At 37.6% G+C, this 70,750-nt stretch overlaps 6 protein-coding genes and 1 long non-coding RNA gene across 8 annotated transcripts in view; 4 read left to right on the top strand and 3 right to left on the bottom strand.

The window, feature by feature from the left end:
• The first annotated feature begins 27,861 nt into the window (after positions 1–27,861).
• On the top strand, positions 27,862–30,987 carry LOC126598902 (meiotic recombination protein SPO11-2). 2 transcript variants are annotated; one of them, XM_050265278.1, is made up of 10 exons: positions 27,862–28,802; positions 28,904–29,033; positions 29,130–29,267; positions 29,367–29,455; positions 29,550–29,678; positions 29,781–29,875; positions 30,082–30,144; positions 30,229–30,305; positions 30,399–30,526; positions 30,634–30,987. In XM_050265278.1, exons 1-10 carry the CDS (start codon positions 28,638–28,640, stop codon positions 30,766–30,768), a joined length of 1,149 nt encoding a protein of 382 aa, XP_050121235.1. In that variant the 5' UTR covers positions 27,862–28,637; the 3' UTR covers positions 30,769–30,987. The 2 variants fall into 2 exon arrangements, with proteins under 2 accessions (XP_050121235.1, XP_050121234.1); XM_050265277.1 differs by having other exon boundaries at positions 30,610–30,987.
• On the bottom strand, positions 30,890–34,772 carry LOC126598903 (G-patch domain-containing protein 1). Its single transcript, XM_050265279.1, has 11 exons — positions 34,572–34,772; positions 34,365–34,449; positions 34,097–34,173; positions 33,956–33,980; positions 33,764–33,857; positions 33,608–33,674; positions 33,366–33,459; positions 32,336–32,508; positions 32,009–32,236; positions 31,824–31,940; positions 30,890–31,245 (listed from the first exon to the last, which is right to left on the bottom strand). The coding sequence occupies exons 1-11, from the start codon at positions 34,647–34,649 to the stop codon at positions 31,180–31,182; spliced, it is 1,104 nt and encodes a 367-aa protein (XP_050121236.1). The 5' UTR covers positions 34,650–34,772; the 3' UTR covers positions 30,890–31,179.
• Positions 34,773–44,351: 9,579 nt separating this feature from the next.
• Positions 44,352–47,377, top strand: LOC126598908 (DET1- and DDB1-associated protein 1-like). The gene is made up of 4 exons (XM_050265284.1): positions 44,352–44,589; positions 46,499–46,559; positions 46,833–46,894; positions 47,036–47,377. The coding sequence occupies exons 1-4, from the start codon at positions 44,506–44,508 to the stop codon at positions 47,120–47,122; spliced, it is 294 nt and encodes a 97-aa protein (XP_050121241.1). The 5' UTR covers positions 44,352–44,505; the 3' UTR covers positions 47,123–47,377.
• A 1,104-nt stretch (positions 47,378–48,481) lies between these two features.
• On the top strand, positions 48,482–50,605 carry LOC126598905 (2-C-methyl-D-erythritol 2,4-cyclodiphosphate synthase, chloroplastic-like). The gene is made up of 3 exons (XM_050265282.1): positions 48,482–48,983; positions 49,078–49,208; positions 50,212–50,605. The coding sequence occupies exons 1-3, from the start codon at positions 48,497–48,499 to the stop codon at positions 50,443–50,445; spliced, it is 852 nt and encodes a 283-aa protein (XP_050121239.1). The 5' UTR covers positions 48,482–48,496; the 3' UTR covers positions 50,446–50,605.
• A 4,123-nt stretch (positions 50,606–54,728) lies between these two features.
• LOC126598901 (1-aminocyclopropane-1-carboxylate synthase-like) lies at positions 54,729–57,688 on the top strand. The gene is made up of 4 exons (XM_050265276.1): positions 54,729–55,091; positions 55,191–55,322; positions 55,418–55,578; positions 56,271–57,688. Exons 1-4 carry the CDS (start codon positions 54,921–54,923, stop codon positions 57,268–57,270), a joined length of 1,464 nt encoding a protein of 487 aa, XP_050121233.1. The 5' UTR covers positions 54,729–54,920; the 3' UTR covers positions 57,271–57,688.
• Positions 57,689–64,369: 6,681 nt separating this feature from the next.
• LOC126598907 (heavy metal-associated isoprenylated plant protein 39-like) lies at positions 64,370–65,842 on the bottom strand. The gene is made up of 3 exons (XM_050265283.1): positions 65,654–65,842; positions 65,142–65,217; positions 64,370–64,899 (listed from the first exon to the last, which is right to left on the bottom strand). Exons 1-3 carry the CDS (start codon positions 65,657–65,659, stop codon positions 64,580–64,582), a joined length of 402 nt encoding a protein of 133 aa, XP_050121240.1. The 5' UTR covers positions 65,660–65,842; the 3' UTR covers positions 64,370–64,579.
• A 3,763-nt stretch (positions 65,843–69,605) lies between these two features.
• Positions 69,606–70,750, bottom strand: part of LOC126598910 (uncharacterized) — a 2,840-nt gene continuing 1,695 nt past the window's right edge. The window contains exon 2 of the long non-coding RNA XR_007615012.1: positions 69,606–69,964. This is a non-coding gene — a long non-coding RNA (uncharacterized LOC126598910). The remainder of the gene's footprint in view (positions 69,965–70,750) is intronic.

Genomic DNA, 70,750 nt, shown 5'->3' with positions numbered 1-70,750 from the left:
ACGGTTAGATGATGCACTTTGGGCATATCGTACGGCTTACAAGACACCCATTGGAATGTCCCCATTTCGGCTCATCTATGGCAAGCCGTGCCATCTCCCTGTTGAATTGGAACACAAAGCTCATTGGGCCGTCAAAAAGTTCAATATGGACCTAAATGCCGCAGGGAGTCATAGGAAGTTGCAACTAAATGAACTTGATGAGATAAGGCATGAAGCGTACGAGAATGCTAGCATTTACAAGGAGAAGACCAAAGTTTTCCATGATAAGATGATTCGAGGCAAAACATTCTCCGTAGGGCAGAAAGTGCTATTGTTCAACTCCCGTCTACGGTTATTTCCCGGTAAGTTACGTTCTAAGTAAATTGGACCGTTTGTTATTACTAATGTTTTTGTTCATGGTGCAGTCCAGATCCAAAGCTTGAAAACGGGACATGAATTCAAGGTGAATGGGCATCGATTGAAGCCCTATTATGAGCATTTTGAGGAGCATGCCGTGGAGGACATTCCCTTGCATGTCGTGGGCTCCAATGGGGAGTAATTGCGTTCTTCGTCCGGCTGCACGACGTTAAAGCAAGCGCTTCTTGGGAGGCAACCCATGTATTCAAATAAGGAAGATTATTGAATCGCTCCACAATCAGTTTTGCGTTTCTAAAAACCTCCCCTTTTCTGCAGTTTTATTTTGCCTTGATTATCATTTTTATTTGTTGCTTGTTTAATTGTTTTTTGTGTGGGTTTATTTTTGAAACACTGACAGTTATGCAAGGTATTTTTACATTCATAAAAAAAAGAAAGGAACATTAAGCAGATAAATACAAGATGGAGCTTTCACAAAGGCTGCTTAGGAGAAGTCTCAGTAGTCGGCGGAGCCTCAGTAGTCGGCGGAGCCACAGAAGGAGGAGGTATCGGAGGTTGATCATTTGGAGCTTCACTATGCGGTACAGCCCCAGAAGACGAAGGCAAATGCTGTTGGAACAAACCCACAAACCTCCGATGATCAAGTAAAATCTGACCATCAGATTCCTGCATCTAGTCAATTTTCCTCTTCATGTTTGTGGCATAGTTGTGTGCGAGCTTGTGCAACTATTTATTCTCATGCTTGAGTCCTCTAATCTCCTGTTTGAGACTCATTACTTCAGCCGCCAACGATTTAACTTGACGGGTTCGAGCAAATAGGCGTTGGGCCATGTTGGACACAGAACCCGCACACTGCACACTAAGAGCCAGAGACTCCTTAATAGCCAACTCATCAGACCGTCTGGAAAGCAGTATGTTATCTTTAGGAGTGACAAGGTTCCGGGCCACCACCGCAGCGGTCATGTCATTCTTCATCACCGAATCCCCAACGGTAAGAGGACCAGTAGGGGATATGAAGGATGGGCGCCATATGTTGTCTGGAGAAGGCGGGACTGCCTCTTCACCAAGGTTTAAGTCAAAACGACGGTCGGAAGGGCCAGACATTTTCAGAGGTGTTAAAGAAAGAAGAGGTCGGACAGGTCAAGATCGTAGAAATGCAAGAATGGAGTTTTTACAGGTTGAAATTCAAGTGTGCTTTGAACGTCCTGCGTACCTCTATAAAAATCAACATGTGATGGGATTTCAGAGATTGAAGAAGCGAGCTCAGAATTCAAAGAGGCCAATTCAAAAATCGAAGAAGCGCCAGCTTTCTCAAAAGTTGAGCTTACTCACAAACCACCGATTCCAGATATCGAAGAGTGTCAGCTTTCTCAGCCTCGTCAGCACCCATCACACGCAAACTCAGCTTTGTGAAAATCACGAAAAATTTGTCAAAGCTTCGATCTCAGATAGCGAAGATGCGTCTGTCTCTCTCAGCCTCGTCAGCACTTGTCACATGCAGAGAAAGCTTTGCGGAAATCACGGGCAGTTTGTCGAAGCGCCGATTCCAACCATCTGTCTTTCTCAGCCTCGTCAACTTTGAGGAAATCACGGGCAATCTGTCGACGATTTCTGTTGAAGTAGAAAACACGTGAAGTTTACTGTTCAATCATCCAACGGTTGCCGACATGAGTGAAAGAACAGTACCGGTTATTATTTCCTATAAATGTCGACCTTCACCCTCCATGGCAAGGCAGACATACATAACCTTCCGTCATCTCCGAGAATGCCTTTCCAACAAACCCTCTCGAGTCACTCAGTGTTCCTTATTCCTTGGGGTACCTCTGCAAACAACCCATCCAAAGCAAAAGTATTTCATATCATGAAGGTTGAAAGCAAGAGTATCTCATATCATGCTTTCTCCCTGTCCTTCTCCTTGTCGTTGTTTTAGGACAAGGAGAAAGTGAGTAATCAGCCAGCACTTGGTATCAATCTTCCGATCAAGAACCGACTGCCTGGAACCCTTCCTGATTGCTTACCTAGCCTTGCTCTCGAGTACTCATCTTCATCATCTTATGCTTCCGCTTCGTCTACCACATCTGCCTGGGGAACAGATAAGGGAAGTGAAAATGATACCTCGAAGCATGTGGAGACAATTTACCAATTCATCCTCAGCTAGGGACAAGGAGAAAGAAAGCAAGAGGTGGGCACTTGGAAAGATTGAAGAAAGAAACAGACCAACACCTCTACCTCGTGTCTTCTTGCCGTGCAGAAGAAACAAGCAGAGAAGAATGCAGACTGCACAATCAAATCAACCCAGCAGAAGGAGTCTGATTTGAAACCAAGGAACTCTAATATTCCTCGCTCAGAATTCCAAACCAGTTCGAGATCAAAGCTGTGGAAAGTCAACAAGATCATCTATCTCCAAAACCAGATTTGCGTTCTTAAACTCTACTCTGTCTATTTTTTTGTTTACTTTGCTATACTTGTCATGTTTATTCGTTTTTTTTTTATTTTCTTGTTTTTGTGTGAGTTTATGCTTGAAACATTGAGGACAATGTTTGATTTAAGTGTGGGGGGGTAACCATTGTTTTGCATGAAATTCGTAGAAGTTTATTACCCATTACTTCTAATGTTGTTCCTTGCTCTTTTAAGTGTTTTCAAGCTGTTTTGGAGTGTTTCAGTGTGTTTTGACATAAAATTCCAAAAATCTCATAAAAATTTGAAAAATTGTTTTGAAAAACCCAAAAAGAGTTGTTTTTGTATGTTTATTTGTGTCTTAGGATACCGTCCAACACAATGATGAGGATTTGGTTTTTAATTACATGACTGTTAAAGAGAGTTATAAACATGGATGAACATTTGATTTACTCTTTGGTGTATGCTTGGTTGTGGTTATAATTTATGAATTCATATGCAATCATAAAGGAAAAATTAGTTTTTGTAACATGCTTGAAGGAAGGAACTCAAACAAACGCTACAACCTTGTGAGACTTGAGCCTAAACGTTATTTGGAGAGTTGATAATCTGTGCATTATTGTTTTCTAAGTCGTTGCATGATCTCATTATTCTTTGCTTGGTTACTACTTAGAAGGCGTTTCATCATTTAGTTCCAAATGCTAGAACTCATGCCCATTTCATTCAAAACATGCTATTGATTTGCATAACACATATTCAAGAAGAAGTTGTGTAGTGACCACCACCTTAGCCAAATTGCCATTATACTACTTCATTATATGTTCAAGGGTAAACCCCGTTGAGCCTTGTTTAGCCTGTTTTTCTTTGTTAATCACATCATCTCCACCTAGCCTAGATTAGGACCATCCATACCCTTGTTCTTAAAGCATAGTAAAGCATGATTCAAATTGAATTCCTTTTAAGTAATGTTTGGCAGAAAACAAGTGTGGGGGAAGTGTTTCTCATGTAAGTAGTGCGCCATAGGCACGGGTGTAAATAAAATAAAAAAAAAAAAAAAAAGAGAAGAACAAGAAAAGTTGTGAAAATGTATGAAAAAGAGTTCTAAAGTGTTGTTTGTTGAAGAAAGGGTCCAAAACATTGAATTCGGCCCTAAGTGTTGCTCAAATCTTCCCTTTGTGTTAAAAGTTGATTTCTGCATTCTAAAGTGAATTCTAAGTTTCGATTTCATTACTTTGCTTGCTATTTCCTTAGGAACGTTTGTTATCCCTATCTTTCCTTTGTTAACCATTACCCCAAGCCCCGTTACAACTCTTGACTTCTATCTTGAGTGTTATGTGTTTCAATTTGTGGAGTTTCAATTTGGTATGAGCATATGGTGTCACTGGTTCTCGCATCTAAGTAGTAGCATTCCATTCATGAGATCATATCTAAACATGCTTATTAACTCCAGAAATTGCGTTCTTTGTGATACATATATGTGAGTGTTTGTTTTCATATCTACATCAATCTTCTCACATATGACTAGTATAGGGTGTGTAGTTAGAAAATCTGAGTAAAAATTGAGTGTATACTTTGTAAGGAATTGAGTAAATTCTCTAAGGCATGTTACTACATCAAAAACATTGTTTTAATCGATTAATTGTGAACAAGTAAATGGTGACTATGATTAAGTATGTGCTTAAGTGTAAGATGATTCAAATCTGTGGGGATAATGAGTTTTAACATGTCATGTGCATTGGAAATCCCTGAGGAAAATGTTGGAAGGTTTAGGTTGTGTTTTATTTGTTTTGTTTCGTTTTATTTCTTTGTTTTGCTCGAGGACTAGCAAAAGCTAAGTGTGGGGGAATTTGATAGGAGCATATTTATGCGACTTAGTTAACATGTTTTCTTGCATTTACTTGGTTAGTTATTGCTTATAAGAGTGTTTTAAGCTATTTTCGTGTGTTTATAGGTCCTAATAGCAAAGTTGGAAAGAAAGTGCATTTTGGTGCAATTTGGAGCAATTTTGGGCCAAAATGGATTGCATGCATATGGAGCAAGTGGGATGGACGTTTTTGGTGTTTTAAAAAGGGTTTCAACACATGCAAAAATCTGAATAATGAAGTTGAAGTATGGAAGTGTGCAGATACATACACTTAAGGAACAATTTGAAAGGAAAAGAAGTGAAAGATGCCATTTGTTGGATTGCTTTACAAGTTGTATTCACATTTTCAGCAACTACAAACATAATTGCAAGCTGAAATGATGCATAGCATGTGTGTAGAGGTGTAAAGTGGCCAAAAGTTGATGTTTGCAAGATGAAATGATGCAAAACATGTGTGTGAAAGTTGTCTAACAGCTAGTACATGTGGAAAAGGGATGGAATACAAGGCAAATGCATCAGAAATTGAAGAATGAAGGCACATGGACAGCTACAAAGGAGTTGAATTAGCAAGAGAGGAATGATTGCCTTTTGTTAAAGGCAAGACACAATGATAAAAAGAGGGTTTAATTTGTGTGTTAAGTTAATTTTCGCATCATGGATGTACAAAAAATGGTTTGCAATGTTCATATGAGCTTAGTTTCTCATTTGAGAGTTAGTTGGATTTCGCGAATGGATGTAAAAGCATGACTGCGGTCCAATTAATTCTTGAATTGTCCCAAAATTTTGGACAGTTTGAGAATGCACAGTTACATGTTGCATTTTGCGATTCACACATTAGAGTTTGAATGTGGGAAATGTCGTAGCATCACTTTGCGTTCTTCGGATGCATCGTAGTTTTTTGTATCTATGTTGTGCACTTGAAGAACTGCAGGGAGATACGACCCATACCGGAGGCATAAGGTGGCATGTCATAATTGAAGTTGTTGTAACCCTTGTAAAAATTTTTTGTTTGCAGGTGTAATGGACAAATAGTGGATACATAATCCTAAAAGATGTGATGATGATTATTTGGATGGAATAAATGAGTTCATTGATTTTGCAATTGCAAACAACCGCGGTTCAACTCAAGTTTGATGTCCTTGTAGAAAGTGTAACAAATTAATGATTGAATATTTTGAAGTTGTTCGATACCATTTAGTCAAAAATGGGATGATAGAAATCTATACTACGTTGAATCATCATGAAGAACAAATACAATATGCTTCATCCTCCCACATTACCCAAGCAATGGATACAGTTGGATCTTTTGTAGAGCCAAATGACTAAATTATGGACATTATCAATGACGATTTTCCAACTGCTAGTTCAAATACGAATGTGGAAGTAGAAGATGACGTCCCTCCCACCATGGACAGTGAAGCATTCGAAAAATATGAAAAACTATTAAAAAGTGCCAAGTAAGAATTATACCCAGGTTGCGAAGGATTTTCGGTACTCACGGCCATTGTTTTTTGGAAGTTTTCAAGAGGATGCTTCCTAAAGATCATAAAAGTGCAAAGAATGTGCTAATGGTCTTGGATTGGGATACGAAAAAATTCACGCATGTAAAAATAATTGCATTTTGTTCTACAAAGAGAATAAAGCGTTGGATAAATGACCTGTATGTAATGAGTCATGGTTTAAAATGACCTTTCAGAATAGAACAATGAAGATTCCACAAACAGTTATGCATTATCTCCCATTAAAGCCTAGGTTGTAGGGATTGTATATGTCGACGCACACTGCAAGCGACATGAGGTGGCATAATGACAGACAAGTAGATGACGATGTTATGAGACATCCTGCAGATGGAAATGCCTGGAAAGAGTTTGATCGGCTGTACCTCGATTTTGCATGTGAGCCTCGGAATGTTAGATTGAGACTTGCGATAGACTGGTTTAATCTGTTCGGGGTTCTAAACCAAAACCACAGCACTTGGCCAATCTTCGCAATTTTGTATAATTTACCACCTTGAAAGTGCATGAAAAAAAAGATTTATGATGATGACATTGATAACCGAAGATATGGCCACGTCTATTGATGTGTATTTACAACCGTTGGTCAATGAACTAAAAGAATTATGGAAAAATGGTGTTCCCACGTATGATAAATCTATCGAGAAGATGTTCACTTTGAGAGCAGCTGTGATGTGGACATAAACGTTTTTCATGTGTACGCTATGATGTCTGGGTAAAGCACTAAAGGCTATTATGCATGCCCATTTTGCAAAGAGAACACAGTCTAGTTGGCATGCAGGAAAAGTTTGTTACCTAAGGCATCATAAATGGTTAGCGTGGGACCATGAGTGGCGTTAGAACGAGACAACCTTCTTCAACGACACAGAGCTTGGGTCAAGACCCAAAGAATGGTCCGGATTTGAAATTTTGGCTCAGGTGAATCAGTTGGATTTTGCTTCATTAGGCAAATATTTAAAAATGACAAGACCAAACACGCATTTAAACTGCACACACAAGACAAGGTTGTTCGAGCTCCCGTATTGGTCCAAATTAAAATTAAGACACAACATTGATGTAATGCATGTTGAGAAAAATGTGTTTGATACACTGGTCATAACTATACTAGACATCGAGGGAAAAACAAAGGACACAATAAAAGCTCAGATCGATCTGGAAAAAATGGGCATTAGGCTAGGTTTATGGATGACGAGGGACGAAAACATAGCCAGAAAGAAGCCCGCATCGTTTTTATGAAACCAGATAAGAGGAAAGAGTTTTTGCAATTTCTATCTTCTGTAAAGTTTCCAGATGGGTATGCTTCAAACATCGGCCGTTGTGCAAACATGGATGGCAGAAAATTTTCCGACCTTAAGAGTCATGATTGTCATGTCATACTTCAACGCCTTCTTCCAGTGGGAATTTGACAGCTTTTACCTGAAGACGTGTTAAAGCCGATTATGTTGTTGGCGTGATATTTTTCTCAATTAACTGCAAGATCTTTGAGCAAGTCCAATGTTAAACAATTGTGCGATGATATTATTGAAGTGTTATGCAAGTTTGAAAAAATATTTCCCCCAGCTTTCTTCACAGGTATGATCCACGTGATGATTCACTTGCCAAATGAGGCACTTCTAGCTAGACTCGTCAACTACCGATAGATGTATCTGATAGAAAGGTTTATAATCGCCATAAATGCTTTAGTTCGTGATGTATGTATGATTTGACTAATTTTATACGATATTTTGTTTATTGATGCAAACTACTGGGAGAATTAAAAAAGAGTGTACGAAACAGGGCAAAGCCAGAAGGATCAATCATTGAGGTATGGGCCGCATTTGAGTCACTTACATTTTGTGCAATGCACCTACAAGACGTTGAGACTACGTTCAACCGATAGCAATGCAATAATGACAGTGGTGTGAGAAATGAAAACTTTCTATTTTTGCCCAAATTGCACAACCCTTTAGCGAACCAATCAGAGGGGAGTCATTTAACAAAATGAACATGGAGGTAGCACATTGGTTTATACTTAACAATTGTGACGAGACAATTGCCTACCTAGATAAGCATGAAGAGTTAATGAAGCGGGAACATCCTTCACATTTATATGCCAAAAAGCATCGTGAATTGTTTCCTCGCTGGTTTCTTGAAAATGTAGTTGCTCGTGTTTTGGGTTATTTGCATAATTGTAAATGTTAAACTAACACGACAACTTTTTCTCATAATATATATATATACACACACACACACACACCATTGAACTTGATGGGATACACGAAACTAATTTCAACGATCCAACCGTTAAACTTGTTTGTATATGCTTCGAGATTGCATCAGCAAAAAATCGCAAAAAAAAAAACATTCAGAGATCAAGTAACGGGACAAAACTTTTCGACGGTTATAAAACAAAAAATCACAATTTAACGGTTATTTTAACTTCGATTTTGATGATTTTTTACAGCTACACTCATTGACCCTATATGAATACAATGAATGAGATCGATTTTCAATTTAAAATATTTACACTAGTGGATACCACAAAATCTTATGTTATACTTAATGAAAGTATAAATAAACTCTAAATGTTAGTGAATCTATCGTTTTGATGAGATACAAATTCTATGAAACTAATTTCAACGATCCAACCGTCAAAATTGTTTGTATATGCTTCAAGATCGCATACGCCAAAAATCACAAAAAACAAACATTCAGAGATCAAGTAATGATACAAAACCTTTCAACGGTTATAAAACAAAATATCATGATTTGATGGTTATTTTAACTCCGATTTTGATGATTTTTTACAACTACACTCCTTGACCCTATATGAATACAATGAATGAATTTGATAGTCAATTTAAAATATTTACACAAGTGGATACCACAAAATCTTATGTTATACTTAATGAAAGTATAAATAAACTCTAAGTGTTAGTGAATCTATCGTTTTGAAGAGATACAAATTCTATGAAACTAATTTCAACGATCCAACCGTCAAACTTGTTTGTATATGCTTTGAGATCACATACACCAAAAATCACAAAAAATAAACATTCAGAGATCAAGTAATGAGACAAAACTTTTCGACGGTTATAAAACAAAAAATCACGATTTAACGGTTATTTTCACTTTGATTTTGATGATTTTTTACAACCACACTCCTTGACCCTATACGAATACAATGAATGAATTTGATCATCAATTTAAAATATTTACATAAGTGGATACCACAAAATCTTATGTTATACTTAATGAAAGTATAAATAAACTTTAAGTGTTAGTGAATCTATCGTTTTGATGGGATACGAATTCTATGAACAATCCAACCGTCAAACTTGTTTTTTATTAGGCTCTTATTTTTTAGTGTAGATGTAGTACTTAAATGACAAATATGTTTTAATGTTTTGAAGTAATATTTATGTGGTAATGTATGGTATGTGCAAATTTAAGAAAAAAATATATTTTTCTTAACAGGTCATAACGGGTCGGGTCACTTTACCCATTGGGTAAAGTGACCCGACCTGTTAAGGACCCGTTAAGATAACAGGTGTGACACGACACGACCCGTTAAGATAACAGGTGTTACACAAAAACGACACGAACACGACAGACACGACCCGTTTGCCAGGCCTATGTAAATGGCATCAAGTTTTTGGCAACTAATCGCGATGACAAGCTTTGTATGCAAAATAGTGGGATACATGTCCTGGGTGCGGGCAACATTGCAGACATTGATTTCTATAGAAAACTGACAAGTGTTGTGCAATTGCTTTACAAAGACCGTTGTCAAGTTATCCTGTTTAAGTGTCGCTGGTTTGATACAAACCACATAGGGTTGGAGATGTTAAATGAGATGATGGTTTGTTATCGGTCAACACTAAATGATATTGGTATAACGACGACCCCTACATTTTGGCAACAATGGCCAAACAAATTTTCTATATAAATGACCCTAAGGTCGGGAAAGGATGGAAAGTAGTTCGGAAGATTGAGCACAGAGGGCTGTATGATATTCCGGATCGAGATCTTGTTGTCGATGACGATTATGGTGATATTGCTGACCAACAGTTGAAGACTTCAACAGAACTTGGTGCAAATACACTGCAGGATATAACTATTGTACAAGAACCGTATCAGGTAGCTGGAAGTCCTGAAATCAAAATACCGATCGACTCCATTATGATTTACCTCGGGGATCTACCGTGATACAATGCACCCGAGCACGTAACCAACAATGTTGATGTGCCTACAGACGAGGAGGAATGGGAGTCTGAATCTGACGATAGTGATGATATTTATTCTGGTTCAGGCGAGGACTAATGAAAAATTGTGATGTAAATGTAATGATATTTATTGAATGGTATTTATTTTGTATACAAACAAAAGTTTCTTTTAAAATTTGTAACAAAATTAATTAAAAAATTTTATTTATTTATTTAAACTAAAAAATAAATTAAATTTACATACATGCATGATGACGTTTTAGAAATGTTTGTCACGCAAATATTTAAAAATTCGTTTTTTTTAACTAGTGGCGCAACGAAAATTTAAACACTCTTGTCGCGCAAACATGTAAAAATTGATTTTTGTGCCAAAATTGGGTGCGTTCTTATTTCGGCGCTTTCACTTTATCTCTCTCTATCTCAGACTCACTCAATCTCTCTCTCGATTTTGTCCGAACTTAAGCTCCTCTCTTTCTCGATTCTCTCAAGCTCCTTGCTCTTATCACTCACTATCTCAGTGTCTCCCTCTCTCGCACTCTCTCTGTTTCTTTGTCTCTCTATCACTCTCCCTTTCGCATCCACCGCACTCCGACGCCACACCCCTTCCCTGCCACCGCAACATTACTAGGTAAGCACCCAGTCTCCCTTGATTCATCTCCCTTAATTCAATTATTTATAAGTGCAATTTTCTCAATTTTTCTGTTGAATTGTTTTAATTACAACTTTTAGGGATTTAGGGTTCAAATTGGGAATCCTGGGTTATGGATTTAGGGTTGGAATTGAGAATCATGGGTTAGGGATTTAGAATTGGGAATCTTGGGTTAGGGTTTTCGAATTGAGATGAGATTTTGACCTTCCTTTCTCTTGGAAACGGAAGGGAACTCTTATTCTCATAAGGGGAGATATATCTCAGCAATATTTCCCTATCCTTTTCCATGTGTCTTGTTAATAGAGAAATGCAATAATAATATAACTTACAATATTATGTATTTCTTAACTGGAATTTTCATATAAATTATGTTCGTAAGATTAATCTAACATAGACATACTAAAAGTTTTATGAACTAAAATGGACTGGCTAGTTCTTGTTTCTTTGACAAAATAATTAAGTGGCTTAATTATTTCCTTTTCCTAAGAAGGTTAATGAAACATAAACCCTAATCTATATATATATATATATATATATATATATATATATATATATATATATATATATATATATATGCGGCGCATTGAAATGATAGTAAAATTAGCAAACACGTGGAGTTCGGATCGAAGTCAATCAAACAAACCTAAGATTGACATGTTAGTTTGTGAGCCTTTGATTCATTGCATCTTGCATATGGAATCATAAGTTATTAGGGGCATATAGTTTGTGGATGCAAATTTTTTCCTCCCTGATCTTGGACAAAATTGCACCTACAAAATAATTAACACCTTTAGTTAAGGCCAAAGAACCTCTGATGCCAAAGTTAGAATTTAGAAAAGTGTTTAGAGAGTTTTTGGAGTTTTGCAGGAGTGTGAACCTAGGTTTTTAGAGAAAATGGGGTTCAATATATAGAGCATGGTCGGTCCCCCTTTTGAGAAAAAATGGCCGGCCCTTTGGGGTATTTTTGTGTGAAATGGGTGATTTAATTGGTAATGAATGGATTAATTAGGAATAAATCCATTAATTAGCCAATTAACTCAATTTATATGGAATGTTTTGAAGGTTATGAAATAATTACCTTGTGGAAAATATAGGATAAGGATGGATGAAATAACTTTGAATTTGTTACCTATTTTGGGCATTTTTTACTTGATTGAGGGATGATTGTCCATTGCTCGTGTATAGGAATCTTGGTGTGCCTCGAGCGTAATTTTGTTCTTTTTACCCAAAAATCCACGTGCCTCTTGATTATTTTTTGCTCCACAAATGCCCCCACACCTGTTGGGCTGCTCACAGGAAATGGCAACAGGTGTAGAGATCTTCTTGCTTGAGGAAACATAAGATTGTTTCCAATTTTGATGTTGATTCCCTCTTTAATTGGAAATTATATCTTTCTAGGAAAGGGAAATAAATTTCTCTCAAAGCCTATTTAAGTCCCCTTATGTGGGTTATTAAATCAACTTTGGAGAGCAATTTATTCTACCCTACAAGAGAGAGAGAGAGCTTAGAGGATATTTGGACCCCCTCCTCTAGCAATCTTCTACATCTTGCCCGTGCAAAAGATCGTCTTTCATTGCTTTCTTTGTCTTCCCTACGCCAAACCGAAGTAAGAAAATTTTAATTTTCCTTGTCTTCTTCTTGGATAGTGTTGTCGTGAGGCCGCCGTCGAGGTGGTGTGACATGTCGGCTAGCAGGGGCCAAGAGTCAACTCGACGTGGGCCAAAGAGGTGTTGTGGCAGGGACCACTGCTTGGGCCACTTAGCTAGGATAGTGCCAAGGGCAGCTTGTGTGGCTGGGGCCACAGATTGAGGTGCTGGGGCGCAATGACAGGCGAGTCGCATGGTTCTTGTCCTTTGGGCTATTGGTCCTAACACGGGCCAGGCCGGCGATTGAGAGAAATGAAAAGGTCGCGAGCCTGCTAGAATGCTGGGCATGCAGGCCTCCTGCTTGCTGGTCCGAGAGAAAATATGAGGGAAAAGCCAGTATGGGTTGAGCTCCCTTATTGAGTACCGTGAATGGCGTTGACTGCTTAGTTCTCTTCGCCGGGAGAAAGGTGGGCTGCTCCCAAGAGAGAAGGTAAAGAGAATCGAGGCGAATGCATTGGCTCGTCTAAACGTTGACTTGGAGCCTATTATGAAAGAAGGTGGAAAGAAAAGATTTTCCTCGCCTGCTCCAGAAATACAGGTTGAGAAAACTGAAGACTTCCTCCGCTGCTTATGAGGGTCCGCATGCTGCCGAGAGTCATGTGATTGACATGACTTCTTCCAATGAGAAGAAAAATGAGGGGCTGCCAAATCTGAGCATGTGGCACCTGCCATGTCTAGAATGGCCTATACGATTGTTGATAGTATTGCTCAGTGTAGAGGTCTTATTATGCCCCTAATGCCGAAGTATGTGCCAAGACGTCCGTTGGGAGCAAAGTCCGATTCTCCTTCGGAAAGGTTTGTTATTATGAAAAGCAATAAGATGGACTCTACTGCTAAAGTGGTGCTAAGGCCCACTCCCTCTGCTACTAAGACTGATTCACCTGCCGGGAAGGAGTAGACTGCTTGCATGGGTAGCTGTGAGAAATCCCCTAAGCCTGCTTTTGGGAAGGCTACTGAGTTTTGTATGCTCTTGAAAGCATATCTACTTGAAGACATGGACACTTGTGCCAAGTTTGTTGATGGCATTTAGAAAGGTTTGTTTACCCAAGTTCCTTTGTGAAGCATACAACCTAATATAAAACAACTGCTCTGCTTACTATGATGAAGATATAGCAAGGTTGCCAAGGAAGTGGTGAAGACTATGGCAGCTGAAGCTTATTCCTCAACCGAGGAGATCAAAAGGTTGGATTCTGAGCTCGTTGCTTTGAAGGGGTCTAATATTTCTGCCCCCACTTCTCTGCAACTTGAGACCGCTCACCAAGATATTGTTGACTTAAAGACTAAGCTTGACGCGATCCAAGTTAAGTATGAAAGTGTAGATAAGGAGATTGGATGTTACATGCCTTAGATTCAAAATCTTGAGCTTGTAGTTTCCGATCTTCGTTTCACTGTTTATACAAAGGATGAAAAGTTGATTGCTTCTTATAATCAAGTGATCCACTTCAAGATAATCGTCGATAGGCTTAAAGTCCAAGTGTTGGAACTTCAAGGTGTATTGAAGATCAACGAAAGTCTGAAGAAGGAAGTGGATGAGTTGCAGTGTGTCCGTGTTGGTATCCTCGAGCAGGATGAGCAGCTGAAGGGTGAGAATGATGGGCTCAAGGTTTCGAGACCTTCTCTATTTCTTCGGAATACTTACTTGTTTTTACTTTTGAGGCTTCCATTGGTGAAGTAGTTGGAGAAGTTAGTGCCCAGGTTAGGGCAGCCAGAGGTGAAGTGATGGATGATGCCATTGCTAAAAGTGTCGTGGCTACTGAAGATGTGGCGACCGAGTAGTCGTGGGATGTCCAAGCTACTAAAGTGTAGTCTTCTAGGTAGCCTTTAGGATTTTCTTTGTTTTTCCTTGTAGTTCTTGTTTTGCTTGAACTCATTTGGCCTTTACTAGTTGTTTATTAACATGTTTCTTCGCTTTTCTTCATCTTTGCTTCTTTTGTTCATGCCCTAACTTTTAGACTTTATAGGCCAATGGCAGGCATGCTATTTCTCTATAAACAGACAGGCATGCATAGCCTATGCAGCCATAAGTGTTGGTGTAGAACTTTGCAAAGTTGTTAGCCATAGGGTTGGCATCCGGATGCCTTACTTACAAAAACAGACAAGTATGCGTAACCACTAAGCTGTTAACTTTGGCTTTCTCCAATTCCGTAGGTTGCGTAGCAAGTATCACAACACTTTAGGACTTGGTGTAAGTTGGTCCACGCTTGGCAAAGGTGAAGCTTATCAACTACGTAGCATGTCGGCAGTGGATAAAGCTTCGTATATGCATGCTAGCTTGTTTAACCTTTCATAAGAATGTGCGATTGTATAAGTCTAGCATGGCTTTACTGCTCGAAGGGCAAGCCGTAGGCAGTCTTCTGGAAACTGTAGGCTACCTTAATGCACTCAGTAGTAGCTTTAGGGTTCCAAGGCAGCCATCCATCAGATGTACTGCGTAATGTGCCCCATTCGTCTCTAGGGCCCGGTTCCCTTGGATTAGGCCAAGAGACCCAAAATCCTTCAGTTAGCTAAGCCTTGAAAAAGACCATTGTGGCTACTTCTAGGAATGTCAACACAAGCCATCGTGCATCTAGCTATACTAAGGTAGCCAGGCTTATCCACATCTGGATATTCATAGTTTAGTGTTTATCCTCCTATCTTGGAGAGCTAACTCATGTGGGTGTCGGGGAATTGGTTTACCCTCTCACACTGGAGAGCATAGTTGGTCCCTCGAGGGGCACAATTCCTGTGATGAGTCCCTAACAAAGGCGCGGTCTTCTTTTGAAGTGCAGGAATGATAAGTTGTTGTAAGTATGCAGCCGAGCCAAGTTGTGATTACTTCTGAATTCCTCATTGAAAAACGAGTGAAACGAACAAGAACTTAGTTATAAAGTAGGAACTGCATAACAACTGGATAGTCCTCAGCTTGTGAGGTGGTGCCCGTCGAGCTACTTGAGTCTTCGGGATTTGATGTAGTGGGAAGTCACACATGGTACTTCATCAGATTATAGGCATTCCACTGCTTTTTGATCTTTTTGTTGTTTCATGGTGGCGAGAGTGTAATTACTCTTACTGCCTATTCTGCTAATCTTGTACGAACCTTCCCAGATGGTATCGATCTTTTTGGAGCCTTCTCTATGAGCAGTGATGAAGGCTTTTCTTAGGACTAGATCTTCGTGCTGGAACTACCGGATCTTGGCCCTTTTGTTGTAGCTAAAGAATAGCTGCTGCTGGTAAGCTGTGATAGGGGTGATAGTCTGCTCACGCTTCTCCTCTGCCAGATCTAAGCTTGTATCCATCTTCTTACTGTTCTGCTCAATGCTTAGTAGTAGAGCGGTGATACTTAGCTTGATGACATTGGGATGAATGATTGCTTCTGATCTAAATACCAAAGAGAAATGAGTCTCACTGGTTGCTCGTCTTTTGGTGGTGTGATATGCCCATAGATATCTGTGGAGTTCGTCTAGCCATTTTCCCTTCTTGTTGGTGAGGGATTTCTTGAGGCAGTCGAGGATCATCTTGTTGGATGCTTCGGGCCGCCTATTGCCTTGAGGATATCTCGACGTGGACATGTGCTGCTTGATGCCATACTTTTTGAAGAACTTCACCAAATATTTGCCCACAAATTGCAGACTGTTGTCGATGATGATGAACTGAGGGATGCCAAATCGGCAAATGATATTCCTCCATATAAAGTGCTCTATGTCTATTTGAATCGTGGTTGTCTTGGGCTCTGCTTCTACTCATTTGGTGAAGTAGTCGGTTGCCACGATCATCATGCCTCTACCCCTAGTAGAAGGCAGCATAGGTCTTACCAGGTCGATTGCCCACTTGCATGTATGGCCAAGGACTCGTCTGCGGGTGTAACTCGCTGGCAGACAGTGCTAGTACAGGCTTGTAGCGTTGGTAGCAATCGTACTTTTGTACTAACTCCTTAGCATCTTGGTGCATGGTAAGCCAATAGTAGCCTGTGTTAAGAGCCTTTTATGCTAAAGATCGACCTTTGGAGTGATTCCCATAAACGCCTACGTGGATTAAGCTTAAGACCTTTAGGTCGTCGGGAGGGGCTAGGCAGCGAAGGTGTGGTCCAGCATAGGATCTTCGGATGAGAGTGTCGTCCCTCATGTAGTAATGTGCTACCTTTATTTGGAGCTTTCTAGACTCCAACTTGTGACACTTCGCTTGTCAGCTCCGCTTCTATGCTTGGTTTGTCTAGATACTCCACCAGAATAAATCTTTTTAGTTGGTGGTCGAGGGCAGAGCCTAAGCCAGCTAGCACATCTGCGTGGGCGTTGTCTGCCCACGTAACTTAAGTGAAAGTGTAAGTCAGAAATGCCTCAAGTTGCTTGCGTACCTTCTCTAGGAATTGTGCAATCCTTGGATGTTTTGCCGTGTACTCTCCAATAGTCTGGCTAGTGATTAGCTAGGAATTGGAATGAATTGCAAACTTTTTCACCGCCAAGTTTTTTTCGATCAAGCGATGGGATGAATATTCTTTGGTGAAAACTAAAGAAAGTTCGTTGAAACTCCAGATATATTGTGGCGGCACGGTGTAGAACCAATATTGCACCTCGCCTTGTAGAGTGGTGGCGAATATCTTGCACATGAGATCGTCGTTGTTTCGATACAGGATTATTACGCTTCAGTAGTGCTTTAAGTGTCTCTCCGAGTCTTCATCCCCTTTGAAATATATGAAATATGGCATGCTGAACTCACGTGGAGGCTCTGGCTACTCGATCTAGTCTGTGAAGGGTAACCTGCTTATGTTGGTCATGTTTCATCATATTGCCTCGTCAATGACCTCATTGAATTAGAAATTGCCCAATTGCTTGGTCAAGAATCTCTCTACTTCTTCCTGAATTAGTCTTTGTTGGGGTAGTGGAGCTTTCGGCTGCCCTCAGTCATGACTTGCTAGTCTAGGCTGCTCTTCCATGTGTTTGCCTCGTATATGCCGTCGATATGGTGCGTGTGGTACGTTCCTAGCAGGCGAGCAAGTTCTTCGCAGGCTGCCGGTTAAACTTGAGCCTGATTGAGTGACTGTTTCTCTTCGTCCGTCATGCTGCTTACTCCGATGTGAGGTGAAGGGTGCCCTTGCGGGCTTAACCGTAAATAAACATTTCGCCAGGAAGGTTGCTCATGTTGACTATCGGAGTGTGGCCCCAACCATGAATGTATGATTATCCATGGGCCTAATTGAGAGTGAACGTTCCTCCACATGCTAAGACAGGAGTATACGCTATCTCGGAAGCCCAATCGAGAATGTACATTGCCTGAAAGCTTGGTTCTTGGCTAGTTTAATGGCTGCTTGCCGGGACGTTGTTGGAGAGGTTCTTTGTCTACCCTTGTCCTACTTCGGAACACCTCGTCTAGGGCACGTTGCATCTCGGTGTGCTACATGAGCTGGTTCACCAAAGTTGTCTACTGTGCAACGGCGCTCGTCAACTCTATGACTTGTCGAGACAAGTGTTGTTCTCCATTTGGGTTGGAATAGCTTGGAAGGAATGTGTCTCCTTGAGCAGTGGAAGTGTGGTAAACTCCGGCTACGAGATTTGAGTTGGGAAGTGTCAAATCCGCAGAAGAATGTGGTGAAAATACTCCCAGTTGGATCATCGGTCCAGAAATTTAGAGCAAGGATGGTTGAACTAATCTTGGATCGATTTGGGCTACTTGAAAGGCCATGGGAGCAGACTGCTCGGTAGGAGCAGACTGCTCGGTAGGAGCAGGCTGGGCCACGAGAATGGGCTGCTCGACATGAGCAGGCTAGGCCATAGGAGTGGGCTGCTCGGATGGAGCAGGCTGGGCCACAGGAGCAGACTGGGCCACGAGAGTGGGTTGCTTAATGGGAACAGGTTGAGCCACGGGACTAGGTTGGGCCACGAGAGTGGGCTGCTCGGTGAGAGCAGGCTAAGCCACGGTAGTAGGCTAGGCCACGAGAGTGGGCTGCTCGACGGGAGCAAGCTGGGCCACGAGATTAGGCTGCTCGGCATGTGGCACACATGGGTGCGAGGCTTGGGCTCAGCTTGGCAACGCATTGGGCTCGCGTTGGGATTAGAGTGACATGGCTTGGGCTGTGGCCATGGTGCCGTGAGCCTTGGATTGCATAGCTCAGGCCATGATGGTGACACTATTGACCTCGCCGTAAGTGGCTACCATGGTGGCCATTGCTATGGTTGCCATGATTGAGCTTTATGGTGGTGGTGACACCATGGACCTCGCCGCGGGTGGCTACCATGGTGGCCATTGCGGTGGTTGCCATGGTGAAGCTTTGTGGTGGTGATGCAGCTCCACTTATTGTCTCGTTTAGCCTCGTGGATTGTCGTGGTCTCATCTCTTGAACGTTGGAATTTTTGTTTGTTGAAGTTTCTAAATTTCTAGCCATTGTACTTTTCTTTTATGCTTTATCAAATAATTTTTGCAAATAAAAAATTCTAAAAATAAGAACGTATGAAAAATCTACAAATGGACAAGAAAATAGAAAACCTTGGATGCAAGAGTCTTCTACGAGTGTGGGACTCAACTCTCAATGAAAGCACCAATTTGTGGATGTAAATTTCTTCCTCCTTGATCTTGGACAAAATTGCACCTACAAAACAATTAACAACTTTGGTTAATGCCAAAAGCCTCACACGCCCACAATGAATGGGGGGGTCTTTGCCGAAGAACCTACAATGCCAAAGTTAGAATTTAGAGAGAAAAGTGTTTAGAGAGTTTTTGGAGTTTTGCAAGAGTGTGGACCTAGGTTTTTAGAGAAAAAGGGGTTCAATATATAGAGCATGGCCGGTCCCCTTTTTGAGAAAAGGTGGCCTGACCTTTGGGGTATTTTTGTGTGAAATGGGTGATTTAATTGGTAATTAATAGATTAATTAGGAATAAATCCATTAATTAGCCAATTAACTCAATTTATATGGAATGTTTTGAAGGTTATGAAATAATTACCTTGTGGAAAATATAGGATGAGGATGGATGAAATAACTTTGAATTTGTTACCTATTTTGGGCATTTTTTACTTGATTGAGGGATGATTGTCCACTGCTCACGCGTAGGAATTCCGGTGTGCCTCGAGCGTAATTTTATCATTTTCACCCAAATATTCACATGTCACCTCTTGATTATTTTTGGCTCTACATAGTTGACATTCCTTTATCATTGTTTTTCCATGAAACATTATAACAATATGGTAACAATTACATTGTTGGGATTATCCTTAATCAAAGCAAACAAAGTAAGTATTCATCTTCATGTCCAACCTGGAGGTCAATTAGGTCCAAACTGATAATGAAGACGCTTTAAAAATATGTGACTAAAAAAAAAGGTTTTGAAAATATTTAAGAGATCACTTCAGTACGAGTAAAAATGATGTGAGCAGTTAGTTACACTTTCAAGATAAAATAATAACACCTTATCTACTACATTTTTCATTGTTAATGTCATGATACTCTGAATTATATTTTTGTTCCTAAATCTTATAATCATATACACATAAATAAAATAAAATTTGTAGTCCTTGTATGAGATTCTTACCTTCATTTCTGAGTTTCTTCTTCCGTATATACAATATCATCAATCTAACTATTAACATTCCTAGGAGTAAAACTGCAGAGCTGATGAGAATTGGTAGTTTTTTTCTTGTTGAACTTGCTCTTTTCACTAAGTGATCTGAAATATCCCAAATCAAAACAAAAATTGTGTGTGATTTGGTGAGCAATCTCTTATGTTGCAATAATTTTGATGTTAAAACCAGCTGCATTTAGCCATGCTACTTCTAACTTAATTTTTGGGCAAAAGAACATGTAGTTTTGCTTTTATAATGGGCCTAAATCTAGGAAAACCTCACTAATTTTCACCATGATGATTCTAATTGCTTATCAAAACCCTCAGAGAGGAAAAATGAAAAAGAAAACATAAAATGTAGACAAAACCCCATTCCATTTTAATCTCAAAATATATGGTGATTTTTCTATGCACTATTGGAAACAAAAATAAAGTCTAGAAGCTACCTAGTTCTGAAGCTGTCATCCGTATATAGAGGTTCGAATTGCAGTTTTCTAGTCAAGTCATTTCTGATATCTAAATGATTGTAGTAGGAACTATCCATTAGTGCTAGGATAGTCTAGGGATTGTTCACAAAATTTCTAGTTGGAAGCCATATCATTGGAGTAGCTCTATATTTTGGGCCCTTTTGAACTTGTGAGTGGGTTGGTGACTTGTAACAAGTGTTTCACAATCATGATTTGTTTTTTCCTAGTAAATTTTTATTTAGTTTCACTGAAGGAAGTTCAATGAAACTAACCATTCAGAGTGGACCTGAAATAAAGCACCTGGATCCAGTGTAGGTTTAGTTCTTCATTCATTCCCACAGAAATACTGTAATATCAATCTAAGGAATTGTTTATTCTATTTTTTCTTTAGGGATAAAAATGTTGTATGCCCAAAAGTGTTTGAAGATAATTGATTTGATAATATGTGGGTTTCAACTTTGTCATGGCATGCATTTGATAATTAGTTGGAATTAATTTAATCATGTCATTTTAAGAATGCTTTTGCTCTAAGTTCTCATTTTATTTGGTGGTTGGCAATTGAGCTTCGTGTTTAACCACAGTCATCCCATTCACTAAGACATTGAGCAACTATATCACACATTCTAGCCTCATTCACATTAGCATTACACATGTTAGGGATGCAACAAGTTTTGTAACTGTCATGGTACCAATTGTTGTTAGTTTGTTCAAGTTTTGTAACTATCTTCCATTCATAATTTGTACAAGCTTTGTAACTTAGGAATGTATTTGGAACTTTGTTCACAATTTTATTTATTTATTTCCTATTTGATCGTTAAGACCTTCTAGGGTTTTTCATGACAAACATGAGTTTTCCCTCAATTATTCTTAGTGGATTCTAGGGTTTGCTAATGGATTCTACCTTGAGGTTTTAGTTCGATTTCCCTTCAATATATTTGTTGCATCATATATGTCATTGTAGATGGGTCAATTTGTTTGTTTGTTTTTATGAATAAACTTGTTCCTTGCAATACTCTTTTTTATTCCTATCTCATGTTTTCATTCACCTTATATATGTGAAATGAAATGCATATAAGAAGATGATATCTAAACAGATTCATGATTGTTTTTTTCTTTTTCTAACTTTGTCTACAACTGCTGAACCAAACTTGATTCATATGTGGAGATGTGGGTTGTCTGCCCCTCCCTTTGTCCAAGTCATGAATATGATACATAAGTACACACACACACACACACACATCTATTCATCTTACCTTCAGCTAGAATAAGTACATGCTTGCCCTCTTCCATCATTCATCAATTCCTTACAAGTTGCATTGTCTTGCAAACTGTTTTGTCCTTTTAACTTTTCTTTTTCATGTTTATCATATAGGTTTGCATAAGGCATGTAAATAGATTATACATATAGGCATGTGGGACACTATAAATGTTCCTATAGTGCATGAATATTTAGGATATTTTTTTAGTATATCCAAACCATATTAAAGTAGTGGAATGTAACTTTTTTATTAATTTTTTTTGTACATGTTGAACTTAATATCAAACCGGCGGGCAGCTAGTAGGGGTAGTCAGACACCTTCTCTAGGTGGTAATGTTGCTGCCACCTCCACACCTGATATGGGCACGATGGGTGTCCCTCCGGTCATGCCTTTGGGGCCAACGGTATCTACGGCTCCTGCATCATCAACTTTTTTTGTGACGCACCTTGTACCTTAGCCCGGCGGACTCATCGACGGCCCTAGAGTTCTGAGAAGACTCAGCAATCTAGTGAGGCTTCATCTGTCCATGGAGAGAGGTCTCATACAGGTAAGCTTGCTCTATCCATTGATAAGTTTGCTTCTGGTTTCATGATGGTTAAAGCAACATTGACATTAGTCTGTAGGCATGCTTGAACCTTCAAAACTATCACATTCCCATTAATTAGAACAAACTTACTAAGAACTTCGCTTTGAGTGCTTTGCCTCTATTATTGTCAATTCGTGTAATCCCACAAATAGATGCTCTCTATATTAGTATTATCACTACTATAAACAATTTAAGTTGGCACACTTGGCCTTAGAAGCCAAAACTTGTTGTAGACTCGCAGTGTGAAGTCATATCAACAAGTTGTAAATTTTATTTTAACGTCCCCAATTGGTATAAACTATTTGAATTGTTGGGTGGATATGTTGTTTTTGTTGTTATATTGTCTACAGGTTTTAGGAAATGTTATAGTTTTAAGGGAGGTTCTGCCGAATTTTTTGTAGAAAATAGAATTCGTCTAATGTTTACTTTGTTTATTTGGTAGTTCAAAAATAAATAAATAAATCAGGAGCCCTTGCGAACTACTTAAGACATCGCAGACCACTTGCACCATGACCGAGAAGATCACCATTACGTGGGATCCTCGACATTGTGCGACTGCAACAAAAGAGCAGCACAGTGCGTTGGCCACCGACATTGGCTCGGTTATCAAGAACCATTGCCCCCTCATTTGGAAGTCAAGAAAAGTTGTCCTACCTGAAGTCAAGGAAGCCGTTCTTCATGAATTATTGGTAAGTATTTTCAACCTCAAATACTAAATTTTTATCAAAATATATAAATTTTAACTACTATTTGTTTGTTGAGTTTTGCAACATCACTATGAACTCTCCAACCTCGATGCCATGCCAATCAAATGCAGTACATCAACGACCTTTGCTTCGGTAGGTTCACTCAATGGAAGAGCGACCTCCACAAGCATTATGAGCTATATGACGGTCTGGAGGTTGCTCTAGCAGTTAGGTGCTCAATAGAGTTGGTGGACCGCCAAGATGAATGGGAGTGGCTCTGCGGCCATTTTCAAGATGAGAAATACCTCGTACGTATAAAATTTTCTTTTTTTCATTCATTTGTTATAAATATCTAAACTAATACATTTTTTTAATTCAACATAAAAAAAGTGAAGGCAAACTCGATCAATCAGTCGAAGAAGAAACTTCTTCACCGATCCGACTCACAACACTTCTCTTATAGGTTGGAGGACCGACGTAAGGTACCCGTATATTTATTTTAAGTTTTCAATCTTTTTACTCTTTATTACACAATTGGTAATCTATATTAACACTTTCTAAATTTTTTTAAGAGGGGTCAAAGTTTCCTGAAATTGACATGTTCAAGGAGGTGTACGTTCGGCCCGGGGATAAGCTAACATAGCAGCTTCATGTAAGTTATTTCAATTTTTTTTAAAATTCAACTAGTATTAATATTAATTACATGTATATTCAAATTAATTTGTTTATTTCTTTTTTCTAGTCCACCATGGTGGAGAAGGGCTAAACTGTTCTGGAGGAGGTGGTTTCCCAGCTTTCCCTAGAAACCCCGATCAAGGAGGTGTTTCCCCCTGAGGATGCTGGTTTTCAAATCATGGCAGATACACTCAATCAGATGCTTGGTCGTCGGCCTGGGAAAGTTCACCGGGGGCTTAGGAAAGCCTGCCTTCAGGATCGATCTGCCTTATCCTCTAGGCAAAGAACATAAGAGGTCGAAACACTGATATCTAAAGTGGCAGACCTGAAGGAGTGGATTAACGCCCAGCAATCTCAAATTGTAACCCAAAACAATTTGATGAACCAAATTCATCGTGCACTTCAAATCTTTGGCATTCACTTCCCTAACGTTGAACCACCTCCATAAACGACCTCCCAACCCCCGTTGCAGCAGCAACGACCTCCTAGCCCCACGACGTAGCAGCAACACCACCAACTGACAATTGTGACGTCGAGGACTACCTATTTTAGTTTTGTTTTAAATTGTTTTCAAATTTAAAAATACTTTTTTTCAGTTGTATGTACATTTTCAATAATTTTTTAATTCAATATTCTTTTTTACATTTTCTATTTTTAATTTCATTAAATTAATTTTTACATAAAACAATATTAGCAACATTTAAAAGGAAAAAAAATAAATAAATAATAAATTATTTAAAATAAAAAAAAACTAATTTTAAAATCTTACCATGACGGCCTCTGTATCCGTCGCACAAGAGTTTGTGGGTCGAACCTTTACGTCTGTCGCGCAAGTGTTTGGGGGTCGAACCCAGTTTCGTCGCTCGATACACACAACGACCACCAATTCCATCGCGCAATCTTCATTTTGCGTGACGAAGAGCTTTCCTTGGTTGCGTATTGCCTGACATCACAAGCTTTGCACGACAGAATTTGTGTGACTCTCTTTGCTGCCTAATGTTTCCAGCGACGATATTGCCCTTTGCGAGACACTTTCCCTTTCGTCGCCCAAGCAGTTATTCTTAGTAGTGTTTGAGCATACTAGTGTGTGTACATCCATATGACCAATTGGTTCGGATGAGAAGCTATCTTTGTTGGTCCCCAATTCTTATGAGCATACTAGTGTACATCCATATGACCAATTGGTTCGGATGAGAAGCTATCTTTGTTGGTCCCCAATTCTAAGGCTAAGTAATAAAGTTTCAAATGTAGTTTGTTTAATTAATTTTTTTTTTTCAAGAGTCGCCATTGGAATTTCTGGCTCTTATCTTAATATTCACTCATCAGATGTATGTTATTTATTGGAATATAGTAAACTTTTCATAATAAATGTGCTACGAATAGCATCATTGTTTTCTTACAAAAAAATAATAAATAAAATAAAATAAAAATTGTAGCTATTGTGCTTTAAAAATAATCAACTGTAAAATAAACAAATAAGTTTTTAATAAATTGTATTTTAAAAGTGTTTGGAGTATGAAAAGTTGTAGGGAAATGTTTGGTAAATCTTAATGTAAAAGTGATATAATTGTATATAATAAAAAAAAATATCCATAGTAGTAAGTGTGGTGACGACAACAACGGTGTCTTGGGCAGTGGTGGTAGCACCAATGGTGAGGGTCCATGGGTAGTACCAATAGTGGGATGATGTGGTGGCATAATAAATAATGTCATTTAAAAAAAATTAAAATATAAAAACTCATGAAAAGATTACATGAATTGAAAATATTCATTAAAGGTTCAACTCAGCTTTTTACTAAGGATTTTCACTAAAATAATTTACAATAGACAAACTCATAGACTACTTTGTCGATTTTTATTGTCAAGAACTAAAGTTAAAAGTTAAGATAATCTCAGGAATCATTTTGGATAAAAAGTCCTGTTTTTTTTCAAAATTATTTAGGTATAATGGGAGGTGAACACGCAGTACACGCAAACACGATACGTCCCGAAGTCATCAAACAAGAAAATCAAGCCACTGCTCGCAACTTGCAGCAGCACTGTGATACATATATATGCGCCTTCCAGGCAACAGGCATGGGCGTTCGAGTATCAATCATACAAAAGATCTCCATAAAGTCACAAGAACCTGATGGACGACAAAAAAGAATTAGCATGCAGAAAGAGAGATAGTCTTGTCACTAATTCATCGGGCAACAAAAAAGGCAATAAAACTGTATTTTAATTGCTCTAAAGAGCATCTCTCCTAGTGATATGGCTATTAGCGACTGGCTAATATGACGTTAAGCGGAGGGAAGATAGCTCGAGAATATTGGCTACTTGAAATTTGGACCACCATCACTGATTCACTGTATATGACCACCGTCAGGATCATATCATTTCATTGTTACGAAATTCTACTTTTGGCTTTTATTATATAGCATATAGGTTCATCCTTTTCCTACCAAACTACCAGCTACCTAGGAAGTTAGGAATTTAGTTCGAAATATCGCTCTTGGTTTTGGGTTTTGTGGACTATATTTACGCGTATCACGCGGGATTGGAAGGACCAAAGGACGCTCGCTGGGATTTGAGAAACCCTAGTTTGAACTGGTCTTTGTTCTTATCTAATAATATGTACCACTATACTACTATATATAATAATGAATGATGATAAATTGTTATGAATGTAGTAAGATCTTTTCTTTGTTTGGATAATTTAAGATCGATAACAGCGGGTAATAATAAAACGGCTGAGCAATGCAACGTCCTTGTATTGTATTGTATGGATCATATATATATATATATATATATATATATATATATATATATATAGGAGAGGGGGAAGTATTATTATTAAGGTTTTTTTTATCTACACTCCACGTATTATTGAAACATCCACGTATTATTGAATACATCCACATATTTATGAATATACTTTACATCTACTTTTTAATTACAACTTATCTAAATACATCCCACACCATTTCTTATATTGTCCTTACACCCATCACTCTTTACATACACCGTACATTCTCTACATACACACCACATCAACCTTGCCTAATTCGTATTTGTCCGTCTATTTCAAAACAAAAAAATAAATAAAGCTTAAAGAAAAATCCATAATATGGAGAACTACGAGTCGAAGAACTCCAGTCAATGAACATCATTCCTCACATATAAAACTAGAAGAGCTCGAAAGGGAATGAAGTATAGAAATTTTGACTTTACCGACAAAATTAGTTTGTCAGTAAAGAGTCTTTCCTGACGAAAAAATTCATCAACCATTTGACCTTTCTAGATGATTTTTTATATTTCGTCAACTCAATTTTAAGGCGACAAATCTCAGCCATCAAACTGTACCGTCATCATGATAACTTTCAACAAAATACTTTGTCGGCAAAGGTATTTGTCAGTAGAGGGTGTTTCAAGCCTACAAAATGCATCTTTTTGCCAACAAGAGATGTTGCCGGCAAAGATATTTCATCGAGACGGTTGTCCTCTACCGACAATATTAACTTCGTCGGCTAAGACTTTTAATTTATAGAAAATAATAATAAATTGAAAAATACAAAATTGTTTCAAAAATAATGCTTCATTGATAGGTAATGAAAAAAATGTATAAGTACAATGGTTATACAAAAGTATTCTATTATACAATACAATTATCCTATCCTACTCTCATTCCTCAACATCGACTAAGCGATATCCTGCAAAAGTTATACAAGTGGTAATTATTATACATGACAACATAAGAAAAAGCATCCTTAGCATGAGGAAAATGCATTCAATAGATTTGACACAAGAAGCTGTTGAAAATTAGAAAATGGAGATGGACTGCAATAAAACCATAATATTACAATAAACAATGACAGCTGAACCAATTTGTCAACAATAAACCGTGAAAGTTTGCAGCAATAAAGTACAAATTAAAAGTGTATGATTAGATTTTGACTTTTTTTTCCAACTGTTGATGCCCAATATTAAAAAGGAAAATTTAAATGATTGAATATAGAAATGTTCAAGACACTGAGCATGAATGAATTATATCAAAAAGCCATTAGGCCGAAACGAATAAAATTAGTATACAAACTAGACCGTACTCGTCCCGAAAGAAAATGCTAAATGTAAAGAGAAGAAAAGGACCCACACAAAAAAACTCAGAAAGAAATACAATTTAAACAACGATGAAGATATTGGAGGGGGACTAGAGTCTCTGTGCCCACTGATCTCTGCATCCTCTTACTTCCCCTGCCTTCTTCTTCATCTTCCTCATCTCCCTCCACATTTACCATCCACTCTTCCTTTCCTTCTCATAGAAGCAGCAATTATCTTGTAGTTGTTCAAAGGATATTGCACCCCATGAATAACTGTTGTCGGGGAAAGGGAAAGTTTAAATTCCAAAATTTCAAAACAGTTGCAGGTACCCTTTTTAATTAATGATGGGTTATTTAGGACGCGGTTTCACCCTAAACTCATTTTTTATGGATTTGTTTTCAGCCGTTTAGATTTGAATCCAATGGATCTAATTCAGTCCACACCTAAAATCCACAACGTATGGTCCACACCTAAGGTCCGTAAAGTGTAGTCCACGTCGTAGAAAACGCGATCAAACCTATTTTCCTTTTAAAAATGAGAGCAGTGAAACAGCCCAGAAACGCTACCAAAAAATAAAAAGTTCTTTAGCCCAATGGGTCGTTACAAACAGGCTGGAGTATCCAACTGCGCAGCAAAACGACACCCCATCAATATCTATCGAGCGCGCCAATAATTCAAATATCTGCGAAAGATCAAGGGGGGCACCTACTTCCTCAAATTCCAAAAAAATGGAAGACGACTGCAAATCCTCCTTGAATTTCTTCTCCGATCAACAGCTCTGCTACGCCGACATCCTCGCTCCGCCGGAGGCCATTGCCCGAATCCAAGTCGCCGTCCTCAACTTCCTCCGAATCCTGACCTCTCCGGCTCCCGCAATCTCCGACCTTCCTCTCGTAATCACCTATCTCAACTCCTCATTTCAATTTTCCGCAGCTTCAATTCACATTTTCTCCCCTACCAAACAGAAAATAACTCAAAAATTGAAAATCCACAGGTCACTAGAAAATCAAGCAACCGCCGCTTCAATCAAGGCCTGCTCACTCAGACTTCGTGGATTTTCCTGACGAACGCTCTCTGCACTAGGTCTCTCTCACGACCGAACGCCGCCAGAGCTTTTATCAGAGGTTAATTAATTGATTGATTTACTAATTAATTATATTTATTTGTGTATATTTAAGCATTTTTGTGTTTGGATTTGTAATGTAGAATTTCTGTGACAGTGTGGAAGTTGATGGCGATGTGCTCTCGGATTTTGGGGCTGGATAAGAAGGTCACGCAGAGGGAGCTCTTCTACAAGTTGCTCTGCGATTCACCGGATTATTTCTCGTCTCAGTCGCAGGTGAATCGGACTATCCAAGGTGATCACCTTTGCCAGTATCGACTTCAATTTTGTTTCAGTCTTTCAGAACTTTCCTCAAACACATAGAACGCCGAAAATTGAATTTATACGAGTGCAGATGTGGTGGCATTGCTGCGCTGCAGCCGTTACAGTCTCGGGATCATGGCATCTAGCCGAGGGCTTGTTGCCGGTCGCTTGCAGTTGCAGGTGAATCAACATTGCAATCTGTAAATGTTTACATGTCTGTGGAGAAATCAACTCTATTAACTCTTAATTAATTAGTAGATTAATCATGCAACAGGAGCCAAACCAAGATGTTGTGGACTGTGCTGCCTGTGGATTTTCGGGGCATAATATCTCTGGGGACTTGAATTCCTTGGAGAAGTTGATGATGAAAACGGATGCGAGGTACATCATTGTGGTGGAGAAGGTACTTTTCTATTGACTTTCTCCGATTTCGACTAAGATTGTGATTGTTCTTCCCCAGCTTCTAAATTTTGCAATAGTTTTTCGCTTGCTGGGATATTTTTAGCATGCAATTTTCCAGCGGTTGGTCGAGGACCGCGTGTTCAACCAAATTCCCAGCATTCTGATCACTGCCAGAGGGTACCCGGATATAGCAACAAGGTAAATTTCCACTTCCTGAAAGCAAATACTCAGAACTCAAGGCTTATAGCTTAAGCAGTTAAAAGATTTTCCCAAAGTGCTCGTCGTTCAAGTACTTCGGCTGCAATTAAATTCGACTCCCTCTCCCCAATATCGCTTTCCTTTTTGGTTGAAATCCCAATATCGCTTTTATGAACTAAGTAGGCCGTTGACACTGTTGAATGCAGGATTCTTCTTCACCGGATGAGCAGAGCATTTCCCGACTTGCCAATGTTAGCACTGGTTGACTGGTATGGATGCCCTTTTCTCCGTTTCACTCTCCAGTTTTTAACATTTCGAGCTCTCAGCTTTCAAGTGCTGGGTATTTACTGAAGGAACCCAGCTGGGCTAGCTATTTTATGCACATTCAAGTTTGGAAGCATAGGGATGGGCCTGGAGGCTTACAGATATGGTAATCTGGTTCCTGTTTTCCTGCTGCTGAATAACAATTTGTTCTTACGTAGAAAGAAACTTACAAGGTCGATCGGTTTATGGCGTGTTTTAGCTTGCAACGTGAAGTGGTTGGGGCTGCGAGGCGAAGACCTAGAGCTCGTACCCGAACAAGCTTTAGTTCCATTGAAACCAAAGGACCTCCAGATTGCCAAGAGCTTGATCTCATCGGAGATCTTGCAGGTTAACCGTTTATCCTGCATCTCATAGAACTGTATTTTTACGTTACTGAATGATTCAAGTTTTTCGGTACTTCGCTGAAATAGGTTCCGAAAATATCTGGATTGCAGGAGAATTACAGGGCAGAGCTGACATGGATGGTTGAGAGTGGTCAGAGGGCAGAAATTGAAGCTCTGTATTCTCAAGGTTACGATTACCTGGGGAAGTTCATCGCAAGAAAAATTGTGCAAGCCAACTACATCTGAACAGAAGAAAACCCAGAATCATCACTGTTACTCGAGCTTCTAGCCATGTAAAGTGTAGGCTTTGGTTGCATTGTCGCCTTGAGATGGCGACAAAAGAACGAGAATGACGAAACCAAAGCGCTAATAGAAAACTGAATTGCATCTTCTAATTTCAATCAACAATCATAACAATGTGAAAACAACTCCAGAAATAATGTATAAAATAGTCTTATCCTCTCACCGAAATGGAATCAACAGAACTACAAATGACACTTTGATTTTCTTTCAACTGATTACTACAACAGTACTAAGGGCGATCGTTATATGATATTGGTTATAAACTCGACTTATCTGCAATGTGCAGATCACGATGCTTAAGTCTCAAAATCGGCTAAGGAAAAGAATGACCCCTCAATATTTCTAACAAAATCTTCAGCCCCTCCTCGATGGGAGACTCACATTTTTCCCTTCCACCACAAAAGTTTTGCTGCCTTCCAGCTGCACACACAACCCACAAGTTCATGGCTTGCGTAGACAAGACGATACGAAAAATAAACTGGAAAAAAGAATGACTCCAAATTCTGAAAGAGCATGTGTCCTTGCCATTTACTGGTGACTAAGCACCCCCTCAATAAAAATGAGATAAACCTAACTTTACGAAGGTCTCAGTGCTCTAATAAAAGCATTATATGCCTCGTTTGCTGATTTTTATTGGATTGGACTAGCCACTGTATTTAATGTATGTTGAAGCAAAAAATGGATGTCAACTTTAAAATCTTGTCCGTGTTTACTTCCATCCCTAATGTGTTTACTTCCATCCCTAATCCATCTTCTACTTTCAATTTGGACAAGATTTGAAAGACGACATCCATTTCTTGCTTCAAGATGCATTGACTCTAGTGAATTACCCGATCCAATTCAATCCAATACTAACCACCAAATGAGGCCATTCTTAGCTCGAACAATTAAAATAGAGGCCATATTGTGAGAATTCGGTAATGCAACATGGTTCAGATTAAGACAATTTATTTTGCACTAGGATGAGAGTACTGCTTAAAAAATTTTGGGTGACGTACCTTTTGTCTCAAGTAAGCAAGAGCATCTCTCTTTGAAGAAAAGTTGGAGAAAACAGAAGATGAATGTTCATCGATCAAAGCTTTCAACGTTTTCAGCTTCAATGACTCTCCAGATGCCTGGACAAGGAATAGAATTAGTGCCAGAGAAATTCTGAGAATCACAAATGCAATTTTGGAGGACTCACCTCACGAAGGAGCTGTTTACAAAGCTTTTTCAGCTTCAGTTTTGGTTCGTTGCTACTTTCCATTTTCAAAGATTCATCTCCTTTTTGTTTCACAGGAGAACCAAGATCAGCAGAATCTTCATCATCACTATCATTAAATGAAGTTTTTTTTCCCTCAAAGTAGCAACCAGCTACTTTCTTTTTCCGGTCCTTGATGCCTAGTCCTTGCTTTCCAGTTGTGGATTTATCCTGGAAACATAAGACGCGCACACGGTGATCGTCTAACCAATAATGCAACTCTTTTCAGTAATGCACATTAATGAAGGATCCAACCAGGAAAGTACCTACCTGAACAAGATTGTAAAGATTTACTTGATCATCCTCGTGAAACATTTTTCTCTCATTACCATTTTGAGATATTTCTAATTTTCTTCTTTTCATCTCTGCTCCAAGCAAACCTCCGCGAATAAACCCATATTTATGGCCCCACCAATCTAGAGGAATTTCTTTGCATACTTCTCCTGTAACAATGTGATTAGATCATTACACAAAACAATGGTTCAAGCAAGCAACCAAAGAGCACGAGCATGAAAAAAAAGAGTAATTTCATAAAAACTTCTTACAAAAATTTACTTGCTTTTGACATAGACGAATCTACTTTAAAAAGGAGAACCACATAAAATAAACTAATGATTGAACAGTAGAACGTGATAGTAAATTGTGGCCTTTTCATATGTAAGAAATTTATATCATCACACTTTGGCGAAAAACACTTCAAACTCAAAACTTTAGAGGAAAACCCAACTTACTTTGTAACACCAAAAGGAATTTCACAACTCAGAATAAATTTGCAGCATGAAAAGTAGATAGATGAGGGTTTTTCTACAATTAAATTGATCTCTTGAAGTGTTTTTTCTATAAAACTTATAGCTTCTGAGGTGTTCTATCAAATTTACCATTAAATTGTAGGCGCTCAACAAAATATTTATTATGGGGTCACCTTGACGAGCATTCTCAATTCTCAACAAAGGTCAATAGAGTAAGTCTGCCTAACGTAAGAGTTTCGGTGGTGTTGTTTCATCAATAATCCTAAACTTTTCTTTTGTTTGATCGGGCCTCGGGTGTCTCCCTTCCTATTGGGACCCCTTAAACTTTTCATGAGTCAAGACTTGAACACATTAGGGAGCATAAATATGAAGACCTAAGAAGGATGAAACAAAATTCAGACAGAAATCGTCGACAACCAAGGAAAGTTAACTAAATGTGATGCGAAAAACAAAGAATCAGGTATCAGGTCCATTGATCTTAGGAGTCAACTCATGATTTGAAATACTAAATGGTTAATTTCCTATTATGTACATCTAGTCCAGGTTATTACCTTCAGGGGATATAACTTGAATTTCAGATGCCTTGTCTGACCCTACTTCTCCATCCAGATCGAAATTAATCCCTGGAGACGCCGCCCTTCTGACCTGCAGTATGCATGTAAAATCACAGTAAGTAATGGCAAAACGCATGCCAATTATGAACTCGAAACCGTGCATCCAAATTTCATAAACCACATACGGGTACATGTATACTCATTTTGCAAGATAATAATTTTCAAGGGTTAAATCTTACAAGGATTCCTTCAATATCCTTAGAAGAATATGCATTGACAAGCTTTCCTCGTTCTCTTTTCTTATATCTGATATCCGTAGACAACAGGTAGAAAAGGTTTAGCATCAATAAAACATCTAATGAAAAATCAATAATTTAAAAGATGTAAAAACCAACCTTCCCTGTGGGCGAGTAGCCTTGGCAACAGGTTCCTTAACATCACTAGGCAATTCAGTATCACTTTCCTCTTGAGTGGCGTTCGGCTCAGCAACTATAAGATAAACAAACACAATACTCCTCAAACTACTACATCATAATTCCTCACATTCCTCGTATACAACAACTAAGTTAATCTAGGCATATACATACCTTCATCGCTGGGTTGCGCTGCTTGCTGCCAATCAAAAGCAAAACAAACAAATAAATACAATACACCACACGTCGGGAAGGCTTTAAGTAAGCTTGAAATTGATTGAATTAATAGGATAAAAAAAAATGTAAAAAGCTTACAACTTTCAATCTTTTGAGGATACTATCGAATTGGGTCGTATCGAATGCCCATTGGTTAGGCTTCTCCACACCAACACCTATTCAACACAATCATAAAACCAAAGACCTATAATTTTTCTGTTTCCATTCACCAAACCCCAAATAATAAAAAAAATGGCATTTCCAAGTTGATTTTTACTTCAAACCAAACAACTAAACAATAAAAAAAACTTGATAAAAATTGAAATGCAAATATATATATATATATAAAAGAAGGAGAAATCCAAACCAGTAGTGTCCTGCTTGTTCTTGACTCTGACATAACCTTTGATCCCCTGCTTGTCTTTCCCAAGACCTTCTCCTTCTTCCCATCCCTATATTTACCAAAAAAAAAAAAAAAACCATTAAATAATTAACTTAATTAAAAAAGGAGCAATTAAAATGGCAAAAAATTGAAAAGCATGTGGGATTATACAGAAGAGAGGCAGAGGAGCACCATTTGTTTCATAAGGCGGAAAGCGGCGGATTTTCTGGCGACACCGACGTAACAGAGAGGGGCTTCGGGTGAGGCCATGGTTAGGGTTTTGTTCTCTGACTCCGGCGACCTCCCAGACACGACCCGCAGCCGTCTCTGTCTTTGTTCCGGAGGTCGAGGAGTAAAGAGAAAAGGAAGCTGCAAAGCGGAGGCTCCAAACCTAAATAGAGGGACTGAGGGGCCGTACCGTGTTGGTGGAACACTACAAGATGCGACGTCGTTTTGGCTCACCAACTTCTTCTTTTTGTGGGTTTTTGGAGCTAGTGCTTGCTTTATCCCATTTTTTGTTTATTCTAAGTTTTGCTTACTTGGATTCTTAATTAGTAAACACGCCGTAATGTGATTGAACTTAGAGCTGGTTAGGTATTGTTGTGCTTTAAAAAAAAACTGTTTTTGTTGTACTGTGAGAATAAGCTCATTTTTGCTGCTTCACGTTTTCAACTTTTTTTCACCCAAAATTATGAAAATAAGTTGTTTTTAAGTGTTTACCAAACACCTTTTTTCGCTCAACTTTTTTTTATACCCATTTTTTATAAAAGTATCTCAATACCAAACCAGTACTTAAAATATAAAATATATGTATTTGAGTCAAAATAGTTAGAATTCAATTAGTTTGCAAAAATAAATTGTATCTCAATCGGCTATAAACAACATATTCAAGATTAGATTGATTTTATCCCAAAACATCAACTAAGCCAATCACAATATAACTTTTTGGTTTGATTTAGAATAGACGAAAAAATTTTAAAAAATCGAACCGAATTGAACCAAATCAAATCAAACTAAATTCAACAATTTAGTTTGGATGATTTGAGCCCAAACCTAGTCCTTTTATTTTGGTTTCGTTTTTACGACATTGTTAATCAAATTACAACAAAATAATTTCCTATATATTTTTCTTTTTCTAGTATGTCGAAATATACTAATATTTAATATGTCATCAAACTTCAAGATTTAGTAACTAATAATCTAATATAGTCATAACTCAAGGATCAATAACTCCATAATTTAATAAAGGAAACTTTTTTTTTAAATGTAATATGAATTTATACACATTTTTTTTAATTTGTCAAATGAACTATGAATTTATACACATTTTTTTTAATTTGTCAAATGAACTAATATTTTAAGCAATTTTTCATATTAATTTTCATAAATCATTAATTTTTCATCTCACCCTAACGCAATTAAATTTTTCATCCAAAAAAGAAGTTTGTGTTTAAAGTCATTCGGATTTTTTACTTTAGTTTTACAAATTTTTTATTTTTGTACAAAAAATATATGTATTTGGTGGGGAATAAATTGGTTTTGAACTTTTCTCTACTTCTCTTTGGAACAAACTTAAAGATATTTTAACTATTTTTAAGTTTTGAGGGTTCAACCTGGTCAATCATGTCCCTCAATTAAAAATAGAGCTTAAATGTCTGAAATAAACTTAAAATGTCCATAAAAATCTTGAAGGGGATGGAGTGGAAGTTGAAATATCTTAAATAACCTTGAAAACAAGTAATGTGTCTTACGGTGAATGACAAATTAATGATTTCAGAAAATTGATATGACAAATTGCTTAAAATATAAGTTCATATGACATTTTAAAAAAAAAAAAATCCTACTATAAAACTTAAGGGCCTATTTTTAGCTACATCCCTTATAACTCAAAAGTCGCTACTTTACTCTCTGAAACTCAAAAGTCGTCATTTTACTCACCGAAACTCAAAATTCATTCCACTTTAACTTGTGGACTCTCTCTTCCTCTAAAACTTATAGGTCACATCCTAAAACATATGTAGGACCCAACATTGAATAAGACTATGCCACTTTGCAATAAATTTGATTATAAATCTCTATTATGCATTAACATTCAATAATCAAAGAATATTAAGTTTAAAAGAAATGAAAAAAAAATAAAAAAGAAATTGATTAGTCCGATGCAGCCAAATCAAACCTACATAAGAAATTACCATATCTAAGGCAATGTGGAGCGAATTTTGAGTTTTATAAAGACGACTTTCAAGATTCAAGGCCCAAAATTGGATTAAAATCGAGTTTCATGGGGCAAAGTGGAGCGAACTTTGAGTTTCAAGGAGTCAAATTGTGACTTTTGAGTTACAGAAAACAAGCTGAGATTAAAAAAAAAAACAAGAGTTTCAGGGGGCGTAGTTAAAAATAAGTCAAACTTCAAATTTAACGCTATTATGTTGTTAGCATAAAAAACTACGACTTCATTTGGCAGCTCAGACTATACTGATTTCAATCTGATAGGATATATAGTCATCGACTAATACTGATTAAATTAGTTGGTCGTTTAGTGCAATATCAGACATGACCGTGTTATTTATATTGTGTTTGGTATACAACATTACTCGAATACAGTTGATACAAAATTTCACCAATATAGTGATAAATTTTAGCATAATTCCAAAAATATTATAGTAATTTATGGAAAAATCCAACTTTTAGGATCCTTGTAAAACAAATCCACACACAGCCAACTAAAAAAAATCCTAGAAATTAAATATCTTCAATGGTAATAAGCCAACATTTTATCAAACATCTAGCACAAATCTGAATTGCTATCACCTTCCTCGTCGGAGCCCAACTCCCTTTCGCGTTGTCTTTCTCCTCCTTTTCCTCGCCAGAGCCTAGCTCCCTTCCTCGTTGAACGCTTCCTTGTCGGAGCACCCGTTCCATGCATAAACTAGCTCTTTTTCCATTTGTCCGTCTGTTGATAACATCCAAGATAGCCAAGCCCCCTTCCTCATTGAACGCCCCCTCATTGGAGCCCAGATCCAAATTGCTATCCCCACGTTGTCGGATCCTCCTCTTCATAAGAGCTCAAATTGGAAGAATTTGAATCATCGTCTTCCTCCTTCAACCCATGGAAAGTTTTGTTTCAGAGAACAAAGGAAAATGAAAGAAGTGGGAGGGGTGTGTGTGTAAAGGAGAGAGAAAAAGAAGAAGACAACGAAGACGAACCTGGGATCCAGATGAGAGATAGCAGGCGATGTGAAAGAGTGGAAGGAGAGCGCTGCAAAAGGTAGCGAAAAAGTTCCTCCTCGACTAATAATATGTAAGTTTTGGACAAGATAAATAAGCGGGTGTGAGGAGTATAAAATAAATAGGGTTGGATTAAATTATCCGGTGCTTATTTAAATACAAATCTCACCAAACATCCTTTAGATATTATTAATATTATCCAATGGTCTTATATTGTGACTACCCGTCCCTAATTTTACGATTTATAAATTTTAAAAGCATGAATTGATGAAAATACCCTAGAAGCAAGGATTTTGACTTCTGTTGGCCATTGTTTAGAAAGACGTATAAGTCATTCTTTTGGAGTATTTGCGTAGTAATCATTGCCACAAACGCATAGGCGAAAGCCGTTTGCAAGTCCGGATTATAATGCTATAGTTACAGATGTTTGAAATTGGTTATTTAAAGTTTAGCTATAAATAAATTAAACTCCCATCTTGTGGGAAAGAAACCAATCAGATTTTAAGCAAGAATAAGGGGACCAATCAACTATTTTGTTTAAGTGATCAATTAGATATGTTAGAAGAAGGACCAATCAGCAATGAGAGGGAGGGATCAGCCAATTAAGAAGGAGAGAGAAGAATCTCATCCCTTTCCCTTTCAACCCGTGCACACCTCAAACCCAGTTTCGACCCAGCCAAATCTAGTCCAATCTCCACCATTTTTCAGGCGATTTGCATCCATCCTCCACCTGCAATTTCTTCTGCAATCTCTCCTCTTCCATCTCCACCAAAAATCAAGGGTTTTTAAGGCCTACAGTGAAGAAATACATCGATGCATCGGAGGTGCTTGACGGCGATTCCACCGTTCCAACGAGTTCCACCACCCACCACCACCCTTAACCAACTTCCTTTGGACCCAGGAACAAGACCCAACCAGTGGTAGGGGCGTTGGAACACCGAGGAAGGAGAATCGAAGAACATTCACCTTAGGGTTTCCGGCAGGTTTTAGTAAAATTGGAGCCTTTTCCGGCCAAATTGGACTTGACCACAGGTATAAAACTTGCTCTACTATTGGAGATCTTCATTTCTATAGAATTTGAGAATTTTTGGAGATAGTTGAATTTTTAGGCGAATCGGGACGGCCGACAACCGTGTGCGGCGGCGCGTGACGACGGCTAACCGATATGTGCGATGACGCGTAAGTCGAGTCACCCCCTAACCTTCCTAAACTAATTTTGACACCCCAATTCCATAGGTGAAGTCCGATTGATGAAATCTCATCGTTTGAACATAGTTTTGTTAAAGACCATTACTTGAACATTATGTGAATTGACCAAAATTTAATACATTATAGTATGTAATATTTGAGGATATTAGAAACTTGAAGATTGGGAATTTGACGTATGGATCTTCCCAAATTGGATTTGTAAGTTTGTAAAATAAAACGTTGACTGCCACTTGAATAAGCAATTGGCGGAGATCCAATCTTTGGATCATAATGAAACTTTAGTATGATATTCTAGAAGTATAATATGGATCTTTAGAAGTTACGAATAAGAAATCCGAGATGCGAATCTTTCGGATTGAGTTACGTAGGGTTGTGGACCTTACCATTGATCTTTAACCAACGGTTAACTTTTGGTCAATGAGTCTCAAATTATTCTATAACGTCTTTGGGATGTGTTTTATGTAAGTTACATGTTTTATTGATAAGAGTTCTGAGACATGATTGAATATTTGTTCTAGGTGATGATCGTTCGTGCCGTCTTGATATTCATGTTAGGGAGTCGTAGCCCCGATCTCAGGTGAGTGGGTCTTTTCCTTTTTATCGTATATATATAACTAATAGTTCCACAAATGCTTTTAAATTGATTTATGAATTTTATGCCATGTTATATACATATTTATATATTATAAAATACTATGATATGGTTGAGTTTTAGATTGCATCATGGCATAACCATATGCATATTACCTATATATAATCGTTGTGAATGCTTTGAAGTGTTAAGGTGAACGCGGGACGTGCAGGTGAGTTTATGGTGTTATCTGAAATGATTAAGTTATGGCATGACTATATTTGTGTTTTATGCAACTCCGACATTGTCGTACATGTTGCAATACTAGGTAACTCCGACTCGTGTGTTATCATAGATTGATGAGCACCTGATGTTTTATGCTGCTGCCGATATGTAGTGATTTGGAATATTCCTGGATTTATTGTTGATTTACATTTGATTTCATACTTATACATATTATGATTTCCTGGAAACTATACAGGTATTACAGCAAGAGATTATAACATTTAGATGGTCTTTATTAAAGCGTTATTTTCAGGCCCACTCACTTTTTTTTTTATCCCTCCAGGTTCTAGTAGCAGAGTTTTCGTATCGACGAGGATTCGTGACAAATCTTGGTATCACCTTCGATGGTATGATTTTCAATCCACTTTATTGTACTTTACTTATGCTTTGACGTCATGTGTGCAATTGGTCCATTTCTGCTCATAGCGCACTCTCGTATGTAGGCACTTTTATGTTTAAATTTATTCACATGTTCCACATCACTATACTTTATGACTTCGTCACCTTCCAGGTGTCGGCCAACACAACTCAATTCGAAGTCCTAGTAGACAATCCGGATCGGGATGTGTCATATACGGCAAAACGAGGCCTACATGTGTAAAGTAAATATGTATATTCAAGGCAATTTACATAAGCTCAAAATTGTAACCAAACTAATGGATTACAAACCTTCAATACATTTCAGTTTTAGATGGTTTGCATTTTTTTTCTTTGTCAAAAACAAACCAAACCGGCTACAGTTCATACACGACAATTTCATCAATTTAGTCAAATTATTCACATCTAAAAATGCATTTATCATTGCACTTAAGTCCTAATTCAAATCCATCCTCCCTGCTTGTAACAAAAAATGTGTGTGTTTGTACCATACTTAGGGCATCCGTATTTAGATCTCATATAAATACTCGGGGGACTTAAGTGTAATTATGTAATAAAGGAAGGGGCAAATATGTAATAAGTAAGGAGCCCTTATTCTATAAAAGGACTCCTCACCCTCACAATGGAGGAGGCCAATTCCTAGGCCATGAGGATCCTCACACTCTCTCCCTCACAATCATCTCAGAGAAATACAATATCAGTGTGGACGTAGCCCAAACCTTGGAGTGAACCACGATACTTTTGTGTTATTTACTTTCTTGCAAATTCACGGTCGAATTTACGTTGTTCCAAGACCTTCGATTTTGTGCATCAACATTTGGCGTCGTCTGTGGGAATCGACACAAAAAACTATGTCAGTTCTCTCTTAATTTTTCATCTCACCACACTCTACGGTGAATCTGCAAAATCACACAAGAGGGACAAACAAGGGAGTAGGAGGCTAATCTATTCAGTTGCCACAGAAAGCTTGCCAGATCAAGTTGACGAATCCAAAGTGGCTGCACCAAAGGAAATATTTTTGAAGGATTACAAAATGCCTGACTACCACTTTGAATCGGTGGACTTGGACTTTTCACTGGGTGAGGAGAAAACAATTGTTGGTTCAAAAATACGTGTCTTCCCCAGGGTTGAAGGGTCTTCTTCCCCATTGGTTCTGGATGGAATAGATCTTAAATTACTCTCAGTTTGGATCAATGACAAGGATTTAAAGAGACATCAGAGTTACGCTGCATAAACTCGCATTCTGACACCCATGGCTTGCTCCACCGCTGCTCCGCCCAATTCAAATTTGTTGTTCTCTCTCTCTTTCTCTTCTTTTCTCTCTTTCTCTTATTTTCTCTCTCTGTCGCTTGATCTCTCTCTGTTTGTTGAAATTGGAAGCTGGGGACGAATGCATCCTCTTCTTTGAGAAGAAAATCGACGACTTGTTACCAGTTCGAGAAAGCACACCTCTTTAGTCTGTTTGTGTTGTGGTTCGTGAAGAAATTGGAGATGGGGGTCAAGATTCGATGCCCACTGTCTCTTCTCTCAAGCGTCTGCGTTTCCCTGATTCCGATTCCGATGATGCCGTTACGGTTTTGGGTGATACGATCAAGAGGCAAAGGACTCATGATTCGGATGATGGTCTTTTGGCAATGGAGGACTCGATTAGGGAGTTTGACGATCTACTTCATCACAAGGGGTCCTCAAGTAGCACCACCGAAGCATATGATTGCTGGGATGATGATCTGTTAGGATCCTTAATTGACGAGTTTGAGCTTTTGCCTGATTCTGCTGTTGCGGCCTCTGCTGCAGACGAGGTGACTGTTGTGCCTTGACTAACTACACATCTTGGTCATTGTTTGTACCCTACTACCGACGAGGCCACCCACTCTAACTCCACCAGAGCCACTTTAGCTGAATTTGTTAACACTTTCATTATTGTTTTTGCCGAGGAAGACTCTACTTTTGCTCTTGGGAAGATCTACAAGGATTTTCTATTATTAACTATGTTATTATTGTCTACCATTTTCTAAAAGACAGCAAAAGCAAAGCAGCAAGTGAAAAGAAAAACACAAAAGAAAAAGAAAAAGGGAGGCTCTCCTCGGGAGCACATGAGAAACAAAAGCAAAAAAGAGAAAGTAAAAGCAAAAGAAAGCAGAAAAGGAAAAGCCAAAAAGAAGATGCTCCACTATTCCACTATCCCACGGGATAACATGATTAAAGATAAGAAGATGCCCACCAAGGTTCTTGGTCTCCACTTTCTGTTGGACCAGAAAATGCCCATCAACATGCTGAAAACATGTAATTTATTTTTCTTATCTTTCGAAGACATCTGTATAACCCCATTAGAGGGTACAAAAAAAAAGGCAAGCCTAAAATAATGGGCTAGAATGTTATGTGGATGGCGAAGGCCCATATGCCCAAAAGAGTCAGGCCCTATGACTCCAAATTTATTCGGCACCCTTTCGCTATTATCACCAACCAGGTGATCAAAAGTACTCCTAGTACTCCAAAATTATTCGGCAACCTGCCACTATTATCACCAACCAGGTGATCAAAAGTACGCCTAGTACTCCAAATTTACTCGGCAGCCTGCCTCTATTATCACTAACCAGGTGATCAAAAGTACGTTCAGTACTCCAAAATTATACATGAGCATCACTCATGTCAATCATATATAAACATTCATGACCATCATTCATGTCAACATTCATGAGCATCACTCATGTTAACATTCATGAGCATCACTCAAGTCAACATCTATGAGCATCACTCATGTCAATCAACATAAACATTCATGAGCATCACTCATGTCACTCTAGCTTCAAAAGCTTCATTTACAAAAGCTCTAGCTTCAAAAGCTTTATTTACAAAGCTCCAGCTTCAAAAGCTTCATTTACAGAGCTCCAGCTTCGAAAGCTTCATTTACAGAGCTACAGCTTCAAAAGCTTTATATACAAAAGCTCCAACTTCGAAAGCTTCATTTACAGAACTCTAGCTTCAAAGCTTCACTTGCAAAGCTTCACATACAAAGCTTCAGTGCATGGTCTACAAAGACCGCCTCCGAACAACCGCCATTTTGGCCCATACATGGATTGAATTTAAAGTCTCTAGCCAATAGCCTCTATTGACCGAAGACTTGGGGGACTACACTATGTACCATATATTGGGCCTTATGAAAAATACTTGGGGGACTTAGCCCATTATTTATGTACTGAGGAGCAGGCCCTTATTCTATAAAAGGGACTCCCTTACTTTCATTAGAGAGCACCCATTATTCATGTATTGAGTAGCGAGCCCTTATTTTATAAAAGGGACTCCCTCACCTTCATTAGAGAGCACCCATTATTCATGTACTGAGGAGCGAGCCATTATTTTATAAAAGGGACTCCTTCACCTTCATTAGAGAGCATCGCCGCCAGCTGAGCAACCGCCTCGCCGCGAGCATCACTCCCAACTCATTATTCATGTACTGAGGAGCGAACCCTTATTCTATAAAAGGGACTCCCTCACTTTCATTAGAGAACACCTATTATTCATGTACTGAGGAACGAGCCCTTATTCTATAAAAGGGACTCCCTCACCTTCAACGCCACAAGCCGAGCCAACCAAGACAATATAAGCCACAAGCCGAGCAGCTTCGCAACAAGTGCTACTTTTAGTTGAGCATCATTTCAGATTAAGCACTGCCTCATATTGAGTATTAGTCCTAGACGAGATCTAGTTACTTCGACCTACACATGGACTGAATTTCAAGTCTCCAGCCAAAAGACTTTCTTGACTGAAGATTTGGGGGACTACTGTTTGTACCATACTTAGGGTCTCCGTATTTATATCTCGTATAAATATTCGGGGGACTTAAGTGTAATTATGTAATAAAGAAAGGGGCAAATATGTAATAAGTGATGAGTCCTTATTCTATAAAAGGAACTCTTCACTCTCACAATGGAGGAGGCCAATTCCTAGGCCATGAGGATCCTCACACTCTCTCCCTCACAATCATCTCAGAGAAATACAATATCAGTGTAGACGTAGCCCAAACCTTGGGTAAACCACTATACATCTTGTGTTATTTACTTTCTTGCAGATTCACGGCCGGATTTACGTTGTTCCAAGACCTCCGGTTTTGTGCATCAACAGTGTGTATCACATATACCGAGTTCAAATGTACTGTACACATTTTTACTATCTATCTATGCGAGTAGGTCACAAATATTTATAAAAATAGAAAGAAAAAAATATTTACATTTTTTTTTTGGGTAAAGAAAAAATGTATTTTACCAACAAATATATACATAACTCAGTTTTGTATCCTCCATCACAACATACGACAGCGGGCGGAGAGGTGGCACAAACACAGAATTAGGGTCCTCCAGCCCTTCCTATATAAACTGGCAAACAATCACCAGATGCAGCTCTGCTCTGCCAGCGTGTTCTAGAACCCGGGTGTCCCTAGATTTAGGTGCATTTTTTATGGGGTCTTTGTTCGGTGACTGGCCGTCGTATAACCCTCACAACTTCAGCCAGCTCCGACCGTCTGATCCTTCAAATCCTTCTGTGAGTTTTCACTTTCTGATATTCTGAATCGAACCCTTTTTTCCGCCTTCTTTTTCATGCTGAGTTATCATGCAAAGGTTTTGTTTATTTGTTAAAGTTCTTGTTTTTTTTCTTTCTGAATTGGGTCGTGCTTAATTAAAGTTTAGGAATTCTGGGTTTCTGCAGTAAGTTTCTTATAGACCCCATTGGATTTCCATGTGAAATCTATTTTTATAATTAATCGTAAGTAGGAATATTTTTGTGCAGATTTTGGTTTTATATTTAATTACTTATGGTAATTGATGTTGCAGCAATGCCATTTTAATGATGAATTATGTGTGATTATAAATATAGAATTTCAGGTCATGAATTTACCACTTTTGTTGAATGTCCCCATCCTGAAATCGGCTTAATGATATTTGGTCAAGTTAGTGCAAGTGAGTGTTTGGAATTGGATGATCGTCTTGAATATTTTTCGTTTGCTTTCCTCTATGTCTCATATGACTGCATTAGCTATGCTATATGTTTGATTTTGTGATAAATGAAGTGTAATTATCAAGATTGGTGCTTTGTTCCAGTTACGATATACTGTACTGTATGGCTCAATTCTCATAGAGTTTGAATGAATTTTGAAATCAGAAGCATTATTCATAGCTATGCAATATCTAATATTTTTAACAATTGGATTGAAGTTACATGGTTAATTTACCATTTGCATGAAGCTGATTCACTGGCTTTCTTACTTAAGCTAGAAATACTAGCATTTAAAGAGTATCCCACATTAGTTTCGCCATCCTGAATATGGGCGATAGAGAATGTCCCCATAACCTGTCAGATATAAGGTGCTTGTTCGTGTCTTCTGATTGGCGACTTCTTGAGAAGCTCTTGGAGTTGGAGCAACCAACCCAAAACCATTGGTGATGGGTGGAGAGACCTGATTCAAGTTTAAAATGCAAGACGTGTGGTTTGTAGATTACCATCGCGGCCCTTCACATATGGTGGAACTAACTCCAACACATAAAAAAGGTCGTACCCAGTGCACAAGGCTCCCGCTTTACGCAGGGTCTGGGAGAGGTGAATGTCGGCTAGCCTTATCCCCATTTATGGAGAGGCTGCTCCCAAGAACTAACTCCAACACATATGATTAGTTATCTTAGGGTACTTGAAGTGAGTGAAAAAGCCGGGCCTGACACATAATGAATTGTCCACTACTATGTTTAACTTTCAACATAATCATCTGGTGCTTGAGATTTTTTCCAGAAATGGTTGATATGTGCTATAGCTTGGAAACTGAATTCTGGATTTGTTTCAAACCAACTGAGCTGGCATTGTGAGCCAGTAGGACGTAATCACTGAAAGACGTTCCGATGAATTACCAACATAGATTCATAGTAAGTCAGAAAAAATTACACGTGCTCTTTACATCTCATACTCTTTTTAGTAGTTCTGCCCACCTTATAGAGACAAGTACAATTTTTGGTTGAAGGTTGCTTCATGATGATATTGAATCATGCATTCACACATTCTGGTGGGTATCGGCCATCGTTTGGCTTGAGTTAGTGTGGATGTGGTAAAACGGGCCTATCTAATGAAAATTCTCTCTCTGTTCCAACCACCAGACTAGTCTACATTTGAGCTTATATTCTGCTAATTGTATTATAAACAATTTAATTACAGCTGTATACTGCTTGCTGCTTTACTGTTGGACGTACTTTTGGTCACCGCCCCAGATTAGGGTACTCGGAGATGTATCTTAAAAAACTGAAGCGATATAATCAATCTAACTACTGTTTTCTTGTTCTTTTAGCAGCCAAAAGAAAAGAAAAAGAAAACGAGAAGATGTCATGAGTCATCTTTATGATGTAAAGTGATCAAAATTAAATGCATTGTCTTTTCTTCTTTTAAGTGATGCTTCCATTTTTATTTGTAGAAAATGACACCTGCAACCTACCATCCTACCCACGACCGGACTCTTCCGCCACCTGATCAAGGTAATAATGTATTTCCCCAGTGTTTCATCCTCGATCTTTTTTGTCTTTTATTATTTTCCTATTTTCGCATTTTCTGTCAATTAATTTTCGTTTCCGTGTTGTATCACTGCGACTCTTTAGGAAAGGTCCATTCTAGCTAAGTTTTTTATAAATCAATCCTGAAAAGTGGAAGTTGATCAGTTGTGGACGTGGTTTTGACTCTTGATATTCGTAGGCATTTGCAAATCGTGTTGTTTGACAATGTGAAATTGACCTATTTAAACCCCTATGCAGTGATAACTAATGAAGCCAAGAACATCCTTTTGAGGCACATGTATCAGCATTCTGAAGAGAAGGTGAGTGATGGGCTTTACATCCGCACTTTATGTCCCGTTTCCCCATTTCACATGAATGCGTACTTACACATAATTGAGAGAGAGGGAGAGAGAGGGAGAGAGAGGCCTTGTTCTAGTTTTTCATGGACTTTTTCATTGCAGTTGAGGCAAAAGCGGGCAGCGCCAGAAAAACTTTCACCAGAGCCTGGATGCAAGCAACTTAGGTCTTCTGTTTCAGATAATGCCTAGTATGCTACACTGCCTCTGGCACTTTCCAAATGGGCTCGACTGTCGTTTGTTGTATGAAAATTAGAAGCTCAACGTACCCATCAGTGTGAATAGTAGTACTGTCAGAGTGTCAAAAATGCGCGCTGTATGCCTCGTCACAGACAGAAGGGTATTTGCTTGCGCATTGTTGTAAAAGGTACTTCTCCGGGAATGGAACATGGATGATTTGTGTGTGCTTAAAAAGGAACGAAATCCTTAGGGACATGCTTTGCTTTATGTTCTCTTCCCTATATACCTTGTTTGGTATAGAGGATTTTGGGAAGGATTGGTATAGATACTTTTTCTTTTGAGTAATCCATTCCATCTTCTACCTCCGAAGTGGCCACAAAATTTTCATTCCTTTTTTCAACGTACCCTGAAAGTAGTTGCTTTTTCATTCCAATTCAATCCTCTGTACCAAACGAGACCATTGAGAGAGGAACCATTCTTCTCGCAGGAAATGAATGCATAAGGATTTTATTGTCTTCGTATTTGGCATTTTTACATAGTAAAACTAATGAAAAAAGCTTGAAAACTTTGAGATTTAATTAAAATGACAAAAATGTGTTGTAAGTAAATAATACCAGAAGTGACTTTTTAGAGTAAAAATGTCATTTTCGCTAAAGTGAACAATACTAAAAGTGTTTTGTTAAAACTCTTTTTTTACATTGCCAAAAGTGTAAATACTATCGTGCATACCAAATAAGAATCTTTCTAATCAAACGTTTCGATTCATAGTTTGTCAATGAATGCAGTATCTCTTAATACTTATAATTAATTACAAACATTTATGTATATCTCATCCCTTATCTGTACTTTGTCAATTAAAGAAACGAAACTCAGCCAAAAAATATGGACAAGGATTGTTTGCCCTCCCACTTACCGTGCCCTCCTGTTTTGTGTGGTCACGGTTAAGCCACGTTAATATTTTATATTATTTTTTTTATAGAAATAATAAGATAAAAATAAATAGTAATATAAAATGTTAACGTGACTTAACCGTGACCACACAAACAAGAAGACACGAAAAATGGGAGGGCAGACAATTATTGTCCAAAAAATGTACATTGGATTTGTTAATCCAAATATCTTAATCCTTATTAATAATTTAATTACCAAGTTAGGATATCCATTGAAGAATATACCACTGCCCACTCGAATTTCAGTTGAGACAAATAAGTGGGTCCCGCGAGTGAGTTGTGAATTTGGAATTCGAATCCTCGTCCGATTATTCCAAAATCTATGAGTTATATTCATTCATGTGTAACATGCAGTTAGAAATTATTTTAAATATTTTTTTATTTAAAATAAAATGTAAACCGTATTTGATAAAAATTGAATGAACGGCTACGATTTATGAATCTTCACCAAATGGAGATGCTCCTGTTTGGTGAACTTGAACTCAGCCATACGCCCAACACTAACAGAAACCAGATACACCACAACGCCGTCGTATCGAGTCCTGTGCCAGAGCTTCAACCTTCAGCTATGGCCATGGCAGCTACTCCGGCGTGCGCCTCCTCAATCACTACCGCCACAATCACCAAGCCACTCTCCCGCTCTCTTCCTTGCTCCCACCTCCCCGCCCTAAACCCATACTATCTTCGACCCTCGGCCCCTCTGTCTCTCCGAGCCCCCAAAACGCCACGCAGGCCAGTCTTTTGCTCCTCTGCCAGCACGGCCTTCGAGGTCGACCAAGCTCCGGCTTCCGCCACTCCGTCCAAGCTCTTGCCTTTTCGGGTCGGGCACGGGTTCGACCTGCACAGGCTGGAGCCCGGGTACCCTCTGATCATCGGCGGCATCGACATACCTCACGACAGAGGCTGCGAGGCGCATTCCGACGGTAATTCCTCCATTATTCTACTTTTTCTTCCCGTAATTTCACGTTTTCTATTTATTCTATCAAGTTTTCGATTTAATTTTTGGATTTTGTGTAGGGGATGTGTTGCTTCATTGTGTGGTGGATGCGATATTGGGGGCTTTGGGGCTTCCGGATATCGGGCAGATATTTCCCGATTCGGATCCGAAGTGGAGGGGTGCAGCTTCATCTGTGTTCATCAAAGAAGCTGTAAGTTATCCTCCTCCTCGTCCTTGTTCTTACTGTTTTCATTTATTTGAGCTTTTTCGTCGAGTTTAAGGATTCATATAGCATGCAATTGTGAAAATTTTACGTCTTTGGTTCTCGATAACGGTTGTTTTTCATGATTTGTGACGTTTGGGATGAAAAAAAATCTGATTGTGTCGCTTATGGAGAGTGGAAGCTATAAAAGTTAGACTAAGCAATTTAGTTGAGGGCTTTTGGATTGTGATCTCGATCCAATTGTTTTGTTTTTGAGGTCTACAACGATTTGTCCAAAATCTGAAAACAAAATTCTCGCTTTTCAGTCTTTTCGATAAGATTGCATTCAGAAATTGAAAACATTAAGAATGTTTTACAACATCGAGCCATAAATCCAGGCACTGTCTGGAGAGAAAATCTCTTGCAACCAATATATACTCCTAGTGTCATCCACCGGTGCTATAGATGATTGCCACATGTTAAAACATTACACCATCCGTCCAATAGATACTTGCCAGTCTCTGGTTACAAGAGTTTGTCTCCACTGACAGGCCACACGACCTGAACTTTGAGACACGGTGCAAAGCTCCTGTTCAATTATTGGACCTCAGGGCTCGAGGTCTGGACCTAAGTTCTGTCCGGTACTTCTACCCTGAGTCCTGGATGCCAGATCTCAATTTTCTGGCCTTGAGTTCCAAATCATGAGCCGTATGCCTTGGTCCAAATACCTGCTTAGAGTCTCGAGTATTGAGTGAGGTAGGAGCATGTGTGGGCATTAGGCTGAAAAGATGGATTGCCTGTTCATCTATAATACCCAGTTTCACATGCTCCCTTCAGCCTTGGGGACTTGAAATCCGAGTCTCAAGCCTCGGGGACTCAAAATCTGAGTCCTGGCTGCAAAACTTGTCATGGATCTTCATACATTTTCATGGTTTTTTACATTAAAAAGCATTTTCCGAGTTTAATATGGAAAACTGTTTTTAGATATCAAATAATACTGAGAATATTCCAGGTGAGATTGATGCACGAGGCAGGTTATGAGATTGGAAACTTAGATGCTACTTTGATTCTTCAAAGACCGAAATTGAGCCCACACAAAGAGGTTATGAGGGCCAACTTGGCTAAGCTGCTTGGAGCAGACCCCTCCGTTGTGAATCTCAAAGCTAAAACTCATGAGAAGGTGGACAGTCTTGGCGAAAACCGAAGTATTGCAGCTCACACGGTGGTTCTTCTTATGAGAAAGTAGAAAGAGCCCTTCGATCGCAGTCCCAAAATTGTGACTGATGTAGTTCATCTCATGACTTGTACGCCGCTGTTGCGCGTACAGCTTATAGGTAATCAATTTACGTACTCCACACAACTGTGCATGTAGTTGGAATCACATATATGAAAAGTTATTTCTCCTTTGTGCTGGATTTCTTTGAAAAAAAGTCATAAGATTTATACGTGTTGCAAGCGTGACACTATAGAATCGGGACAGATGATGTCAAGGAAACAGAATAATTTCTCCCTCGGGCGAGTATTTGACTTGAAACCATGTGTTTGTTGCAAAAACATGCTACTGAAAGTTAGGCAGGTGGTTTCAAATTTCAAGCTAATGGTCATGTTGTTGGTATTCACATTTTGTTCGACCATCAAAGTTCCTGATCAAACAAACACATATACAAATTAGCAAAGGCTAATCAGTTTGCCAAATTTGAATGGACTCCAAAGGATTGAAAAGCTTTGAGCCAGATTGTAAAAGTTCCAACTTTTTCGTGTTTATTAGTAGACTTTTAAGCCTGGAGTTGAAAAGACTAAAAGCTTTTAAGCTTCGCATAATGTCTAGGAAATTTGGTTTACGTTAATAAACAATTTCTTATTTCCACAGTCAATGGTCATTTTATTTGATAACATCAGCGAATAGAAACGATTCCTCTTCAAAGTTTGTGTCCTTGATTAAGTGTAATTTTATTTATTTATTTAATAAAACTCCTTTCGTACCGTCGAGTTACGTGATGTGCTTAGACCAGGTAGTCACATTGATATTGTGTGAGTTTTGTCTTGTAAAACAGATGTAACAATTGGTGGTACAAGTGTATACAACACAACACTTACTCTCACAATAGTCTTTTGCATTCAGATGCCGCGGACTTACATCAGTTGCATGCAAGATTTCTCCATCAATTTCCATAGGTGTTTAAGATCTGTTTTATAATGCATACCTGAACGTAATTAAGTTGTCCAAACTAATGTATTTTTTCTTCTGACATTACCAATATCCATTTCGTTTTTTTTTTTCCGGCAATATGGCTTGAACCTTGGCGACACTGTGGAATTCTCACCAAGTTAGGAAAATGATTTTCACACATTTCACACATGAGTTTATTTTTAGCTTTTTTTTTTTATTATTGAATTAAATATTAGCGTGCAGAAAAAAAAAAATTGTAGATAAATCATTTCCCGTGAGTTAACTCATTAGTGTGCAGAATACCGTTCGCTGCGACATTTAATCTTTCTTGGTCGAATCAATCTTTACAGCATGTGACATAAACATATATATCTCATGTGTGGTTTTATTTTTCCAAGTGTTCTCATTTATTCCAAATAAAAACCATGTGAGAGGCATACAATCTTTGAATATTTAATGACTAAATTGGTTCCAAACCCAGAAGGCAGAACCAGTTACTTAAACCGGACTCGATCATTTCACAGCGATGTAACGGTCTGCAATTTTCTGCTTAATCAATATTTTTCTGCTTAACTAATATTGTTTAGGGATTATTTCAAAGCGTTACGGCCAGTCCACCCTTTCAGGATCGAAAAAAATCACACATACATTTTAGCCTTACCACAATGTGTGATTCATCAACGTTATGAATCAAACCCAAGATATGCTGTGGTGGGTTTTTTTTACAAAGGTTTGAATTGGAGTAAAATTTCAACGCACCACGCGGAGGATGAACCATTCTAGTTTCTATCATATGACCTTTGACAAAAAAATAGGGAAAATTAATTTCCACGACCAATAGAACATAACCAGAGGAAAGCCGGTTCAATGGTACACTCTGCTGCACTAACGGCAGTAGTCTCTGGTAGCACATGGAAATGCTGACCAAAAAAGTCTAACACCTTGACCCATAATGTTAGCAATAGCCACCCTCTTTGGTTGACAAAAATACCAGAGAGCCACCCATATTTTAAATTGTTTTCAAGTGAATCAACGAATGGAGTCCAACTTAGAGCCCGTTTGGTTACGGGGAATGAACTTTTTCAAAAGAAACTATCATAAACGATGATATATATGGCAACATTTCACTCTATTAACGTCATAATATGAACATGTTTATTCCCTTCATCATCATCTAAACATCATTTGTGCTATAAAATAATACCAAGTCATCATGTAAAGTAGAATGACTTTTTACGTGTAAAGGGTCAAATAATATTCATTTAGAACTTACGACTAAGAAATACAATTTCTTTTATAATTTCCATGATTAAAATAACCATTGCGTTAAAAAGGGCAGTTGATAGCCACCCATATTAATGTTTTCAGGGAATCAATAGAACCAATGAACGGAGACGAACTTAAGGACCGTTTGGTTTGCATAATGAACTTCGTAAGATGGAACTCTCATATTCATTCTCTCTTTCTTTGTAAAATTCTCTCTCCTGCGCACGGGGGCTAATGTGCATGACCCGGTCGGGTGGCGCGACAATAACACTGTAACAAGGTTAAAATTGGATTAAGCGCAACATATGACATGTCGTTACAATGCTATTGAGTTATCGCTAGATTGTTGGAGGATGGTTAAAATGTCGTTGTGATGTCGTAGACTGTTATTATTGGAGTGTCGATATGGAATTACTCGACCCAACCGAATTATGCCCAACCCATGCACACACAACTCGGTGCACAGGAGAGAAAAATCTGTTGATTTGTAAGTACAAAAACACTATTTATTTTTGATAAAATACCGTCTTACACTCCCAAACTGATCTTAGGTGGGTTCCAACAAGACACTCTCATAAAATTCTTAGTCTAAAAATACAAAAATTGAGATCTAATTGTTGAGAATGAATCCTACATTGATAAGAGGAGGATCTTGCATGTGCTTATAAGTAGTTAAGTTACTCCCCATGTAGCCAATTGGTGAGTTTCACATTGACGGGAGGCAAACCTCCTGTTTCATGGGCTAAATGAAATAGGTTGTAATCAATTAAAATGAACTTGAGTCCAGTCCGTTGTTTGTTGTCTCAAATGTGAGATGGACAAAACTGAACATGAAGGATTATAAATCTACAATAAAGTGAGTTATCTAACTTATTCTTATACATGAGTTACAAGTCCTGTATTACAAGTCCATACCAATCCAATCATATCCTTAAAGCCCAATCTTCTCCAGCCTACTAAACAGAGCGCTACTTATAAGTAGTTAAGTTACTCCTCATATTACCAATTGATTTTGTGGTGAAATTCTAATTTTTTTCACTAATGATTAAAAAATTAAGAATATTATATGTTTTAAAGCACCGTAGAATTATAGTCATATTATATGGTTGAGATACCAAACTACTGCACTATAAAAAATCTGGTGCAAATGCAATTCTCAGTTGCGTATTTGTTCCACCAGAAAAAAATAGTACATTTGATATGTGTGGGACCTAAAGTTGAACGTTCTAGATGGACCACCATTAAGTTCAGAGCTCTGTCCTTTGAATTCTTGAGCCATTGCAGGATGAAAAGACAGCAAAATATACTAAGATGTTTTTCTTAGTAATCCACATTTTAATATGAATCCAAGTATTTGAGTGTATCCCAGTCATACTAAAAGACTGGAATTTTTTTGGCTACTACTACATTATACAGTTATACTTGGAAATGTAAAATGTTTCATAATTTATAATCCATGACAACAAACTCTAAACTTAGATGGATCATCATACTACATCATTGTATGACAGAATTTTGGTAGGATATAATTGTGTGGAGGCATTCAGACCATGTTATTCGTATGAAAGTTCTCACCAAAATATGTGATTACTGTATTTTAATCGCACCTGGTATGAGAGCTGCCTTAATTGGCAACCCTACACAAGTTTTCATCGTAATCGCTTACTAAAGCATCCATGTCATATTCTATATAAAAGGAATTTAACTTTGAAATCAGTTCTCATCCATTTAAAAAGTTGTTCATACCACATCAGCATCATAGGCTAGTTTGACCATGTAATAGAGTTTTGTTTTTGCTACGAACTTCCCTATAGGATGGTTTGACTAAATGTAGACCAAATGAATACAGAATATTAAACTGGAAACTTGTTGATGATGGCTGACAGTACCCTTCACGAGTCACGACTAGCATTGTCCTCACAAAAAGGAAGTGACCAAGTACGTGTTTGTTTTTTCCAACTCAGCTTCAAAGTCCTGGTAGTATCTCAGAGAAATTGTTTAAGGAATAGCAACCATATTGCTCCTTCAAGGAAGTTTCAGATTCTCATTTTTCATAGCCATCTGAGACCAGACTTCCTATATAAATACCATTGAAGAACCTGCTTTCCTCATCTAAATCACACATCAATCTGGTTTTGGTTTGTGCTTTGCATAATAATCGTCGAAAGCGAAAACAGTTTAGCACAGTAAGACTACCCAAAACCGTAGAGATCTAGCTCCTCTATTCTCCATAGACTTTGATAGACTCCTCACAGCATTGCAGGGATTTTTCAGGCGTTTAAAAAATGGGGTTTACTTTGAGCAACCAACAGCAACTGTTGTCTAAGATAGCAACAAGCAATGGCCACGGCGAAAACTCTCCATACTTTGATGGCTGGAAGGCTTATGACAGTGATCCTTTTCACCCCACCAAGAACCCTAATGGGGTTATCCAGATGGGTCTTGCAGAAAATGAAGTAAGATTTCCGAAATCCGAAAACTTTCTCAAGTCTTTTTTATGTTTGGTAGCTTTTGAAGAGCATAGAATTAACTCTTTGTTCTTCTTCTTTGTGCAGATGTGTTTTGATTTGATCCAAGAGTGGGTTCTGAACAATCCAGAAGCCTCCATTTGCACAGCAGCAGGAGTAAATGAATTCAAGGACATAGCCATCTTTCAGGATTATCATGGATTGCCAGTATTCAGAAATGTATGCATTGAATTAATTTTACATTAATATTAGCAATATTTCATTAATATTTTGGCTATATATTGACTAAGTTGTTTTGGTGAAATAATCTACAGGCTGTTGCAAACTTTATGGGAAAAGTGAGAGGAAATCGTGTCACATTTGACGCCGACCGGATTGTTATGAGCGGAGGAGCTACCGGAGCTCATGAGACGATCGCTTTTTGCTTGGCTGATCCTGGGGATGCATTTCTGGTGCCTGTTCCTTATTATCCAGGGTATGTTTGGATATCGTTTTATGGTTAGTTTGATCTGATTAAGAGAGAAAATGAGTAAATAATATCACAATTAGCCACTAAGAAGTGGATCTTGACCTTTATTTTAATATCAACTGTTGACCAACTGGAGCTTCGGTGGGTCAACAGATTGCCTTAGAACTATTCAATAATTCGACAAACTGGAAAAAGATGCTTGGGAAAAAGGGAGGTCCATTTTCCTTCGGAAGGACAGTTTACAACCGTTCAAACTTTGGACCTTTTTTTTCGTCCAAAAAAAACTTTTGACATTTTTATTTGTAAAGCCATCCATCCCTTTCTCAGTACTAGCCAATTGGTTTATTCTATGATTCAATTCTTACCTACACACCATGTGACATCTAGCCAATAACACGGAGGTGATGACACATATGAGAATTAAAATATATAATGTTGCGTTATTATTTTCGGATGTCATAATAGCGAATTGCGCATTATAAGTTATTCTAACTTCCGATGAATTTTTCATGATATAAAAATTCTAATGAAAACTTTAAAGGGCCCAAGGCATCAAAGTTTTAATTAAGGATATTGCTTTAAAGGATACGGAAATAATATAAAAAACGAAATTTACAACAACAAAAACTTGAGCTTATTCACAACAATTACATCTATTCTCCAGCATTTTGCTAAATTTTTCTGCTATTTTATTGCAGTTTTGACCGAGATTTGGGGTGGCGAACGGGAGTGCAACTGATGCCAGTTGCCTGTGACAGCTCCAACAATTTCAAAGTCACCAGAGCAGCTTTGGAAGCTGCCTATGAGAAGGCTCAGAAGGCAAACATCAGAGTAAAGGGCTTGCTCATTACCAACCCCTCAAATCCGTTGGGCACTGTCCTTGACAGAGACACCCTCAGAAGTCTAGTGACATTCATCAACGAAAAGAAAATCCACCTAGTGTGCGATGAAATCTACGCTGCCACCGTGTTCAGCCAGCCAAGTTTCATAAGCATAGCCGAGATCATAGAGGAAAACATCGAATGCAACCGCAACCTTATTCACATTGTGTACAGTCTTTCTAAGGACATGGGGTTCCCTGGCTTCAGAGTTGGCATTGTATATTCCTACAATGATGATGTCGTTAATTGTGCGCGAAAGATGTCAAGTTTTGGATTGGTTTCGACACAAACTCAGCATCTGATTGCATCAATGTTGTCAGACAATGAATTTGTCGAGAGGTTTATAGCACAAAGTGCTAAAAGGCTAAAAGCAAGGCACATGCGCTTCACAATGGAGCTTGATCAAGTCGGCACAAGCTGCTTGAATAGCAATGGTGGTCTTTTCGTATGGATGGACTTGCGTAGGCTGCTCAAGGAGCAGACGTTCGAAGCTGAGATGGTGTTGTGGCACACGATAATCCATGAAGTTAAGCTCAATGTGTCACCAGGTTCGTCGTTTCATTGCCCCGAGCCAGGTTGGTTCAGAGTTTGCTTTGCCAACATGGATGACAAGACCATGGAAATTGCTTTGACACGAATCCGAAACTTTGTGGCTCAATACAAGGAGCCAATTGCACCGAGGAAGAACAACAGGTACTGGCAAAGCAACCTGAGGCTGAGCTTTCAGTCTCGGCGAATGGATGACATCATGATGTCTCCGTGCATGATGTCACCTCATTCACCGATATCTCAATCGCCTCTTGTTCGAGCCACTTAGAGAAGTGACTGATCTCTCAGTTTGAAATGTTGATGCATTTTTTGGGAATTGTTAGTAGTACTCCTAAAATTTCATTTGACACTCCAAACTTTCTATAATTAGAAAGAAAAATACGTTTATAAGGAGTGTAGAATGAGATTTTTGAAGTGCTAATAATAGTTCCCCATTTTTTACCTTAGTTTCTGAATTTTTATGATAGCAAGGTTCTTAATTAGATAAAATATCATTAATTTGTTCTTAATATTTTCTCGTGGAATTTTGAGAGTGGTGGATACATTCTTTCATAGGATTAGAATTGTTCATTTTACTCTCTTTAGTCCATTTTTTCTTTTTTCAATTCAATGAAAAAAGTTTGTATCTGTTTGTAATAATTTCTCACAGAAGAGAATTGAATTAATTGTGAATTGTTTTACATCAATATTTTTTGTGAAATCATTAATTTGATGAATCCTAATATTATGATCTCTACATCCCACATGATGATCTATAAACCAGATGAGAAGAACGTGGACTAGAAAAAGTGTGTTCATTTTTCATCATTTTTCTCAAGAAACATGAAATATTTTTTGAAAGATTAAGAAACATGCAATTGTTGATTTGTTCATTGTTCCCATGACTCATGAAGTGGGTGTCTCATTAGTGTCTCTTTTCTGTATCTAAACATTTACTTGTTAGCTTCCGAAAAAAAAAAGAAAAAAAAAAGAACATTTACTAGTTTGCCATGGGCCTTTCCCTCCAAACTGAAAGAGACATTAAACTTGAACCAAACCCGGTCCGAAAGCCGATCCATTTACTTGTTTGCCATGGGCCAGCCCACCATATGGTCTATCACCCTCACGATCAAGTTATCAACTACTTTCGTTTTCCTGGGTGAAAACATTAATTAACTTTATAAACAAATAGAGGCCAGATTAAAATATTTGAAATTGAATTCACCACCCTAACATAAGAAGCAACTTCAAACTTGAAGTAATGGGAGTTAACAAATAACATGACGAGCAGAACAAACATTTAAATTCTAACATTGATCGAGAAATCGAGAAACACCAGCAGCATCGCCAATCTTGACCCAGAGATCGATGTCACAAAAGGGGACGGCCCTTTCCCTCAACATCCTCCACTACATTATTAATGTTGGAGATTTTCAAATTTATACAATGCTCAAAAGTAAGTAAGAGGTTTTATGTTCGAATTTCGTAGATAGCGAATTTGATACCAAATTGGGTCGCTGATAAGTAGATTTTATATTATATATTTTACCTTAATCTTAGTATATTTTGGTTAATATTTTGGAAGAATTTTGATGCTTTGAATTGTATTTTCAATATAGGACTTTTGACTTCCTCTAGAGCAAAACAGGATCAAATGCACGAATTTTGGAGTAATTCTAGTTGGAAGACGTTCGTGAGTCACTTAGCTTGATCGTATCAAAATTTGGGATTTTTCCACCAAACGGTTATTTTCTGAAGATAAAATAAAGGAGCGATGCGCAGTGCTGGAAAATGACGTTTTTGGGCTTAAATTGTGTTTTTGGAGCCCATGATGACCTCGGATGGATTTGTGGCCTTCTGGAGAAGTGTTCAAAATATTCCAAACATTAGATCCAGCTATATTGGGCCAGTTTTGGAGCAGCTTATGGGTCCAAAACGTGGTTGTTCATATTTTAGGCGAATTTTACCATTTAATTTAGAGTTATGTTTCCTATTTTATTTGATTATTATTTTTAGTTTCCCAGTGGGAATAAAGGACCTGTTTTTAGGGTTTGTGTGGGGGCTTAGCAGATATATTTTGGAGACAGAGAGAATTACTAGGGTTTTGGAGATTTTCTACTTGAAGGTGCTTTCAATCATTTTCTTAATTATATTTTCTATGATTTTAATTATGAATATGCGTAACTAATTCCTTTTGCTAGGGTGAAGCCTTGAGCCTTAGCATGAGTATGTGATTTTTATTTAATTGCTTATGATTGATTGCATGCATACTTTGAATTATTAATCACCGGGATAAAAACTATCTAATTGTCTTAATGCTTGATCACCATTAGGACCTTTAGAAAAGTAATTTGATGCAATTTTGGTTGGAAGATTCCCTGAAATTGACGCTAGCTTCTTGTGATTAATAATTGTAATTTCACTTACGATGAACACCACGTCTTAAGGATTGCATGGCATTTCAAAAGATTTTCATAAAGCATAATGAGTCTTTCTTGTTCAGATTTGATCTGAACGTCCGGACGGGTTGCATGTTAGATATACGTTCTATGTTGGAGGTTCCAAGTAAAATATGAATGAGGAAAATCTAACCTTCAAAGTGGCATGTGTAGATCATAAGTAATTGGTAAAAGTTTATAGGATTGCTAGGTGATGGTGGAACCCTAGTGTTTTCTTAATTTGATTTCTCCCAAAACTGTTTTCTTTTCCTTCTAGTTTTTAATATTGCAGATTGTCTTATTTTTATTAATTAATTTCGTTTTTAATTTAAGTAGGCTATAAAATCAATCACCTCAATTTCTACTAAACAATAATTAATTGAAATTTGGTTTGTTTCAAATTATTTAATAATTCCTGTGGAGAATGACCTTGCAAGATCCATTTATACGACAACCATCTTGTGATTCTTGCAAGTATTATAGGAGTTTTTATCGCATTCACATGAGTAGTAAAATCCTTATCAGTTGCCTATTATGCGGCTTAGCTGCACTCTTCCCTCCTCTTAGTATAAAATAAATCGTTGTACTAAAAAAATAAAAAAAAACTCTGAAGGATTATTATTATTGTCCTTTCTTTAAAAAATTCCTAGTTATTGGAAGAGGATCCTCTCCGGATCCACCACATCCTAGCCGTTCATCGTACATCGTGCGGTCAGTTTTTGTCAAGTACTATTTGTGTTTAATTTTAAATAAAAAAAGTCAAATGATTTGTGACCGTACGATGCATGATGAATGGCTAAGTTGTGAGGATCCTTAGGATCCTCACAATTTGGATCTGGATGGGATCCAAATCCCAAACCATTAGACCATCTCCAACCCTTGGGCTAAAAGCCAAATTTTTTAGCCCAGAAAATTTAGCTTTTAGCCCGGAAACATCTTTTCTGCTCCAACCCTTCTACCCTAAAATTTTAGCCCGGAATTATTAAAGAATGAAATTAGCCTAAATTTTTTTCTTAAATCAATTTTTTAAAAAAAAATAAATATGTAGATTATTGTAAATTAATTTTATGAACATTTTAATATAAAAAAATTTAAATTCCGATAAACATTTCGCATTTAGCCCGGGGGGAAAGCTGGGGGGTATTTGGCCCAGAAATAGCATTTGGCATTTAGCCTAAAATTTTAGCATGGGTTGGAGAGTGTTTGGGGGGGTAATTTGGGGGGTAATTTGGCTTTTAGCCCAGGGTTGGAGATGGTCTTAGGGAACTACACACATATATTTATTTGTAGAAACCTTAATGTTACCCACTACTAATACACTATTTAATTATTGGGTGGAGGTATTGGGATTTTATCATTTATATATCCACTTTTTTTCTACGTGACATAAAGTGTAAACTACCTACCACAATGGAGATGTTTTGTAAAGAATTTTGCATGTATAAGCAATATTATGTCACCATCTGTTTCACATTAATTAAATAATGAGTCATTATCTTTTGTTTTTCCCTCAGAAAAGACTAAAAAATTGATGGAGTTGGGATGTGTTTGCTTAAACAAGCCAAAGATTAGCTAGATTATTGGTAAACAAAAAGCATTAGAGATGACTTCATCTTGTACACTATTTAATATATGTCGAAGACCATGGCACTAGGTATCATGTCATGGCTTTCACCTTTTCCACACATGATGTTCTATTTCAATCTTTCTATGTGCATATAAAATTGAGAATTTAGGAAACCTAAGGGGGCTATTTGGTATCGTATTAAAAAAATTCATAATTTTTCAAAATATTTTTTTAAAACATCTTTTAAGAACAATTTTTTTTAAGATTTAAAAACTTGTTTGGTATGAGATACAAAATTAGTATTGAATTTTAATAATTGAAAAGAAAAGAAAAAAAATAATCCTACAACAACTCTTCATCGATTCGGAAATTACTACACAACTCAATTGGACAAACAAAAATATTCAAAGGAGGGCCAGATAAAAGGGAGATTAGAGAGAAAGACGAGAGTGAATGAGAGAGATTAGAGAGAAAGAGCAGAGAGATGAGAGAGGTTGTGGGGAGGAGGGGAGGAGAGAGAATGAGCAGAGATGAGAGAAATAAGAGAGAGAATCGAGGAGGAGGGGAGGAAAGAAAGAGAGAGATGAGAGAGAAAGAGCAAAGAGAGGAAAGAGAGATTTGGAGGTGAGGAGAAAACAAGATAAGCTAATGATAGAGAAAAATCGGGAGTGAGAGGAGAAGAGAGAGAAGTAGTTTGAAGTTTAAAAACTTTAAAAACTCATTTTTTGTGCTTTTTAGAAGTAGACTAATTTTCAAATTAGTTTTGAATTCAGTTTTTGAAATAGTCATACCAAATATAAGTATTCAATGTTGAAAACTTAAAAACTGTTTGAGTCTAAACAATTGGATTTGCTACTCAGTACTACAATTTGGTAGTATTCTTCTCACTTGGAAGTGAGAGGTCTTAGGTTCGAATCTCGTGAATGGCGAATTCGATACCAAATTAGGCTGCCCATTGTGTGGCTCAGCCGAACTCCCTTTCTCCTTAGTGTAAAAATATCGATGTACTAAAAAAGAGAGTTAAATTTAAGTAGAGTGCCAAACATGCCTTAACTTTTTGAGTTAAGATCCCTCCAGCAACACTCGAACCCTTCACAGTTGCTCTCGAGCAATGCTCCAACTCAGCTCAAACAATACTAGAATCCCTGTCGAATGATCAAGTAAAGCTTTAACGTGTTCAATCTCACTTCATCTAAAGCCAAATTTTAGTCTTGGTTTAAAACATTATGAGTGCATTTGTTGCACCAGACTATCTCGGATTGGACTAACTTCAAGGATTAAGCTGAACTAGCTTATACTAGATTAAACTGGACTAACTTAATGAAATGTTTGGTACAGTGTCAGATTAATTTACAAACTATAATTTTCTTGCCATTTAATTCACTTTTGCCTTAAAAATTAAACAAAAAATAATATAAAAGGGCAGTGAAGTATGGAGATGAATGAACTCAAGCATATTTTCTTTCCCCTTCCTTCCTATACCCTTCCTCGTTTCTCTTCTCCATCATTTTCTCTCTACCAAATCATGCATCAATCTCTTAACTTTCTTCTTCGATTAAGAGAATTTGTTGGTTAACCATTCGCCAAGCCTTCAGAAATTCCAAAAGATAGGCAAGCCTTCTAGCAACCAATAAAACTTGCAAATTGATTTACAGAAATTTAGAACAAAAATCAATTGGGTTAATCGAAAAAAAAAACCAGAAACCATTTAAACCTGCAGATCTATTTACAAAAATTCAGAACAAGAATCATACCACAACCAAATCATTCCTCTAATATCAAAATCATATAGAGAAGATGACTGAGATTGCGAAGCAGCCATGGCGGAGATGACCCAGTCGACGAGGAGGCAAGCCGAAGTTGAAGCTAAAGCCAAAGCCAAAGCCAAAGCCAAAATCAGTAGCTTCAAAGCCACAACCATGGCGATTGTGAAGTAGTGAAGGAGAAGAAGATGACGTAGATGACCCAGTCGACGAGGTCATTGTCGAAGATGAAGCAGTCGACGAGTTCGTCGTCGGAGATGAAGCCGCACCTGAAGCTTGTGCCGTCGAAATCTAGGTTGAGGAGGTGATTTGAGCAGGACGAAGACTTTCTTAGCTAGTCCCATGGTTTTCGAGGGGACAAGCTAAAAATGACTAGTGAGGTTGTTAGTGAAAGCGAGTATTGGCTAATCCCATTAAAATTAGTCTAGCCAAGGAACAAACATGGACTAGACTAATATTTAATCTAGTCTAGTCCTGTGAAACTTAGTGAATGCAAACAAACGCCCCCTGTATATTCCTTTAGCACTACTAGTACCAGGGGCACTCATTGATTAATTGATTAACAATTTCGTCACGGCTTGTTTGCTGACTACCATACATATATAATTTGCAGTTGGCAAGAGGGACGTTCCCAATCCAGTGAGGAGACTTCATATCATCCCAAAGCAAAACCATCTATTTCAAATTACATATTTATAAGACATCTTAAAATAAATAAATAAATAAATATATAAGATGGTTAACATCTACATTGCTACATAGGAGCAACAGCACAGGGCCCCTATCTCAAAGGGGCACCAATTTTTATTTTATTCCTATATATCACTTTACTTAATTAAGTTAAAATTTGAGAAATAAAATATTATTTTCTGCTTTGAACTCTTACTATATTTATTTTGTACTTTTTTTAACTTGGTTAAAAACATCATATATTATTTTTGACATATACTTGATCTTAAATGGTTTTTTTTTTCTTCTTGTGGATCCTTTATTATTAATTGTTCACCGCGATAATATGGTGCTACAAAGTTCTTTTAAATAAATGTCTAAACAACAAAGACATACAAGGAAAAAAAGTTTTTTTGGGTCAACTGATGAAGAAATAGGCCTTGTACATAAAGAGGGTCCATTTGAATTTTTTGCACACGAACCTTAAAATCTCATAATTAACCTTATACGACACTACAACTAAGAGCTATTAATATTCTAATTAAAACGCCCAAATTATATATATATACGATTACACAGCCACATGATTTGACTCCGTAGATTAAAAGACATCTTCTTCTAGTTCTAGAAGTCAATGTCATTGCCTCTTTCTTTCTTTTTCTTGCATTGTTTGCCACTTACTATTTTTTTTATATTAAACGATGGTCTTTTGCATCTGACAAATTTCCACAACCGATTCCAATATAATACATACTTGTTGCCATCATAGTCCTTTTGGGTTTCAAAAACAATATTTATGTACTTGTCAAAGAAAAACTAAATTAATTCCCACCTTTTATTCAACTGGCCCAGATGATGAAAAATCATGTAATTTTTTAGTACAGTCCAAAAATTTCATCCACAAGTAATCATGTTAAATAATTAAGAAATTATTGATAGAGGCTGGGTGAGTAATTAACTGTGCTTTTTAACTTTAATCAAAAATAAAAATCAAAGTTCAGACACTTATTTTTTCAAGCCACTTGCACTCCATATACATATCACAAACCTTTCTTTGGCTGGCCTCCAATTGGTTCCAAAACATGATTAAAAATTAAAATTCAGATGGCCTTACCAAAAATACACGATCAAACCGCTAATCATCTCATAATCCTCAATTAATTAACAGATAACACAGGAATTCGGGTTTTCTTCAGCACTTTGGACATAGTAGTACTTGGTCATGTGGGGATTGTATGCTTGGTAGGCCTTGACAAGCTCAGCAACTGGATCAGGTTTCTTCTTATCATCTTCTTTCTTGTCATCTTTTTTGGCACCCCCTCCGTCTTTCTTATCATCTTTCTTTTCTTCCTTTGCCGGCCCGACTGTTAGGATCTCTGTGTACCACCCTCTTCTCAGTTTGGCCACCACATCGACCGGGTCAACGTCGCCGATCACCGTTAGTTTCTTCTCCTTCATGTCCATAGCAATTGAGTCAATGCCTGCAAAAATTTACAGAACACAGGAAAAACAAAGTCAATAAGTGCATGGAATAAATAGTTTGACATTTCAACAAAGACTACGATTGCAACTATATTTTAATTTCCAGTGACAATATCCCAGATGAATGCCTCAATAGGTGCTGATAAATGAAAGAATTCAGAATTTTTTTTCTTTCCATTTTTACTATTTTCCAAGTTTTTCACGAAGCCAAATCAAACTGATATGCTTAAAAAGTTCATACCTGTAAGGCTGGAGACTGCTTTCAAGGCCTTTTGTTTTTCCTTGTCATCATGTAAATCCAATTTCAGTACCACCTTCTGCAGAAAGAAAATAATTTTCAATTAAGTTTTTCTTTTTAATTTTTGGGAGAGAAAATGGCAATTCATTAGTTTTCAATTAACAATTTAAACCAAAGGAACAAATCAATTATTCATGGACCAAAAATCATAATTTCTGAAACCAGTCACCATGATCAGAAGTACAAGAAGGATCACAAAGATTTTGAAATCTAAAGAGGGAATAAAAGCAGAAAACATTGAGAATATCATGTTCTTTATTTCTTTGTGAAATGAAAAGGCAAAGCTCTCCGAAACTTAATCTAAACTATCTAATAATATTCTTATCAACCCGATAATCTTTGAAAAAAAATAAATTAATGCATAAATCACAGGGTTGGTGGAGGGAATTTTTACGAACAAAGAAAGAAACTTCAGTATATATATTGGATTCGAGCAGCTGAGTGAGAAACTACACCTTCATTTCAATTGGGTCTGAAGCTCTGACCAAGAAGTATAAAATACGAACAAAAACTAATCGAAAAAAGCTCGAAAAGCCGAGGGTTTTCGAGGAGGAGGAAGAAGAAAGAGAGAGGAAATTGCAGAGAGTTTTCCTTGAAGAGGACTAGTCTTTGTGGAAGACGGACAGACTCATAAGCTAAAGCCTGCCAAGGGGTTTTATATATATAAAAAATTAAAAAATATATATATATAAAATTAAAAAAAAAAAAAATTCCACTTGAGGTTAAAGGTTGAAGGCCCTTGCCTTGTTGGACAAGGAACCAATCAGTCATGGATCATGGAGATGTATATCACAGAGCTTTGGTGGGATTCACTCGTTTTTACTTTATTGTCTTTGTTTCCTCTGTGCCTGAAAGGCTTGTACATTTCTACCTACTAATGTTATTGTACGTTGTACGTTTGGTTTAGGTGGTTTGTGACCTTTTGATGTGACTTTGACGTTTAAACACTAATTGATTTTTTACATGCAAATTACAGCTTAAAATATGTGTAAACTTAATGATTTGGTATTATAAAAGGAGTTTTTACATACGTATTAAACTGTGCTTTTCAAGTACGTAAAAATCCCTAGTTCCAATGGAAGCATCTAGGTATTTTCTTTTAGGAATTTACAGTATATGGGTCATTATCACTACGTAACTTCCTATTACCACTTTTTAAATTCAACATTGCTCGTCTTCGTTACTTACAATTTGTAGTTTAATGTATATATATCCAATTCATTAAAACCACAAAAAAAAAAAAAAAAAAAGATTTTTGTTACCACACATCAAATTGTGATTAGTATGTAGATCAACTTTGCAGGGGACTTGAGATTTTCAAGGAAGAATCCAATTGTAGCAAGTAATTCAATTTGGGAACTGCCTAAAGTATACGTGGTCCTCATCATGATTATTTTGTTTTTTTTTTTCCTTTAATTTTGTGCTTATATATAAAAGTAACTATTTAGGAAGGGCGGCAAGAACCTCACAAGTTTGATTACATAAAAGACTCAATAATTCCAAGTAGATGGTCCTTTCTTTTCTTGCATGTGATGTGAAGTAGGCTTCACTCAGGGCCGGTTCTGAGAATTTAGGGGCTCTATGCAAGATTTAGATGGAGGCCCTTCATTTTTTAATATTGTATTTTCTTTGTTGTTTTCCGAACCCGGGCCATGTACAAGGGGATTGAAGGCCCACACCACTAGCGCTAGAGTGGTGATTATTATTATCTTGCACATTTAAGTATATAATAGGCATCTGTTTATATGTAAAGAAACTTTAGGGGCCCTTCTGAATTGGGGATCCTGTGCGGTGACACCTTTTGCACACCCTCAGGGTCGGCTTTGGCTTCACTGCCCTTAGGAGTTGGGATTAGCCCAAAGTAGTGAGGGATTGTAAAATAGCTGTCAAGATTATGATAGGTTTAAAGTTCGATTCTTTTAATGTAAAGTCTCACTTGTTAAGTTCAACGTTAACCTCACTCATTTACTTCAATACTTTTTTGTTTAGTATAATTAATATTGTATGCGCCACACTAATCGATTGAATCACATTTCTTTTAAGAAGGATGCTCACTTGCATGTAAGCCTGACAATTCCTGACACGACCCAATAACCCGACATGACATGACACGAAATTAACAAGTGCTCAAGTCAATACGATAACGAATCAGGTCGTTATCGAGTAACCCGATAAGCACCTGTTAAGATAACGGGTTGGTTCAGGTATACATGTGGGTAACACGATACACGATACGAAAAATATTAATTTTATAATCCTAAAAAAATACTATAATAATTATATATATTAATTTAACAATTTTATACCCCTAAAAACTATAATAATTATATATATATTGAATTAAATATTAAAAATTGGTGACCATTGGATCAGCTTAAATATACATACCATTCAATTTCTTAAGTATTATATGTACAAAATAAATAAATTTAAATCTATTTAATAAATATATATATACCATTGAACTTAATGAAATACGAATTCTACGAAACTAATTTTAACGATCTAATCGTCAAATTTGTTTGTATATGATTCGAGATCGCATCAGCAAAAAATGGCAAAAAACAAACATTCAGATATCAAGTAACAGGACAAAAAATTTCGACGGTTATCAACGAAAAATCATGATTTAACGGTTATTTTAACTCCAATTTTGATGATTTTTTTTGCAGCTATACGCCTTGACCTTATATGAATACAATGAATGAACTTGATCTTCAATTTAAAATATTTTGTAATGGTGGATATCACAAAATCTTATGTTATACTTAATGAAAGTATGAATAAACTCTTAAGTGTTAGTAACTCTATTGTTTTGATGGGATACACATTCTACGAAACTAATTTCAACGATCCAACCGTCAAACTTGTTTGTATATACTTCAAGATCGCATACGCCAAAAATTGCAAAAAAAAACAAACATTCAGAGATCAAGTAACGGGACAAAACTTTTCAACGGTTATAAACGAAAAATCACGATTTAACGGTTATTTTAACTCCAATTTTGATGATTTTTTACAGCTACACTCCTTGACCCTATATGAATACAATGAATGAATTCAATCTTCAATTTAAAATATTTACACTGGTGGATACCATAAAATCTTATGTTATACTTAATGAAAGTATAAATAAACTCTAAGGGTGCGTTTGTTGCGCCGGACTGTCTCGGACTGGACTAGCTGCCGGGACTAAGCTGGATTGGCTTAGACTGGACTAAGCTGGACTAACTTAGTGAAGCGTTTAGTGTAATGTCGGACTAAGAAGCAGGATAAGAAAAACAGTACTGTTCACCAGATTTGTGTTTGCTTAGAAAAGGACTACAAATTTTTGCCATTGTGTAATAGAGTAATGCTACAAATCTCATGATATGGGTTAATTGGAGCATATTTTTGCCATGTATATTATGAATCTTAAAAAAAATTGACAATTGTTTTGTTTCTATTACCTGCTAATAGAATTGGGTTTAATTTGCAAATGTAGCTTGGTTTAAACTCTATCACCCAACAGAAGAAAAATAATAGTGCCCAATACATGCAACTTCAACAAATACAAGCACATAAGAAGATCTCCATAATTTAGAAAATCCTAATTAACATTAGTTAACATTAGCCAAAATAGATCTCCATAATTTACAAAATGGCTAGTTAACATAAGCCAAAATACTAGTGCAAAGCTAAGTTATAAGCCATAACATAAGATTGTATGATTAATAAAATACATCCATGTTAACATTAATAAAATACATCCATGTTAACATTAGCCAAAATCCTCATCCGCTTGCGTTGTCGCTTAAAAGCTTTTGGACGAACACTTTCTTGAGTTCCGGTTTGATTGCCCTGAACACTCCCACATTTTTTGGTTTATCCAAAATAAGAGACAATGCATCAATTTGATCCATAGGAGAGAGACCCATTGCTTCAAGTTCATTAGCTATGTCAGTATGATCTGCAGTACCTTGAACTAAAGCTTCAGTTACCATTTACATCCTCTTCCCACTTTCAACATAAAAATCTTTCAGTCCACTGATAATTACCTTGGTTCCATCACTTGAACTTCCCACAGCTCTTTTCCTCTTTCTTTGGCTATTTTCAGATGGGGTGCTTTGTTGGCTTTGTTGGTTCATTGAAGAAACAAAATTTTCACCTCCAATATCACTTTCACCAACATGATCATGACTTTGTTCCTCCACCATTTGAGCAGGGGTTTCGGCTACATTACCCGTAGCCCGATCTTTTCCAAATATATATGCAAATCTATCAAACAGTGGAAAATGTTTGCTTCTCCATCCGTCGGCTTCTTTATTTCTCTAAGATTATATCAACATAGCAAAACTAAAATTTAGCATGCGTACCAAATATAGCAGCAATAATATAACTAATGTATAAATAAAATAGGATATGAACCTGCACATAAGTTTGCCATGAGTCATCACTGTCAACTTCAACGCACTTTTTGACATCATTCCATGCAAATCCACTTGTGTTTATCATGTCAACGACCATACTATATGTTTTTTTCCATTTCTTCAACTTGGACTCAATATGTGGATTTGCCTTTATATTTGAATGAGGACATAAAACATTGACAGCTTTTGCTATTTCAACCAAAGTACCTTGTTTGAAAGCACCGGTGTCACACCGTTGCTTCCGAGCAACAAAATCCTCAAGAACTCCTAGTAATACTTCTTCCTCAAATGCTTCTCATTTACGCCTTCTTCCTTTTGGCTCTTGAGTAGCATTCAAAATATTTTCGTTATCCATACCTAAACAAAAAATATTTTAATGAAGGAAAATACCATACAAATAATCAATTTGCATAATATCCAATCAACTTGCATAATATCCAATCAACTTGCATAATATCCAATTAATTTGCATACCATCCAATCATTGTGCTAATATCTAACAAATGCATGATAAAAAGGAATACTAAAATAAAATGTTATCATTAACACATATAGCTAGTTCGGTTGCTGGTTCCTAATTGCTCTCCACTCGTTATACATTTCCTGAGCCATGTCATTCCTCTTTGCAGTCCACTGGTCAGATGTTTGAACACTACCAACATATTCACCTTCTTCTGTATTTTGTCCATCTTCTATTATTGGCAAATTCTCCATTGGATTTACAGACATCTCTTGCCTAATAAGATTGTGTAGTAGGCAACAAGCGGTAATTATTCGACCTTGTGTCCTTATCGGATAGAAAGATGGACTCCTTAGTATCGACCACCTTCATTTTAGCAAGCCAAAACAGCGTTCAATTACATTCCTTGCCTTAGAATGCTTCATGTTAAAATATTCTTCCTTATTAGAAGGTGTTCGTCCCTCCCATTCAGATAAATGATAAGGTATTCCTCTATAGGGTGCAAGGAATCCTTCACTATTTGTATAACCACCATCTACAAGGTAATAATAACCTAATGAAAAAAAAAAAAACAGACCTTATTAGTGTTTTGTAGTTGACAAAAAGAACTAGACCTAACTTACAAAGTTGAGACTAAGTAATAGTCTTACCCGCTGGTACCTTAAAACCATTAGGCCTAATAA

Source organism: Malus sylvestris, chromosome 14 (assembly GCF_916048215.2).
Source record: "Malus sylvestris chromosome 14, drMalSylv7.2, whole genome shotgun sequence".
Taxonomy (NCBI): domain Eukaryota; kingdom Viridiplantae; phylum Streptophyta; class Magnoliopsida; order Rosales; family Rosaceae; genus Malus; species Malus sylvestris.
Note: the sequence above shows the minus strand (reverse complement) of the source record. Positions and strands in the feature narration are given on the sequence as shown.

Excerpts from the sequence above, each read along its gene's own strand:
- LOC126598901 (XM_050265276.1), top strand. The coding sequence starts at position 54,921 with ATGGGGTTTACTTTGAGCAACCAACAGCAACTGTTGTCTAAGATAGCA. Across the intron at positions 55,092-55,190 it reads TGGGTCTTGCAGAAAATGAA|ATGTGTTTTGATTTGATCCA; the intron begins GTAAGATTTCCG and ends TTCTTTGTGCAG. Across the intron at positions 55,323-55,417 it reads GATTGCCAGTATTCAGAAAT|GCTGTTGCAAACTTTATGGG; the intron begins GTATGCATTGAA and ends AATAATCTACAG.
- LOC126598903 (XM_050265279.1), bottom strand. The coding sequence starts at position 34,649 with ATGGCCTCACCCGAAGCCCCTCTCTGTTACGTCGGTGTCGCCAGAAAA. Across the intron at positions 33,675-33,763 it reads GCTACTCGCCCACAGGGAAG|ATATAAGAAAAGAGAACGAG; the intron begins GTTGGTTTTTAC and ends TACGGATATCAG. Across the intron at positions 31,246-31,823 it reads TTGCTTACTTGAGACAAAAG|CTGGAAGGCAGCAAAACTTT; the intron begins GTACGTCACCCA and ends TTGTGTGTGCAG.
- LOC126598902 (XM_050265277.1), top strand. The coding sequence starts at position 28,638 with ATGGAAGACGACTGCAAATCCTCCTTGAATTTCTTCTCCGATCAACAG. Across the intron at positions 29,268-29,366 it reads GGTGAATCGGACTATCCAAG|ATGTGGTGGCATTGCTGCGC; the intron begins GTGATCACCTTT and ends ATACGAGTGCAG. Across the intron at positions 29,456-29,549 it reads CCGGTCGCTTGCAGTTGCAG|GAGCCAAACCAAGATGTTGT; the intron begins GTGAATCAACAT and ends ATCATGCAACAG.
- LOC126598905 (XM_050265282.1), top strand. The coding sequence starts at position 48,497 with ATGAATCTTCACCAAATGGAGATGCTCCTGTTTGGTGAACTTGAACTC. Across the intron at positions 48,984-49,077 it reads CTGCGAGGCGCATTCCGACG|GGGATGTGTTGCTTCATTGT; the intron begins GTAATTCCTCCA and ends GATTTTGTGTAG. Across the intron at positions 49,209-50,211 it reads CTGTGTTCATCAAAGAAGCT|GTGAGATTGATGCACGAGGC; the intron begins GTAAGTTATCCT and ends AGAATATTCCAG.
- LOC126598907 (XM_050265283.1), bottom strand. Across the intron at positions 64,900-65,141 it reads AGCAGTCTCCAGCCTTACAG|GCATTGACTCAATTGCTATG; the intron begins GTATGAACTTTT and ends AAATTTTTGCAG.
- LOC126598908 (XM_050265284.1), top strand. The coding sequence starts at position 44,506 with ATGGGGTCTTTGTTCGGTGACTGGCCGTCGTATAACCCTCACAACTTC. Across the intron at positions 46,560-46,832 it reads TCTTCCGCCACCTGATCAAG|TGATAACTAATGAAGCCAAG; the intron begins GTAATAATGTAT and ends ACCCCTATGCAG. Across the intron at positions 46,895-47,035 it reads ATCAGCATTCTGAAGAGAAG|TTGAGGCAAAAGCGGGCAGC; the intron begins GTGAGTGATGGG and ends TTTTCATTGCAG.